The sequence below is a fragment of the Haliotis rubra genome, unplaced genomic scaffold (assembly GCF_003918875.1).
Source record: "Haliotis rubra isolate DU_JTF1 unplaced genomic scaffold, ASM391887v1 Scf442, whole genome shotgun sequence".
Lineage (NCBI taxonomy): Eukaryota > Metazoa > Mollusca > Gastropoda > Lepetellida > Haliotidae > Haliotis > Haliotis rubra.
The window spans coordinates 743,196-815,284 of record NW_025767127.1 but is presented as its reverse complement, the minus strand read 5'-3'; the positions used below and the strand labels follow the sequence as shown (position 1 = coordinate 815,284).

At 43.8% G+C, this 72,089-nt stretch overlaps 1 protein-coding gene and 1 long non-coding RNA gene across 3 annotated transcripts; one reads left to right on the top strand and one right to left on the bottom strand.

Annotated features, from left to right (window-relative positions):
* Positions 1–722: 722 nt before the first annotated feature.
* LOC124289487 lies at positions 723–2,198 on the top strand. Its single transcript, XR_006901705.1, has 3 exons — positions 723–790; positions 1,581–1,726; positions 2,111–2,198. It is a non-coding gene; the product is annotated as an uncharacterized LOC124289487 (long non-coding RNA).
* A 21,751-nt stretch (positions 2,199–23,949) lies between these two features.
* On the bottom strand, positions 23,950–65,717 carry LOC124289479 (Bardet-Biedl syndrome 7 protein homolog). 2 transcript variants are annotated; one of them, XM_046726105.1, is made up of 19 exons: positions 65,589–65,717; positions 64,996–65,055; positions 63,773–63,835; positions 62,970–63,145; positions 59,289–59,475; positions 57,505–57,577; positions 56,877–56,943; positions 54,875–54,924; positions 53,686–53,816; positions 52,836–52,920; positions 52,179–52,278; positions 37,197–37,389; positions 36,771–36,845; positions 36,087–36,289; positions 27,752–27,916; positions 26,978–27,087; positions 25,807–25,910; positions 25,450–25,573; positions 23,950–24,564 (listed from the first exon to the last, which is right to left on the bottom strand). In XM_046726105.1, exons 1-19 carry the CDS (start codon positions 65,625–65,627, stop codon positions 24,422–24,424), a joined length of 2,148 nt encoding a protein of 715 aa, XP_046582061.1. In that variant the 5' UTR covers positions 65,628–65,717; the 3' UTR covers positions 23,950–24,421. The 2 variants fall into 2 exon arrangements, with proteins under 2 accessions (XP_046582061.1, XP_046582060.1); XM_046726104.1 differs by lacking the exon at positions 52,179–52,278 and adding an exon at positions 49,565–49,664.
* Positions 65,718–72,089: the final 6,372 nt, after the last annotated feature.

Here is a 72,089-nt window from a genome sequence, read left to right as displayed (position 1 = left end):
CAGAATGACATTTCTGGAGTTGACAGGGCTAATTGATAAGTGTATACAAAATGGCTCCTGCCTTCTGATAAAACTGATAACCAGCTACAGATGTTGGAACGAATGCGCTGGTTTAGTTTCCATTATGATCAAAACAAAACAAACTCGGTCTTCAAAATATTTACATTTAAACTCCATTCCAAGACTCCACTCCAAGACTCCACTCCATGTTTTACAGTATGCCGCAACGTAACATTATTAAAAGGTTATCAAAAAAGAAAATCAAAACTTCTACACACCAACCTTTTAGAAACGTTATTGAAACACTGGTGGAGGTTTTCCTAAAGTTTGATTGAAGCCTTATCACAATGTTCTACAATCATTAATGAAACATTTTCCCTGATAAGGATGTTTCTGTTCACTGCAGGAATGTATATTAATTTGAAAAATAATTGTTATGCAAATACGCCTGAACATAAATATTTATGAGAAATTATAAGTTCTAGAAAACTTTTGTGAAAATTTGGTCAAGTGGAATAGTATGTCATGTGTTTCATTACAATGACTGATTTTGTACAATACTATTTACGATAATATAAGTTCAGCCTTCCCTGTGTGGACAACTTGCTACCTCTCGTTTTGGTGTCAGCAGTCTCAGGAATGTTCCCAGATACTTTATCAGGTCAGAGCAGGAATTCCTGCATTCAAAATCGGACTCTGTACATAGCAGGCAGGAAGTTCCACCACACTGCAGGATATAGAAGACTGTTCATTTTACTCTTGTGACAAGACTACAGTTTTCTAAGAGGAGGTATGTGTATTCACATTATTGTTCTAAAAACGTGAAATTGCACAGTTAACCTGATAAATCATCACTTAAGAATTTCAGTCAAATTCTGTATCGTGCCTTGTGAACGTTCATTCTTAGTTTGCAACAGTACGAATTCCTATGACTATTTACTTAACTATAATTTTACCATTCAAATATAGGAATTTTCCCTGTTTCCTCTACCCTGTATCCAATCTGTCGACACAGATCTGGTCACAGAGGCACTCTTGCTTATCAGCGATGTACAGGAACTCAGGGGATAATATTACATTCAAGTCCGTGTCTCCAGTTACGGATGTATTTTATAGCGTAAACAATATGTCCCTATCACAGCACCCAGACCATGATTCCTCACAACAAATGTCAGCCCCCTCACAAGTAAATATCGTATACAACTTTTAAACAAGAAATGAAGATGTGTCATAAAGCCATTAAAAGGCAACTAACCATTTCTAATTTTTGGGTCAACTGTTAGAAATACACAATTTTCAGTCTTGTAAATAGTATATATTGTTAGTAAAAAAATTCTCTGTAAATGACGCCCGCATCTTTGGAAAGTATCATACAATTTAACCAGATGAAATCAGTTGCACAATTTGACAAATTGATTTTATTTGGTTGGTAATAAATTCCTGTTGTATTTCATTAATGGTTGATTGATCTGTATTTAATTTTTATGTTACGAAAATACTGGTGGCATGTACTCCTGGCATAAAATTTGTTAATGTATGTTGCCAAGCGACAGCATATATATCTTAATATTATTTTGCAGCTTCAAGCACAGAAACGGGTTGGCGGCAAAGACATGCATCAGACCAACTGTTGAGTTTTAACCCTTGGCCATGGGTCAGTACAATGTAAAAGGAATTGGAAACAAGAGAAGCTTTTCTACAACAAGACTGTAGAAACTGATCAGAGGTGAACAGTTTTCCTTCTAAAGTAATACACAACACTACTGTTATTAATATGATAGCACTTGGGACCACATAAACATGTCCAAGTGAAACAACTGGTTTAGTCAAAGGTCAGATTATTATTTTTGACCACAGGACATCACAATCATTTCTGCATTTGTTCTAAGCCCACTCAGATGTATCAAGTAAACCTGTTGCTGCTTCTTTATGGACCATGTTTTTGTTACTCGGTATGATTGAGATTCAGATGATGTTTTAATATGCTGCTTTGGTTATCTGATGCTAGTGTCTAACGTTTGGGTAGTAAAATAATCATAAAAATGTAAATACTCATTTTTATACAAACATTACAATTGCTTTAAAGCCATGTGTTGACATTCTGTTTCAGAGATGGTGCTTTGGCCAACTGTCCAACATCTACTGAAACAGATATAGCAAGCTTCATAGGTTAATATTTGAAACAAACATGCTCCAAGAAAGCTCTTTTGAGGGAGCATGAGAGAGCGGAATGAGCAGCGAGGCAAGCCACAACAGCTGATAAATCGGATTAAACTATATGGGGGGAGTGTGTGTGTGTGTGTGTGTGTGTTTGTGTGGTTAATTTAGTCTGTTTAATATTACTAAAACCCTTTCCGTGTATTTTGTATGTTATTTTTGTGTATTATGCATTGAAACAGTTGAAAGATTACGCGAGGTTTCACTCTGTGTGTCGTCAACCAATACTTTTGTAACTTCCTTACCTGGACAATATGTTTACAGTAACTTCCTTACCTGGACAATATGTTTACAGTAACTTCCTTACCTTGACAATATGTTTACAGTAACTTCCTTACCTGGACAATATGTTTACAGTAACTTCCTTACCTGGACAATATGTTTACAGTAACTTCCTTACCTGGACAATATGTTTACAGTAACGATGATGACCAGTGCATATATTGGAGAAAACACTGGCGACCTAGATAAGTAAACACTCGACAGTTTGCGTATAAGCAGGGAAGATGGAATGTATAGCGAACGCTGCCGTGAAATGGAACGTTCACTCAATACATTCTGATACTCGCATTTTTGTTGTTGGTGTCAGTCGCTTACACGTTAAGTACAACTCAATGTCCTTCAAACTCAAAAACTTACTTTCGAGGTTTTAACAAAACCGTTAACTTGCAATATTTGCGGAATAAAAAATATGGGCCTAATGACGCCACGAGACATATGGTGACGTAATCCATTGTTGATGACGTAAATGTATGCCGTTATCACACAGACCTCGTATCCTGTCATGTGAATAACAGGAGACGTTCTTCGATTGGTTGGCTCAGGGATAACGGCCTCAGTCAGATATGGGCGTCTCGGGATGATGCGGGGCAAGATATGGAAAGGGGAGGGTCATAATATTTTTATCACTTAATACTAATCTTGTAAGAATCTATCATTTTTAAAAACCTTTTATACTCTACAAAAATATTTTACTCAAACACTAAAAAAACCCCGCATGATCAAAGTTTATTCAACATTAATTCAACAACTGTAAATGCCATTTTTCTTCTTGCGTTTTCATGTTTCATATTTTCAACATAATTCCGTGTCTCAATAAATTCATCCGAAGGAATTTAATCCCGTTCCACTAATTCATCTACTTCCATCAATCTATTCACTCTCCTACCCAGAGTTCCATGCTAAGTCATCACTGCGCCAGAGTGTGCAATCGCCTGCATCCGATCACCTTCCATTTTCATCAAAGGTTGCCGCAACTAAATCTCATGGAGCACAAGACGTCATTGGTTGGCTCAGGGATAATTTTAGGCTAATGACAAATTTTCGCCATTTTAGGGGTACCAATATTTTCAGGAGCCCATTTCTGGTGTCCCACACCGTCATACCACTGGAATATTGCTAAAAGCGACGTGAAACCATATATACTCACTCACTTTCATCCGCCCGGAGTGCGGAAAGTCACGGGTTCGATCGCGGAACACTTCATATCAAAAGACGTTAAAATATGGTTGGGCATTAGGGTAATGACATCGGGTTTCTGTAAAGATAACTAGAAAACCAGCTTAAGTCTGGGCTGAAGCAGCCGCACATACACATAGCATGAGTCATATGAGCAAAATATTCTCAAGAGTTTAGTTTTACGTCGCACTCCTTCGTGGGGCAAGTAATATTCAAGCTATATGGTGGCGGTCTCACTCTGTAAATAATGTAATTTTTACCAGACAGTCCAGTGATCAACAGCATGAGCATCGATCTACGCAACTGGGATACGATGCCATGTGCCAACCAGGCCAGCGAACCTGACCACCCGATCCCGTTTGTCGCCTCTTACTACAAGCATGGGTAACTGAAGATCAATTCTAAGCTGGATCTTCACGGGTAACCTGACACAAATAGCATTACCCTTGTATGAGTGGCAAGTTCTGGTTACATGTTGGTGAATGGCATCGTATCCTGAGTGTGTAGATTGGTGCTGATGTAAATCACTGGATTGTCTGGTTCAGACTCCAATATTTCCAGAACGCCGTCATCTTGCTGGAATATTGGAGAGTTCTGGGTTGAACATCAAAGTGGGTCTCTATATTCTAACCCCAAGTGACATTTCAGATGTAATGCAACGACCTTTATTTTGTTGACTGAATATAATGGCGTAATCTAACTTCATAATTTTGTTGCTGACAGCATTCAGCAGCCTTGTGGTTAAAGCGTTCGCTCGTCACGTCAAAAGACCCGAGTTCCGGGTTTGATTCATTGTACATTGCATAGGCAGATCCCCCCGGGGGACATTAACATTAGCTTTAAAGTGGTCTTTAGACATTTTCAAGGGGTTGGTGTGTGTGTGTGTGTGTGTGTGTGAACCCCCTTGGATCCGCCAGTGCAGTGTGTGCAAGACGTAATGCAAATAAATGCGTCGGTTAGCATTACATTTACAACCTGAGGCGTGTTCAGCATGGCGAGTTCTCGTTTACCGCCAGTCCGCGTACGCGATTGCCGTCCCTGAACATTGTCATGGGGCAGTGTTATTCATAGAGTAACAATGTGGCAGCATTTTTCCTCGAGTAACAACGTGGCAGTGTTATTCATTGAATAACAATGTTCAAAGTGTGATACATTGTATGTGTGGATAGTTAGTGAGGGGCAGTTGTGTGCGGAAGTTAGACGACATTCTAGAAGATATTAACGAGTACTACAATCCTATGGGTTTTTCTGACCCAGGTAGTTGCAGAATCTTTTCCTATGGTACATAATGGGAGCTAACTCTTGCACAGTACATTATATTTAATTGAATAGGTAAGTGTGGTTTCATGTCGTTTTTAGCAATATTCCAGCAATATCACGGCGGGGTACATTGTGCCCATGTGGGGATCGAACCCGGGTCTTCGGCGTGACGATCGAGCGAGCGAACGCTTTAACCACTAGGCTACCCCACCGCCCACATTATATTTAAAGTTACAAATAGACCAGCAAATGTGTGGAGATCCTTCTTACTCTGGATACCCTACTTTGTAACCTTGACCGTTGTTGCAGACAGGTGAATAATACCACCGTCTTTATTGCAATAATCACCAATTTTTATATCATACTGCCCATTTTTATATCATACTCATGGTGACCGTAGGTATTGCCCGCCATTCTGCCGTAAGGGTGAGTGAGTGAGTGAGTGATTAGGTTGGGTTGTACGCCACTTTTTGCAATATTCCAGCAATATCACGTCGGGGGACACCAGAAATGGGCTTCACACATTGTACCCTTGTGGGGAATCGAACCCGGGTCTTCGGCGTGACGAGCCAACGCTTTAACCACAAGGCTACCCCACCGCCCCTCTGCCATAAGAACTACTCCAAGCTAGACATTAACGCTGACTGATGCTGGGTCTGGTGTATCCTCTCCGCCTGAGAGTGAGTGTAGTTTTACACCGCTTTTCGCAGGATGGGTCCGGCGTATTCTTGCAGTTCTATGGGTTCGATTCCCCACATGAGTACCATGTGTTAAGCCCATTTCTGGTATACCCGCCGTGATATTGCTGGAATATTGCTAAAAGCGGCATGAAACCACACTTACCTATTCACTTAAATATAATGTACTCACTCACTCACATGTGATACTATCAATCTATTCATATCATGTCCCGTGATCTCCATATACAACTGTACCATAGAATTGTAGAATATTAAAAATAACACACATAAAGGCAAGAATCTATGAATGTCAACCTCTGTATTTTGAGAAATACGACGTTCCCGAGTATATGCTACTCTTCCATCATTCACCTGATTAAGGAATATGAGTATACTCTGTAACATCGTGTTCTTCAAAATAACAAAATAAAGAACTTGACATCTATAAATTCTTGCCTTTATCACAAAAAGGTTTATTATTACAAACTAAACATGAGGTCCAACTTTATTCCTTAATGCAACATACATCTGATGCAACATATGCTTTAGGACCGTATCTTGGCAACATGCGTAATGCATTGATGCAATAAATTTCACATAAAGTCATAGCCATGCAACACACGTCATCGACTTATGTGCCCATGTTAGGTAGGTATCTGTAACCATGGCAACGAGTCATTGACTTATGAAGCTAATGTTAGATGTTTGTTTCCAAGGCAACACGTTATTGACTGATGTTAATTGTCTGTCATGAAGATAAGACGTCGATGGAATTGGCAGCCAGTGTTGGCTGTCTGTAACCCTGGCAACACGTCATGATTTTGATGTCTGTAACCCATGTATTTCCTGCGGAAATCGTCATACAGGCTCAGTACTTTCGATGGGAGTAGTTTCACGTTTAAATCCTCCAACAGCTGCTTAGCTTCATCTTGGGAAGGTTTCCTAGACCACTGCATTAAGTTCAAGTACACCACCAACTCCCGCTGCTTGGCCCGCCACATTGCCCTGTAGTTTCTAGCATACACCGCCTGAACAGCATCCCCGGTCACGCCACGGAATCTCAGAAATGCTGTTACTTCCTGCACAGAAGGAACAGGGCCGTATGGCCTGAGAGGGAACTCATCACAGAATTGTGCCCGAAGTCCAGTTGGTAATGACACGGGCAGCTCTGCACTTGGTACCCCTTGCTTTTCACTAACAATCTTTATCATCCTTGATGATTTAGCCTTTCCATTCCCCATCCATCGCCGCTTCTTAGGTGATGGTGGAGGTGGTTCTTCTTCGTCATCTCCATCGCTGCTCACATCAAGTTTAACATTCCAGGTAGAGCTCCCAGTGCAGTCACCATCAACACAATCTGTACGAAACTTCTGCCCTGCGGCTTCCTCTGCATCTTCTGAATTTCCCAGAGGACGAAACAGCTCTGGAGAATGTCTGTGGTCTGGTGACGATGTGCTACGAAACTCATCCTCAATGTGTGTTGAGTCCGATGTCATTGCTTTTCCAGCATCGTTTGAATCTTCGGGTCGACTAAGTGGCCAAGAAATAGGGTCCTCTGAATCTGTTAATTCTGTTGATATTGAAAACAGGTCAGGAATATGTCCTTCCGCGCCCATGAATTTGATCATTTGAGGAGATGCTACCCTTGTTTCTTCACCGCTAACCAGGGATGTACGCCATGAAGATGTACGCGGTTCAAAGTTGTGTTCATCAGAATCGGACATGTCCGCTGGTTGACTTGGCCCTGAAGTCGAAGCTGTCCTTACATGGTGTGTAAATAAATTTCGTTTTTCCTCCATGGCACCTGATGAGTTTGTTGATATAGCAAACGGTTCTGGGTCACGTTCCACAACTCCCATATACTCGATCACTGGAGAAGACGGGTCTTCCGTCTCATCCTCACCATCTGATGACAAAATCGGTGAAAATGACTCCTGGAAATCCACTTCTAAATCAGGTGATTTTTCTGATTGGTTAGAAGGCTCGAGAATCAATTCGGACCGCAATGTTGATGACAGCGGCGTCTGTTCATCATCTGATGAATGAGTCGAGTCTGTTAGTGGTGATACAGAAGACCGGGGCACCTGGTCCATGTCATCTACACAGTATGAGGTTGTACACGTCCTCCGCAATCGACATGTCTCAGCCCTTTCTGTTGTGAAAGAATGATCGTCACTGCTTCCTTCCAAACTTGATGCAGTGATCTGGTCAAGTATGGATCGGATTTTCAGGATCTCTTTTTCATTGTCAAGGGGCTTACACTTCTCACAGTGGTCGAGGTATGTTGAAATAAGATTGATATCAGGATGCCTGTAGATCTCATTTATTATAATTGCTCTCAAAGCATTTCGTGCATTCACAGCTGTGTAGCCATGCCTCTTCCCATCTTTTGCTGTGTCCCGAACAATACCAAAAAGAGGCTGAAAAAAACTACATTGGTCCAAAGGATAAGACAGTGGTTGTCCGTTCGTCATTCTGAAGAATGCTGACCTCTTTGGGGTGCTATCATCTGGCTGAGTTCCCCTGACATAGTTTCGGTAATCCTTGAAAAGGTTATACTCCTCCAGGTTTAAACACAGAATCGAGGAGGTTTCATGCACTGCTATGATGTACTTGTCACCAACACGTCTGGCTCCCTCGAAATCAGACAATGTCATTGCCTTAGTAACACATGATCGATGAAACAGGCCAAGCTGAATTATCCCACAACCAACGTATCTCATCACAAGGCGTCTTTCGCTGAGTGATACACCCAGAGTACTGTCATTCCAGATGTTGAGGTCGACATTTTTTGCATTTTGGATGATGCGGTGTACTTCGCGCTTCACTTCAGAAGACGTGTAGCCTTGTCGTACCACAGACAGATCCCACTTGTCCTGGGTGGAAGGGAGAACATTTCTTCTGGCTTTTTGGTTCCTCACATCCTGAATCACCCAATTTATGGATTGTCGGAAATATCTCAGATCACTTGTGACTTGCATGCTGTTCGATGACGTTTCTAAAAAGTCAACAAATGCTGTTAAAGCACCTAGATACCGTCTAACGTTGTCTGAACTAACTCCAGCATCAATTAGCTCTTTAATGTAAGTTGCAGACTCGTTCCTATGTCTCAGCACCCTGAACATAAACTGACTTGGTCTCACTTCATCAAACACTTTCTTCTGCATATAAAAGAAGTATCGCGAAACTCGAGTAACGACCCTTAGTGCATATTCTTTCTTGCGTTTCTTTGTGTTGCACAAGTAGGACGTAAATGACTGCATGACAGGTTCATTATTTGGGAAAGACTCATACAGAAAATGACGTTTCAGATTCTTTCGAGCATGGATGACATCATCGTCATTTGTGATCAGGACTTCCGGATCAGACAATGTGGGTTCTTCGTCGTGTTTGGAATCACCTGGCGGGTTAGTTGAGCTAGTTCCTGTTTGTGAAGGACCTTGGTCAACACACCCTGAACTTGTTGACCTCTGTGAAGGGTAGGCAGCCCGGTCAGAACTACGTATTTTTCTTCTTGCTCCTACACAACATCGAATAGGTTCATTGCTTTCTGTTCTTGTTGACTGTTCCTCTTGGTCTTTTTCTGAGGTCATGGGACTTGCTGCTTCTCGAGAAGTATCTTGAGGTAGATTAGAGTCTGATGTTTCTGGACCTTCTTCTGGTCTTGGTCCTATGTCCTCTTGGGAAGCAAAAGCTTGTGGAGTCGTGGTTGTAGTTTCCTCTCTTGGAATGTGATGGCCGAAATGCTTCAGCAATGCAACAACTTTCGGCATCTTGTCTAGTTCGAATCCAACTTCTGTAGCGGTCTCTGCCACATTGCTCTCTGCGATTATACGGCAGTCTCTGAAGAGAGCGGCTTCCTGTCTTGCAGATAAATGCATGTATGTTAAATCAGGCTCTGATAAAGTTGGGTGGCAAAGCTTAAGATGACTCTTTGCTTGGTATGTTTTACTGCATTTGGGACACACGAGCCCCTTCCAGTCCGACTCAGGATTCATTTCTGAAACATAGTGAATATATCTATATATGATGTACATCTTATTATATAACTGGGAATGGAATTAGTAGCCAGCTCCTGTTGTACTGGGCTAAACCGAATATTGCAGGCTAAATGAAAGGGACCAGTGGTGACGAAAGAATGAGCGGAGTTGCCTCCCCTAAGATTGCCAGGAACCTGTGCTCGTGGGTTCAAATCCCAAGTTCCTTCTTATTCTGTTTCTTGCCTGTAAATATTTTTGGGGTTTTCTCCCACATCAAGCTGACGCACTGTGCAATAGTGTTCAAATCGGAGTTTAACCCCAACTCACTTTTATTATAAGGACATGGATACAAGCGGGGGGAATTAAATTCTGGCTCTGGTACACATGCACGAGTCTCTGACAAAGTTATTTGTTCAAATCATAATTTCTAAATTGTATATGATAGGGCTGGGACGGGTCCAAATTTTCTACCCGGGTACCGCACGCCCTATTACCCTACCCTACCCGGATACCCGTTATGTTAATTCCTGTCATCAAATTTGCAAGAAATGGCAATATATTCTTCAGCTTGGAGGCTAAAATTTCGAATTTTTCAGTATCTTAACCATGCATTAAATTCAAAATAAGTGATTGTAAATTATGTCTAAATCTTCAAAGACAATAAACCTTTTAATCATGAAAGAAAAACATATATAACTAATCCATTAATCACATGATCATAACGGGTCCGGCTATTGAGACGGGTACCCGGGTCCAATTCATTACCCACCCGTCCCGGGTATCCGGATTACCCGCCCCAGCCCTAGTAAATAATATAAGAACAAGCTCCAATAAATATCTGGCGTTCGTAGCATTGCCAACACATCTAGGCTTGTCTATCACAAGAAGAGAATCACTGCACATCCATTGCTCTATGTGATTCCGTACAGCAAGGCTATGTCACAGGCGGGAACAAACTCCACCGAACCGGAAACTACATTTAGTACTTGAACGTTGTATGTCTCACCACCAGGTCAAGTACATTAGTTGTGTGGTCAGAGGTCAGATAATGTAAATGGTTGCTTAGAGGTCCATTGAAGTACAAATAATGTAAAACTGTTGATATTGACGCCATGGTCGCCACCATTGAAGTATTAATACGCACTTAAGTTTTTACTCAATAAACTGAGTTCTGTACATATTGGACGCCATTGTTTGAGTTTAATACCGCCACAGGCAACAGCTTTGTTATCAAAACTCAGACTTAAGTTTGTTCGTGTCATTGCTGTCCTTAATCTGACAGGCAGAAACAAGTTACAGAAGAAAAACATACAAAAACATTTCAATTTTCTTACCTTTTAAAACATTAGTATGGAAAGTTAATCGTTAATTGTTAATGGTTATTACTTAGTAACACACGTTGAAAAATTGTGAAAGCTAGGAATAAATATAGTGTTCCTATTGTCTCAAATAGAGGCTTCTGTTACATTTAAATACAAAACGATTAGTGTTGAAAGGTGGTTGTTAATTGGTACCATACGTTACAGGTAAGTGCAGGGCCCACAACATGACGTCTAGATTATGTTTGCAGCAAACATTTATCATAACGGTTCAAGAGAAATTCACTCATAACCTAGTGATGTAAAGTCTACCCTAGGAACACTTTCCCTGCATATCTTCTGTTTGTGTGTTTAAGTATAGCAAACATTGTGAAGCTGATCATTAAAATGATGAAAATGTGCTCTGCATACATTGTCTGTTTACCAAATCGACTATAATTCTTGTAAACAACAGTGAATAAATTCATTCATGGGGCCGTCGTTATCTCTATGTTTTAAGTAATTTTTCAGTGTTCTTTTAAAATATGACAAATATGATATCATACTTTACGACATCATACCCTCATAATTATAGCTACCACTTTGACATGAAAAGAATGATCTTTGTAAAATGTTGTCCAGTTTACATCATGTTAAATGAGTTATGGTATCGGTATAGTCCTTTCTCTTTACCGAGTTTAGTTTAACAAGAAATGGTTTCAGTGCAATCCACGAAAATATCGTTTATTTAGACTTCTTTAGATGAAGGCCTTTTGTTTGCAGTTAGTGAGGTGAGGTGAGGTGAAAATGGGTTTAACGTCGTGCTTGAGAATATTTCGCTCATATGACGACGTGCATGCGTGTATGTGTATGTGCGGCTGCGTGTACTAGCCCAGACTGAAGCTGGTTTAATAGTGCTAGCCCACTGAGATACAATGCCGCAGTGAAGCATGAATACCCCACTCAGACACATTATACCAACTCCGAGCCCACCAATTCTCGTTGTACCCATTAATGCCGAGCGCCAGGCAGGGACCAACAAGTACCATATTTTAACGTATTTTGGTATGACGCGGTCGGGGATCGAACGCGCGACCTTCCGCTCTCCGGGAGGACGCTCTAACCACTACACCACGGAGGCGGTCGTATGCAGTTACTAACACAAGATAACACACTAACCAACTTTACTGAAGATGCCTACACATAACATAACGTATTTTCTATTTTCAAGTTGATATCAAATAGATACTTACATTGAAACCTACAGAACATTGGAAACAACGTATGTTACAAGGTCTGAAACATCTGATCAGACTATGTTGAATAATTGTCCCTTGAATTTGTTCACTGTTTAAGTTAACTTGAAACAATTTTTAGAAGTTGTTCTTTGAATGGTGTAGCTTTCAGGAAACGAGTATTTAACATGTCTGTGAAAATTTATTTTTTCTCCTTACTAAAATATCAATGTACCGTTTTATTTAGACTAACAACTAGTCTCTGAAATGAACATATCTTACTGAAAAAAGTTCATAGTAAAAAAAAAAAAATATAATGAAAAGGAGCCCTGAGACTTTCTTTCTGAAGCTGAGGAAATCTAGACGTGCCACATTTTCTAGACTTGTGTAGGCTTTCTTGGATATATTTGCTTCAGGGTCTGTACGACAGACTACGTTTTATTGAGAAATAGCGATAGGTCTTGACTTGAATTACAAGTTGACAGACCATTGCTATGCAGGTCATCATTCCTGCACTTGATGACACTGATGAATGAGTGAGTGCGTTGGGTTTGACGCCGCTTTGATTTGAACAGTATTCCCGTTATATCACGACGTGTCTGTTTATAATAAGGGAGGAAAAGTCTAGTTGTACAGGTGTAAGACATTTACCGCTTCTTGAGAACCCAACAGCATGGGTTTAGTTCGGACAACGGGTGGGGCGGTGGGGGTAGCCTAATGGTTAAAGCGTCCGCTCTTCACGCTGAAGATCCGGGTTCGATTTCCAGACATGGGAACAATGAGTGAAGCCCATTTCTGGTGTCCCCCGCCGTGATATTGCTGGAATATTGCTAAAAGTCACTCACTCTGACAAGGGTAGAAACACAATTAAAGGTCACATAAACCCTAGGGGGTAAAAATACATAAATCACTAACTGGCATCGTTATAAATGAAACCCCGTCATTAAAACTACTCATTTCGACCTTTAATTGACTTAAATCGACCTTTTTGACAACAGTGCACAATTCTCACCCGCGAACGAAATTTCAACCAATCAGAGCGGCGCGACTCTGTGACGTCATATGAGGAATAGCTTTGAGGGCCGATGCAGAATTCATCTACATTTAAGGGGGTAAATTATCTTGTTTACAGGCTTGTATAAACCTGAAATCGTGACAATTGTTGTGGAAAATGAAAGCTATATGTTCTCACAATCTACTGGCATTTAATTTTGTCTCCTGCTTTGCCTAGTTTCCGAGTTACAACTTGTTTTCATAGACGCTTCTGTCACAATTGATTGGTGTCGTTAGGCCCTATTTGTATAATGACTGATCCAAATTGCTCCCATTTCTGTGTTTTTTTACCTCGATATTTAATCATGTCATGTAAAAATCTGTTTGTATTCTCAAAACAGTGTCGGCCCATAAGTTTTCACATGCAATACAGCAATTAATACTCCCTTTGTTGTAACCCGTGTTAGGTGGTATAAACCTACACATGTTATTTGTCATCATTCACTTGATGGTCAGTTAATGAATTTATAACAGGTATAATTAGTGGTAACACACTTAGATTACCCGACAAAGGTTCCCATTTGGCATTTCTTGTGTCTGGAGTAAATATTCAACATTATAAACATCGATCAAAGGATTAACCGATAACACGCTGATTGATTAATTACTTTTATCTTACACAGCGGAATTGTCAAAAGGTAGTGTTTATGTATGTAGATTTACTAATCTATACTGAATACACTCTGCCGTGTCGGTGTCTGCGTAAAACAACGTCCTTCTTTCAAAGGATTAACCGGCAATACATTGATTGATTGCCCATTATTGGCTAACTAAATTACTGTTTTTAATGAAAGGCGGACATTATGCAATTAGTTGCCAGGTGTGCTATCTTGGGTGACCAATGAGACTATACACCAATACCTGAAAAGATTTATCACTTTTCGTATATTAAACTGTTAAAAGACACATCATTTGGAACAGTTTTGTGGATATTGATGGATACATTCCTCAAACAAGGTAATGGCCTGATATTGTTCTTATAACTTTAATCTGTTTTAATTTTTAATATTTGCATTTTGTTTTTTATTCATTTGTCGTAGCATTCAACAGAATCATTGTTTTCGCCGTGAAGTGTAATGAGACAGACAACATACACTAGGGTGTGTGTGCGAATTATGATTCATATTGGCAAACTATAAAATGTCTAGATATTACAGTTCTGTTATAAATTCACTATAAGTATCAGCAGATCGTCAGCTTTTTATTTAGTTTCAAAATGCATAAAAGTATGATAATAAACTAATTAGGATTATAAGACCAAATATAAAGACGCACATTGACTTGTATCTACATACTGGTGAGTGGACATTAACCATGTGAATGTAGCAAGAAATTTATCGCGCAGTATTGCGACTTCGACCCCCACCTCGCTTCCGTGGAAGAAATCGTTATGTTATAAGTTGTGTCATGCAAAATCCTTTTGGTTATAATTCCAATACATATTTAACTACGAGTAGAAAGTTGTTTTGATTTTCTAACTTGATGAAAACAAACTATAATCTCATTAATTCTAACAGACTTTACGATTTTCAAAAAATGGCGGCGCCCTGTCGGGAACATCCGCCAGTCTGTGGATAAATGCTACTTAGGTTTGTTTTCACCGAGTTACAAAATCAAAACTACTTTCTACTGGTAGTAAAATATGTATTTGATTGATGGCCAATAGGATTTTGCATGACATAGCATATAACATAACAATTTCTCTCCTGGCAGCGAGGTGGGTGTCAATATAATACTACTTACAATATTATTGTTACTTCGACCACAACCTCACTTCCGAGGAAGAAATCGTTATGTTACAAGTTGTGTTATGGAAAATCTTTATGGTCATCAATCATATACATATTTTACTATAACTAGTAAGTAGTTTTGAATCTGTAACTTCCGTGAAGCGATCTGAACACAAGTAAGATATCGTTTCAGGCTTCCACAACGCTCGCTTCGCACTCACAAACATAACCCATTTAGCACGAACTGCGGGGTCCCTGTGGAAATCTGTGCATGGTGACACCATCACCCGACCCCTAGGAGCAATTGACGACAAAGCAACGATTCGGCATGTCGTCGTTGATGTCGAGAAATCATCAAAATGATGAGCGTGCTACACTCTTTCTATACAACTAACTGAAAATCGTTCCTCATATGACGTCACTGCAGTGCTCTGGCGACAGAGTTACGTAACCTGTCTGTGGTTTCGTTGGCGGGCGAGAGGGAAGCAGGCGACTTTTGGCCACTTTAATCGCTCGGTATTAATTAACCACAAGTTTTTAAAGAATAAATTTGGTGTTCCGCATAAGACTAACCACAAATCTTTCATATGTAATGGTTAAAGAGTAACAAAAACAAAGTTTAGTGGTTCTTTAAGATAAACCTGAAACGCAACTCTGCACAGCGAATTTCAGCGCTTTAGAATACTGGGCGATCTGTACCCTTTCATTACAAACACCTGTAATTCAAATTAGAATATAAATGTCTTGTGTTTTGTAATGACCTCCTGTGGCAGTTCCGGATGAGTGAGTGAGTTTAGTTTTACGCCGCAATCAGCAATATTCCAGCTATATGGCGGCGGTCTGTAAATAATCGAGTCTGGACCAGACAATCCAGTGATCAACATAATGAGAATCGATCTACGCAGTTGGGATACGATGACACGTGTCAACCAAGTCAGTGAGCCTGACCACCCGATCCCGTTAGTCATCTGTTACGACAAGCATGGGTTACTGAAGATCAATTCTAACCCGGATCTTCACGGGTCAGGTCCGGATGAACATTTAATGAAATTCACTATATATATTATCGGATACCAGGAATTGCATGCCCAGTGTAGAATGGTAGGTTGGTTTGTTGTTTAACGCCGCACTCAGCAATATTCCAGCGATATGGTAGGGCGGTCTGTAAACAATCGAGTCTGGACCAGAAAATCCAGTGATCACCAGCACTAACATTAATTCACCCAATAGGGTTACGATGACATGTGTCAACGTATCAAAATTGCGTGGATGGATGCTCATGCTGTTGATACGATGGGATACCTATTGGGATACGATGACATGTGTCAGCCAAGCCAGCGAGCCTGACCACCCGGTCCCGTTAGTCGCCTCTGACGACAAGCATGTGTTACTGACAGACCAATTCTAACCCGCATCTACGTGAAATCGGTCACTATATGCACTATGTACAACGCAGGGTCATATGCTGTTGACTGACATTGACCTGTTGCCACCTCGGACATATTTGTATTCCGGCCAGGAAACACAATCGGAACCATCTCAGTTAAAACTGTGAAGTGTTTCCTCGGCACTAGCATGACGGTGCTGCTGCGGTAAGCCACATTCACACACACACTCCAAGTGTACATTCGGTACAGAAGCTCACCTTTATTGGATGACATAAAACTTGACGTGTGAGTGTGGGCTAATGAGTGAGTGAGTGAGTATGGTTTTATGCCGCTTTTAGCAATATTCCAGCAATTTCACGGCGGGGGGCATCAGAAATGGGCTTCACACATTGTACCCATGTCGGGAATCGAACTTGGGTCTTTGGCGTGACGAGCGAACGCGTAAACCGCTACTCTACTCCACAGCCCCGTGCATGGGCTAAGGAACTAGCTTGCTTTAAACAGATCATCTAAAACTTGGATACGACGCGGTATAATTAAGTCTGGGCATGTTGTGACACAAGGTTGAATGGCCGCGTGTCTTGTCATAACCAGCTATGTCTCTCAAAGGTATCTATATATAACGTTCGTATGATTCCTACACAAGTGAACCTGTCATATGTTCTAAAATATCACCTTCAAATGGGATGTTTCACGTCTTACTTTCTGAGTGCACGCCATATTTCTGACAATCATTACGGATTTTACAAACTAAATACTTTACACAAAGATATTTTATGAATACCATCTTAAAAACTGAACAATGGTTCCCCAGTCCCTGGGACATTCAACACGAAAACAAGACAAATCCGGTACATGCATCACTTGCTCACACAATCTGGTACCCCGGATGCCAGGACCTGCCAAGTGGCATTCGCAGCTACTCGTCCCTTTCCGTAACCTAAAGTAGACTCATACCCCTCTCGTAGCCATGTCCGGGAGAAATATTCCCCCAGCCAATCAGAATGCGTGTATGTAGAGAAGAAATTGGGTCAAAATAGTTAGTTGAAATAATGTTCATTTCGGCTTGCATAACTTTTTCCCAGACACTTCAAGTATATTTTTATTATTGTAGTCCTCCTGGGTTTCCTGGATTTGTATAACCAGGATATATTAACAATATGGCGTAGGAAAGCATTTAAGCATGTTAAACATACTCTTTGAGGTAATTTCCTTGGCGTGGATGCCATGTTTGTTTTCCAAGTAAACTAGAGTTACCATGCCTTTGAAAATAGTTCGGCGACTAGACTATTTCTTTCTCTCTGCGCTTCTGCGCTCAGACAGAGTCAAGTTCACTAAAATGGCAACGAGAGGGGTACGAGTCTTCTTTCAGGTTACGGAAAGGGACGAGTAGTGACGAATGACCAAGTGGTAGGCCCGATGACGTGGTGCGGTAGGATGTTGAGGTGAAGGCCGATGCTCATTATATCAATCACTGGAATATCTGAAGCGCGGACGCCTGTATTTAAGGCCAGAAAAGATCCGGATGAGAATTGGTCTTCAGTAACCAATGCTTATCGTAAGATGTAACTAACGGGATCGGGTGGTCAGGCTCGCTGACTTGGTTGACACATGGCATTGTATCCAAGTTTTTTAGATCGATGCTCATGATGTTGATAAGATTATTTACAGACCGCCATATAGCTGGAATATTGCTGAGTGCGGCGTTAAACAACAAACAAACCAAAGCCTATATTTAAATGCTGAATTTTAGCCCACAAACTCAAACTGTTCAAAACCGAGTTCGAACCCAACCCGCTCTCTTCAGTTAAACCTAATATGGCAACGGACATTTGTTATTTTTCAAAAATATCCATAACCATTTCGATGTAAGCAGGGATAAAGGCACAATAAGTGAGGTGAGGTGAGGTGAAATTGGGTTTAACGTCGTGCTTGAGAATATTTCGCTCATATGACGAGCCCAATAAGTAATGTGACTGGTATCCATATATTCGTGGTTAACAGATGAACAAAGACCCACAACATGAGTGAGTGAGTGAGTGAAATTATCTATCAGCGCAGACACGTTCAGCAATATCATAGAATGACGCATCATGATATTTAAACCTGACCCGTGAAGGTCCGGGTTAGAATATTGATCTTCAGTAACCCATGCGTGTCGTAAGAGGCGACTAACAGGATCGGGTGGTCAGGCTCGCTGACTTTGTTGACACATGTCATCGGTTCCCAATTGCGCAGATCGATGCTCATGCTGTTGATCACTGGATTGTCTGGTCCAGACTCGATTATTTACAGACCGCCGCCATATAGCTGGAATATTGCTGAGTGCGGCGTAAAACTAATCTCACTCAGTCACTGATATTTAAACCAGTGGTTGATATCAAGAGTAAAGATCCAGTCGTGTGTGACGACACGCACTCTGCATGGTCACCAACTGCAACGACCCGATTTCCATTGCGCCCCTGTTATGTAACAAGACTGGCCCGCATTCTCCGTGCTGAACGCTGATTGCGAGGTTGTTACAATGACAAGCATCACCACTGGTTGCAGGTGTTGTTACACATACACACCGAATATATTATCTCTGTTTACAATGTCGGCGGAAAGACAAAGTGGACGGACGAAACACACGTTACCTTTGACGTTGAAGTTCTCAACAAACTGGGTGGGTGTAATTTTAATTTCTCCCTTAAACGGCAGCGGTTGGTCTCGGGTAGTTCTCACGTGCGTCCCAACCAACCAACTCCCCCAGGTCGGCTGGAGGGGAGAGCTATTTCACGACGCCCGCTCGTCTGAACATTGTTGCAGAATGACAGTTCCTGTCAGCGTGGGAACTCGGACAGAATTTGATAGACATGTCGCAATGGCGGTTTTCTGGCGTTTAAAACTTTAGAGAGATTAATATTGCATTGATCTATTTGACTGATCGTGTTTAGAAAACTCATTAAGTAGCCAATACATAATGGCTAACACGATACTGACGATGACACTATACCACGTGGGTGCTTTTGTTTCATACCCTCCAGACAGCGCTTGCATGTTTAGCTTTCTCATGGTGGGCTTTCGAGTCTGGACCAGGAAAACCATCGACTGACGGCACAAGCAACGGTCTCACCTTCGTTACCCAGTGACACATCCTGTTGGGCCATACGGGGTAAGAGTTCCTCCCGTTCCCCCATCCCAAATAATATGTATAAATATTCTAGAATTATAAACAAAACTTAACACAACAATTACTAGAGAACTCACAAAATGATTAAAAGTCCAAATTTTAAGTTAGGGCTAGATTTAGGGTTAGGTTAAAGTTTGGTTTAGAGTTGGGGAACGGAAGGAACTCTTTCCCCTAACCCCTCGAAATAATCCAAATAAATTAAATACATTTCAAGCGGGGGTTACGGGCGGAAGGAACTCTTACCCACATGGCATGGTAACTGCGCCCTGAGGTATCATGCGCACCTGAAGCCTGAAGTGACGCACGTCTCCGATCTACACCACATTGTTGAGAACCAGAAGCTGTGTTAGGGTGTTGACAAACCTGGAACCAAGGTCTGCTGTATCACCATAGCCAGTCTCACAATCCCTGAACCAGTATTTTGCCATTCTGCTAAGGCCCTAAATGAAGCAACTCCTCTTGATTATCCTCAAGGTCTCACTGGGGTTCCATTTCAGTTTAAAAGGAAATATTTGTTTCTATCAAAATTATATATATTCAGAGACTAAGATTTAGTCTAGCTTCTAGATAAAAGACGTAGGTGTATCAAATATCCCAGTGGACTTGACTGACTGACTGACTGACTGACCAAGTTTGGTTTAACGCCGCTTTTAGCAATATTCCAGCAACATCACGGCGGGGGACACCAGAAATGGGCTTCACATATTGTACCCATATGGGGATTCGAACCCGGGTCTTCGGCGTGACGAGCCAACGCTTTAACCACTAGGCTACCCCACCATCCCTGGTTGGGGAGAATTTGGAATCGTGGGTTTACATCGAACAATCATATACTCGGCGTCATTAATGAAGGGTCAAGCTATTGGTAAGCTATTTCTTAAAAGTTGTAAAATCTTCGTTTTTGTTTGAAATATATACAACTGAATATTCTACAAACTTTCTTAACAGTATGCAAAAAACATATGAGGCGGTTTAAATGTCATTAATACGTTCTTTAACGTCCGATACATTCTGTTACAAAAGGCACATATTTTATTCAAATTGTCAATATTGAAATCCACCTGCCACTTAATGTCAATGATTTGCACGTGCAAGTCGCTCTTTCCATGGAAAGTGGAGACAATACACTTGCACTGATGCTTTTTTCACTGTCGTTCACTGTTCAGGTACCGGTTTGAAATCGCAGCTTAAAATGACACCTTTTTTGACAGTTGCTGAAAGGGGTCAGGCTATAGGCTTTTGGAATCTGGTCAAACTCAGCGGCAGGTTGCTGTCCGCTTTAACGTGATTCAGAGTGCTATTGGTAGACTGTGGCAGAGATTTCAAGCCAATGGGTCCGTGGAATACGAACGTCGACCAGGCTGTAAGACAACAACGCTAGGGCAAAAATTATCATGGAATTCCTTAAGCAGCAGGGCGTAGAGCTGATGGAGTGGCCAGCATGCTCGCAAGACCTCAACCCAATTGAGCATGCATGGGATGAACTCGGTGTACACATATCACCCAGCACCAGTGGATCTCCCAGGACTCTGCAGAGCTCTAGCAGAGGAATGGAATGCGCTCGCAAGCTCTCTTTATGAATTTGAGCACGAGAACAAGATGCACCTGTCTTGGACGCATGAGGAGGGTACACAAGATATTGAATGACCAGTGTTTCATGTTTGTCATTCTCATTTTGGGGGGTTGGTCCATACAACTGATGTTTGCTAGTGCTGTTTGAACTTTTTGTCTGTATATCTGTGTGTCACGTTTGTGAACACATTTAACATTATTATGACACTCTGAGTTCTATTATTTCTGAGAAACGTTTCTTTACATGTGCTACATATCACCTGACCCTTTACTAATGACACCTGGTACATTTATCATGAGCCTCGCTCTGTCACACAGAATATTGGGGACCCCTGAAGATCAGGGGTAGAATAGGTCTTCAGCAACCCATGCTTGCCACAAAAGGCGACTGTGCTTGTCGTAAGAGGCGACTAACGGGATCGGGTGGTCAGGCTCGCTGACTTGGTTGACACATGTCATTGGTTCCCAATTGCGCAGATCAATGTTCATGCTGTTGATCACTGGATTGTCTGGTCCAGACTCAATTATTTACAGACCGCCGCCATATAGCTGGAATATTGCTGAGTGCGGCGTAAAACTAAACTCACTCACTCAGAATATTGGGGCACCTTGTGGTGGGTTTAACTGAAGTGGCGAAGTCTCAGACCATCATTCCTGTGCACCTCCACAGGTAATTCTGTACCAAACATATTTCTGACACACTGTGACAGGCGCAACCACTGGAGTTCTCTGTGATCTGCATACTTGTACACATCCTGCACCTGACAGAGCTCTGACTGGGCCACTGAGTGTTCTGCCACAGACAACCTCAGCCGCTAAAAGTGGGGATGCTCTATACCAGCAAAACCAACTCGAGGCACCACTATGTTCTCCTGCAGACAACCTCAACCTATAATAGGGCACTCAAGAGACCACCTTGGCCTCTTCAGTAGGGCTACTTACTGCTTTAAGTCCCTGTGTTTCTTCTGTTGCCAATACGACCCGTGAAGATCCGGGGTAGAATAGGTCTTCAGCAACCCATGTGCTTGCCATAAAAGGCCACTATGCGTGTCGTAAGAGGCGACTAACGGGATCGGGTGGTCAGTTCCGCTGACTTGGTTGACACATGTCATCGGTTCCCAATTGCGCAGATCGATGCTCATGCTGTTGATCACTGGATTGTCTGGTCCAGATTCGATTATTTACAGACTGCCGCCATATAGCTGGGATATTGCTGAGTGCGGCATAAAACTAAACTCACTCACTCACTCACTGTTGCCAATACAGTGAGAAGTAGTACAGCCACGAAGCCACTGACAACTTCTCATCCCAGCATGGCTGACATACCAGTCTACAGGAAGAACTCAAGGCTGTTCTGAATATGTCATGACAATGTCTTGACACTTAAAGAATTGACAATCACAAAATATTATATCGAGTTTATTGATTCAAGTGTTTTGGACTTGACCCCAATATCACAGATGTCATCAACAATATCAGCAACATTAACAGCGTCCAGTACTTTCACGGGGCAGTCACAACATCACCATTCAAACACATTCTCACATCTTAAGTCTGTACTTACATATATTTTAAACCTATACAAACAAAATCAATAATCTGCTTGTCAAAATAGTGGCTCATTTGTTCAAAAATTCTTTAAGATTTCTGATGAGGCTCAATGTTTTGAACAATTTATGTAAAATGTTACATTATCATGGTTCTAAATAAGCACAAAGAAGCTCAACAAACTCTACTCAGAGATAGTTAATCTGCAACCAAGTTTATGACAAAGTCTGAACTGAATACATGAACCCCAAAATAATGGAACAAAATAATGGAACAATAATAATGGAACAATAAAATGAAATAAAAAGTATAAAAAACTGCATTTATTGTCATCTGTATTTCATTTTGGTCACTCCCTCACTCACAATAACCGCACTAGCCTCAGTTCGAGGGAGTCAATCTGAAACACAAACAGTTATCTACTGTGGCCTTTAGTATAATATGTTCCTCTACAGACAAAAGTTCTGCCTGAAATAAGGGGAGCAGACAGTACCTATGTGTGAATTACAAGTACCGGTATGTAGAAGTTACGCTCTACTACAGTTTCACAGAGCTGGCAGCTGGTACTCCTCATCATGACACAACTACCATTTCCAGGAACAAAACAAGGGATGGAATGTATATAAATATTGCTGCATGTAGACAACAGCTGCTGCTGTACACACTCCATGTACAGGCACTCCACGGACGGACATTGATACTTGGTGAGGTATTGTACATAACAATCGAAACAAATACGTTTACTCATAAAAACAACTAATGAAAGTTCACTTTGTCATCAAAGTGTGTGTACTTGTTGAATAATGACTTTATAATGATATACCATAAAGACATGTTGTGGGTATTGGGATTACGTTTGTAACATCCAGAGCTCCAGATAAGATTTAGGTCATGTGGGTACTGTACCCACTGTATTTTTTTGGAGTGGGTATTATGAATGTTGAGTGGGTATTTCATTTTCTGTTACCAACTGCTTTCAAGTATGTGCGTATTTCAGTCATTTCACTCACCTAAGTATTATGTCATTGAGTAAGTTTACTAAGCAGGTATGTTCTGAGTTATGTCATACCTAATCAAAACCAACTTAAATATAATGGAAATGATTTCATAAAAAATCCTATACTGACAGTACAACACTTGTCCTATACTAACAGTACAACTTGATAGCAATCGATGTCTTTTTCATTATGCAAGCGATTTTTATAAATATACTCCGTACGCATTTGTTTGAAACTTTTTGCGTATCTAACATTTTAAATGCGTAAATGGTACGCAACAATTATTTTTTCAATGCGTAATTGGAAATTTTCTATGCGTATTTTACCCGGATACGCAGCTTATCTGGGCCTCTGACATCTAAGATTCAGTGCTCCTTACGTGTAGTTCACATGTAGGTTGTGTATGGTGTCACAACCTCCTGAGAGATCTTAGTCACATAATGGCTGAAATATTGCCGATGTGACTCTAAATCCTAACTCACTCACTCACTCACTCACTCACTCCTGAGAGATCTATCATATTGTGTTGTAGCTCTAACAGAACTCAACACACACAAGAGCTACCTATCACATTATTCTGAAACAAATATTTCGTCATGACACAAGCATAGAATGCACATCTAACAACCCATCCAAATTCAGCTGCAGATAACAGTACAATACAAGAAATGAATGATACAAAGTGAGTGAAAATGGACATTGAGAATTCAGGCTGAGTGTTGAGAGGCACATGTTACTGAGATGTCAGATCTGTCTTGTCTCCTCCAGCACTTCTGGACCCTGGACGTTTGTCTTCAGTTGAAATGTCAATGATGTTTTCTTACAGGACCCGTTAGGAATCATGCAGAGTTTTCAAAAACTGCACGAGACCTTGAAGGTCGTATGTGTCAAGCACTTCCAGAAGGGCTGGGACCTTGCCCTTAACATTCTGACCTTTGAACTTGAACTTGTCGATGTACAAGTCTGTGATCATGCCTGGGAAATATACAAATGTATCATCAGATCAAACATGAACAGATTAATCCTCATATCAAACCTAAACAGATCAAACCTCATATCATACATATCAACAACAGATCAAACAACACAACAGATCAAACATCAACAGATCAAACAGAATAAACCTCATCAGATCAAACATGAACAGAATAAACCTCATCAGATCAAACATCAAACAGAATCAAATCCCTCATCAGATCAAACATGAACAGATAAAACCTCATCATAATAAACCTCATCAAACATCAAAAGATCACAGAATCAAACCTCAACAGATCAAACATGAACAGAATAAACCTCATCAGATCAAACCTCATCAGATCAAACATCAACAGATCAAACATCATATCAAACCTCAACAGATCAAACCTTAAACCTCTATCATCAAACATCAAACCTCATCAGATCAAACCTCAACAGATCAAACCTAAACAGATCAAACATTAACAGAATAAACCTCATCAGATCAAACATTAACAGAATAAACATCAGATCAAACATGAACAGAATAAACCTCATCAGATCAAACATGAACAGAATAAACCTCATCAGATCAAACATCAACAGATCAAACATGAACAGAATAAACCTCATCAGATCAAACATCAACAGATCAAACCTCAAACAGATCAAACCTCATCAGATCAAACATCAACTGATAAAAAATCATGAGATTTATCATCTTGAATACACATCATCACCCATCATGACATCAAATATTCCAAAATATCATCTCATTATGCACAGGGGACAGCAGGATGTTTCATCGCTGATCAATGTTCTGGATCTCAGATTTCAGACACACAGACACACAGACACTCACAGAGGTATGTCCTTATAGTCGCCACCACGTGAACCTACCATACAGCCTCTCCAGGTGACACGGCTGTTTCTTGTACTCTATCTGCAACTGGTCAGCCTCCTTCAGTATCTGCTGATACTCTGCCGACAGGAAACTTGTGTCGCTCTCGTGGACAGCCAGCTCCTACAATGGTGAACACTGGATAACTGTCACTGGATATATTTTACAAGACTGATTTGTCCTGCCATTGTTTTTGGGACTGGCAAGTTCAAATGGTATTAAACGTAAAAACATATTCATGCCATTATCCATTTGTTATTTAGTTTGCTTGTAGTCCAAACAATATGATTCTGGTGACAGATTATCTGGACATCAAAATAACAGGGTGATCTCCCTTTGTTTCATGAGTTACCTACCTTGAGTGCATCAACAAGTTGAACCTTCTTTGCAAGCAGGAGTTGATGTTCCAGCCTGGGGTGTATGAGGGACAGAGTGTGGGGAATCGACTCATCGTTCACATCTGCAACACCAGACACGCCATGTACGTCTTTACTAGCCTCACTGGCTCCTGATGCCAGGAGAACATGCCAGAAACACTGAGCCTGATTGACTATCTATGATGGGAGATACACACCGTATGTAATGTCTAGCCTGATTGACTACCTATGCTGGGAGATACACACCGTATGTAATGTCTAGCCTGATTGACTACCTATGCTGGGAGATACACACCATATGTAATGTCTAGCCTGATTGACTACCTATGCTGGGAGATACACACCATATGTAATGTCTAGCCTGATTGACTACCTATGCTGGGAGATACACACCATATGTAATGTCTAGCCTGATTGACTACCTATGCTGGGAGATACACACCATATGTAATGTCTAGCCTGATTGACTACCTATGCTGGGAGATACACACCATGTATGTAATGTCTAGCCTGATTGACTACCTATGCTGGGAGATACACACTAGCCTTATGTAATGTCTAGCCTGATTGACTACCTATGCTGGGAGATACACACTGTATGTAATGTCTAGCCTGATTGACTACCTATGCTGGGAGATACACACTGTATGTAATGTCTAGCCTGATTGACTACCTATGCTGGGAGATACACACCGTATGTAATGTCTAGCCTGATTGACTACCTATGCTGGGAGATACACACCATATGTAATGTAATGTCTAGTAATGTCTAGATTGACTACCTATGCTGGGAGATACACACACTGTACACCTGATATGTAATGTCTAGCCTGATTGACTACCTATGCTGGGAGATACACACTGTATGTAATGTCTAGCCTGATTGACTACCTATGCTGGGAGATACACACCATATGTAATGTCTAGCCTGATTGACTACCTATGCTGGGAGATACACACCATATGTAATGTCTAGCCTGATTGACTACCTATGCTGGGAGATACACACTGTATGTAATGTCTAGCCTGATTGACTACCTATACTGGGAGATACACACCATGTAATGTCTAGCCTGATTGTACCTATGCTGGGAGATACACAGATTGTAATGTCTAGCCTGATTGACTACCTATGCTGGGAGATACACACCGTATGTAATGTCTAGTCTGATCTTCTTCTTGGTAGCTTCTTTAGACAGCACATCCTTCAGGATGGAGATGGTGGAGATGTTGTCAGATCTGAACACAGCCTCTCCCTTCCTGCAGGCAATAAGATATTTATCTCCCACCTTCATATCACACACACACATATGCTCCATATCCCTGTTAGTACCCAAACTTGCTCACCATGGCAACATTAATTCACCACTATAAACAGGAGCATTTCTACTTCAGGTTCTATTTCCACAGGTACTTTTTGTAGATAATCATATAAACATATATCTTGTAGCTTTATTGGTTTGTATCACATCAAAAATATTCAAGATTCTTTTTCAGTTGTCAAACCACAAGTGAAAAGTGACTACTCCTGAACACAAGTCTGCCATGCTGTGGAGTGAACCTCTGTGATGTCTGTATCATCATGGCAGTGTCCTTACCGTGGACTGGACGTCATGTTTATCATGCACTGTGGGAACTGGTGCAATACTGATGTGAATGAATGCCATTTTATGACACAGCTGGCAAGATTCTAGCTGTATCCCACAGCCTCTTTAATAACCAGGCCAGGCTGACACTGGCTGACATAAAGTGCAAAAACTCACGCTGCATGACACAACCAGGTAATGCACTGACCACCTGAACATCCTTTTTGGCAGCTCTTTGGACAGTTGTAGGACACAAGTCACCTACTGTGAGCAAGACAGGGCTTCATAACTCTCCCCTTTGTAGCTGTATGGTACAGTGTATAGTGCAGCACACCTACCTGTATGAACACTCCAGCTGTGTGCTGAGGAAGGTAGAGATGAAGTGGAAGGTTACGTTGTCGCCGGCAGGTGTACGATCAGGCAGTTCAGGCAGACAGAAGCACACCCAAGAGTGTATCTCTGCTAGACTGAACTGGCCTGTCAATGTCAGACTGTTGTGTGGCCTAAAACAATAATGTAATTTTCTGAATAAAATTGATATTTTATACTTATCCTGACTCATGCTTTATGCTTGTCTCCTTCCTCTTGCGAACTTAGTGGAACACTTGTATCTCCTATTGAAGCTCCCTTCAATAAAGAACAGACGTAAAATCACTCCTAAGAGTTATCTCCCCAGCCGTTTAGGCGGGAAACTGTGGCGCCACCGTCCCCACATGCCTCACTCTCTCCTGATTATGAGCCCGACACTTGAATTTGCAGGGAAATCCAAAGTGTCTAGAGCGGAGGATGGGTGGGTTTACCTCATGAGTCAGGATAAGTATAAAATATCAATTTTATTCAGAAAATTACATATTTTTCTGTATCCTGACTCATGCTTAATGCTTGTAGAATCCGACGGAGAAGGCGGCGGGCAAGTTACTTTGGATTTCATAAAGTGATTTACTTCTCTATACCCCCCTATGGGAACTTCGTGTTGGCACTGTTATTTAACTGCTAATCTCTGCTGCTGCTGCGACCCTGTCCTTCCAACTGCCTTTAGATGGGGGGACCACAATAGTTAACTTTTGGTCCTTTCTTCTGTTAACATTTTATGTGGATTTTGCGACTCCATCTCTTGATGCAAGCACCAAGTGGAGAAGCGACCCATTCCTGTACAAGTATCCTTACAAGTACTGGGTCATATTACTTATGCTAGTCTGTCCTAGACGTGCATATAGACTTAAAGCAAAACTCTCCAGAGTGTAGGCTTTGTAAGTCATTGGGCGGTGGGGTAGCCTAGTGGTTAAAGCGTTGGCTCGTCACGCTGAAGACCCGGGTTCGAATCCCCACATGGGTACAATGTGTGAAGCCCATTTCTGGTGTCCCCCGCCGTGATGTTGCTGGAATATTGCTAAAAGCGGCGTAAAACCAAACTCAGTCAGTCAGGCAGTCAGTTGTAAGTCATGTGATAAAAGGGTGAGACACCGTCTCAGCGCCTTTGTGGGACTGTCAATTGTTGTGCTACAACAAGTGGGCCGAAATGGTGAATGCCAGAGCCGTCCTCAGTGGCGACGTCCTTCAGGTAGTGGTTGGCAAACATCCTGTCCCATTTCCAGAAGCAGCCCTCCATTATCGTCCTGATAGAGCGATTCCCAAGTAGAGTGAGCGTTGACGCCAGAGCTCTAATTTCATGTGGGTTGGTGACTCTTGGAGGATCAAGTCCTGCTGCTTTGTAGGCCCGTAGTATGACAGTTCTGATCCAGCTTGATATCGTAGTGCGGCAGACCTCCGTCTGTGTCTCTGTCGATATCGCGACGAAAAGACACTTGAAGTTCCGTCGCCTGGACCTGGATCTTTGTAGGAAGACTTTCAATGCTCTCACTGGGTACAAGGATATGATCTGCGTATCCTGTGGTCCAAGGACTGATGATGGTGTTGGGACGTGGAACTGTCTGTCAGGAAGACCTGGCAGTTGATTCTTTGCTATGAAGTCCCATCTCAGTCCCATATGCACGATGTTATGAATATCATCAAATCGTGTTCTCTCGAAGTTCAGAGCATGTATTTCCGACATCCTTGCTGCTGTTACTAAGGTTATCAGGAACAGCGTCTTCTGCGTCAAGAACTCGAATGATGTTCTCTGTAATGGTTCGTAGATCTCACTAGTGAGATGTCGTAGAACTACGTTGAGGTCCCACCCCGGAGCTTTAAATCTCTGATGTTGGTCCTCCAATTAAAAGGGCGTAGTAAGGCCAGTAACTCTGGTACTTTTGTCAGTTGCACTCGTCCTCATGGCGATAACTGAGCTCGATGCCGGTAGGTATGTTGAGGGTGTTGACCCTTTTAACCACTTCCTTTGTCTAGGTGACAAAGGCAGTCCGCCACTTGAGGATGTGTCACTATCATGGCTGTGAAGTCAATCCTCGAAACATATCATTTGTCTCAAAGCGTCACCACTTGTTATCAGACAAGTTGCGTGAAGACTTGCGTAAAACTAGTGTGACTGCTTTCGCTGCCCTGGCGAAATACCCTCTCTTGTTCAAGCATGCCTTGATACAGTCCACACGTGTAGCCGGAACACCTCTGGGTTGCCGTGCGCCTGCTTTGTGTGAGGATGTATTAGTAAATTCGTCCACTCTGGTAGTTGCAGTTGAGGCAGTCCTAGGTCTTGTATGAGAATGGGGAACCATATTCTCGCTGGCCAAAAAGGCGTGCCCCAAGTAGTTGTGGGTCTCTCGCCTGACTGATTTCTGCAATACCCTTGGTATTAGAGCTGGTGGAGCAAAAGCGTAAGCGTTTAGTCCTAGCCAGGAGATGCTTAGCGTGTCCGTTGCCCAGGCCCCTGGATCTGGTATTGGTGAGACGAATGTTATCAGTTGACCCTTGAGGCAAAGAGGTCTATTAATGGTGCTACCATCTCTTGTATGATCTGCTTGAAGATCTCTGAATGTAGCATCCAGTCTGTTGAGAATGGCTGCGTAGGACAGGATAGTGCATCTGCTATCACATTCTTGGTTCTTGGAATGTGGCATACTCTGCTGTGGACAGTCAGGTTGACTGTTATGCTGACCAACTGAAAGCAGAGGTCCAGAAGGTTCGCCAACTTTGTTGATCCTTCTGTGGATGTAGACCGTCACTGTGGAGGTGACTGTGTGTACCGTCAGATGAGCATTCTTCAAAATGCTGATCCGGTGGAGTATGGCGTTTATCACTGCTTTCATTTCCAGCATATGGAAGTGCAGATCGTCTCTGCTATGGTCCATATCCCAGCTGACACATCGTTGTCGAGGTGTGCTCCCCAATCTTGGAGAGATGCGTCCACATAGAGATGCTTCTTGTACTGCGACCCTCCTATCACGGAGTTCACCATATTAGATATGGATTTTAACCTGTGCGGGAGTCCGAAGGGGTCCGGATCATCCAGTTGTACATTCACGAAGACCAGTAGTGGGCGTAGTTGTAGACTCTCTCTGCGTATCATGTCTTGTGCTGACGTGTGAAGAACCAACAGATTCCGCCACTTCTTAGTAATAACGGAGAGAGTAGTGCTTGAGATACAAGGACTTGTATCTATATCCTACGATCTTGAAACCCTTACCGTGTCTGTAAGGGAAATGAAGTGATGGCCGACTCTGTGACTGCCATCGTTGGGAAGTCTATGTAAAAGTCGTCTGGCTGCCGCCCCCTATCTTCAATGATGACAGGGGAGGTCTCTAACCCCATGAGGGCAGCCAAATCACGTAGGTCCCGTCTAACTGGACTGTAATGGAGGCGTTGCTTGCTCGCTCGCTGACATGTTGTTGTGACTTGTAACCCATTTCTTGACCTGTGAACTACGTCCGACCTCTGCGCAGGGCGTTGTCTCTCGTGGTCCAATCAAAATAAAGCATTTTGATTCCTTAGGCTAGCCGCGCTCTGACGTCACCGGTGTAGCAGGAAAAAGGTCCTTGTAGAATCTAGTGCCGCCGTTGATATCTGATCAATTGTCGGTCTTGTCCGTAGCCTTCCGAAGTTACACGAAAGTGACCACGTGTATCGAGGATGAATGGTAAACGCGCGAAATATTTCGCCGCGTAATACCGATGTGGGTAGGCTGTTTTCCTGGCTGCTGTGACTTTTACTTCAGTCTTGAAGATAATGCCGTCGCCCTTTATACAGAGGATCAACTGAAATCTTCACGTTGTCAGCTTTTAGACTGCATACATCAATGAAGCGTCGTAATTGTAGAATTAATGCTGAACTTGTTGTAAATTCTGCTCAGGGAATCGTTGACGAGTATGTATTTTCCTAGCCGTAGCAAGGCTGCTGTTGAACCCCGCCAGTGAGAATATCTGCAGATCTGTATGAAAGTGAAGATCTCTATATGGCCATACGTCTTCTCATGTAGATATATCAATCTATGTGAATCTTGGATTCAGTCTGAAGATCCGTGCCGGTGATGAATTCGGACAAGAGTACCCCTCTTGAACTGTATTACATGTTCTTCAGTCTGTGTACCGACGACGATCTTTCCCTTCTACGATGACGCTACCTCATGTCCTGGTTGAATAACCTTGAAGATCTGCGTAGCGATCTGCGTTGTGGTCGGCGTGGTGTGACTGTATGGCGCCTTGCGTGTAGGTAATCATCTCGTAGTCCGGGATTGCCTTACTGGCAATACATTCCGAAATGGTGATTCCCGTGATGATCTGCTAGGCGTCGTTGATGCCCTTGATGTAGGTAGTCGGCCTGAAGATCCTTTATTAGGTTCATCATCTGTTGACAGTCTCTGAAGTTGTAGATGACATGTAGCGTTCTGTTAAGAAGCTAAATACTGCGACGTCTCTGTCTTGTATATGGCCTGGGCTAATGCCTTCGCGCAGGCTTGTTGACAGCATGTAGCGTTCAGTTGAGAGACTAAGTACTGCGATGTCTCTGCTTCGCTGGGGATCTTCGTGGAGACCTGCGTGATGACCTGTGTGGAGACCTGCATAAAGACCTTCGTGGAGACCTGCGTGGAGATCTGCGTGGCGATCGGCGTGGAGATCGACGTGGGGAGTGGCCCGGTGAACTGCGTCTGTAGGGTGACCTGCGCGGAGATGAGCGACTGTGAGTTCGCGGATGTCTCGGCGAATCCCTCGACGACTGCATGATGCGGAAGCTGTCTTGGATACTGTATCTGAAGTCCTTAGTGAATGCCTTCGCGAACGCTGATCAGTTGATTCCGTATCTGGGGGAATGGCGACTAGTCCTTCGCGAATGCCTTCGCGAACGCTGGTTGTTCAATTCCGCTAAATATCTGATTCCGCATCTGGGGAATGACGACTGGTCCTTCGCAAACGCCTTCGCGAATGCTGGACGTCCGATCCGGGGATGGGTGATTCCTCCTTCGCGAATGCCTTCGCGAATGCTGATCGTCCGATGAACGTCCGAGTCCGCCGCAGGGGATGGTTGAGTCGACCTTCGCACAGGCTGGTCCCGGGAGTGTAGTTCTGCTGGCAGAAGTCACGTTGATGGAGGGTCCCTCAGAGCTGACGTCTGCGTTGGAGCCTTCGCGAAGGCTCGGGACCTGAGCTGGCTGTGAATTCTTTTCCAGGCAGTAACACTGCTCCATCATCTCCATGACTGCATGAAATCGCCCGGGTTGAAGGTCTGCGGTGGTACTGGCGCTGCCCTTTCTGCGGTGATAGCGACTGGGCCCACTGGATGGTCATCTGTTGTCAACGTTGATACCTCGGGTTGAGGAGAGATCTGCGCTGACATCACCGTAGCTGCGACCGGTCGTTGCTTGGGATGAACCTCTGGGATGATAATCGGTTGATCATCGTAGAGTCCCTGTTCCGTCATCGGGACAATCTCGTTAGAGAAAGTCCTTGTAGTCTGTGCAGACGTCCCCGTAGAGTTGGTCGTCATCTGAAGGGTGTGTAGCCTTCTCTGGGTAGAGGATGGCTTCTATTCAACGTCTGCGATGATTGTAGAGCTGCCCTCTCTGCGTTGATAGCGATATGGTCCAGGGATCGCTCATCTGTCGCCCTCGGACTGCGTGCTGTATGTCTGGGATGATCAGCAGCGGCTCATCATGAAGTCATCTCACTGTCATCGGGACAATGTCTGTGAGGCCTCATTCTGCGTAGAGGATGGCTTCTTCTTCTACGTCTGCGTTGAGGGGTTGTCCGATGTAGAAGCCAACGTCTTCGAAGTAATGGCGGACAACATCCCACGCCCATCCTCCGATGACACCTCCGGCAGGTCACTTGATGGTAGTAAGTCGTCTAACAGCAGTAGACAGCTCGTGAGGGACTCAGCCAGTTATCCATGACTTGGACAGTCACCTGGATTTGTCGGTAGTACATCTAAGTACAGAGAAAAATTATTTATTAATTTGAATTTCTATTAAATGCTGATAAACATTACAGCTATAGCTGGAAGTATCATGTTGTTGTGCATCTAGGGCACAGTCAATGCAGGTTTTGCAGCAGCGAACCTAAACCTTCAACGAAAATAGGTTTCCATGAAATGTAAACAACTGAACAAACACGGACAATTCCGAGAATAAACAGTGCTAAATACGATTAAATATCAAACGATATTGTTGAAGAATACTAACTAAACCTCTATAAAGTAGAATAGAGGAGAGTAATTAAGTAATTAAAGGATATAGTGCCGAATAGAAGATACAGGCGCTCTCACAACCTGCCCACAGGGCGAAGAAGGAGAGAGTGAGGCATGTGGGGACGGTGGCGCCACAGTTTCCCGCCTAAACGGCTGGGGAGATAACTCTTTGGAGGAGTGATTTTACGTCTGTTCTTTATTGAAGGGAGCTTCAATAGGAGATACAAGTGTTCCACTAACATTCGCAAGAGGAAGGAGACAAGCATTAAGCATGAGTCAGGATAAGGAAAAATAAACTGGCAATGACGACTCTCATCTTGATACCCACATGATATTTTCAAAATATGACAGAGCGGATGACTACCAGTGTACAAGCAAAAATTATCCTCTCCTAAAGTATGAGATATATCATGTGATCCTCCCCAAAAGTATGAGATTCAGTCCGGATACAAACTTGCCTGTCCGGTTTTCAACAATAAAAAAACTGTGACTGCCATTTCCACGTCGTAAAGCTCCACTCACTGTTTGTAGGCATTGCAATGAACTACATAGCACTAACAGGCAATGCACTGAGATTAGGTAAACTGAAAGTACATGTGTTGTGATTGGTTATCATAACATGAACTGCCCAATCGTGTGTAGTTTAACCTAATTTTCATAATTCCTTAAACACGTCAAAGTGACGACACGAGAACCTGTCTGATATTATGAAATATTTTACTCTTAGGGGTAAAAATATCTACCAGACCACTGGACAGGCTACTTTTGAAATTTGACCGTCCGAGATGAAAATAGACCGTTCCAGATGATCGGGCAGGCAGGAAATTTAAACGCTGATATCTTGTGATTTCCTCCTAAAGTATCTTGTGATCCCCCCTTGTAGTATGAGCTACTAGTATATGTTGTGTTCCCCTTGTACAGTATGAGCTATATGTTGTGTTCCCCTTGTACAGTATGAGCTATATGTTGTGTTCCCCTTGTACAGTATGAGCTATATGTTGTGTTCCCCTTGTACAGTATGAGCTATATGTTGTGTTCCCCTTGTACAGTATGAGCTATATGTTGTGTTCCCCTTGTACAGTATGAGCTATATGTTGTGTTCCCCTGTACAGTATGAGCTATATGTTGTGTTCCCCTCGTGACAGTATGAGCTATATGTTGTGTTCCCCTCGTACAGTATGAGCTATATGTTGTGTTCCCCTCGTACAGTATGAGCTATATGTTGTGTTCCCCTTGTACAGTATGAGCTATATGTTGTGTTCCCCTCGTACAGTATGAGCTATATGTTGTGTTCCCCTTGTACAGTATGAGCTATATGTTGTGTTCCCCTTGTACAGTATGAGCTATATGTTGTGTTCCCCTTGTACAGTATGAGCTATATGTTGTGTTCCCTTGTACAGTATGAGCTATATGTTGTGTTCCCCTTGTACAGTATGAGCTATATGTTGTGTTCCCCTTGTACAGTATGAGCTATATGTTGTGTTCCCCTTGTACAGTATGAGCTATATGTTGTGTTCCCCTTGTACAGTATGAGCTATATGTTGTGTTCCCCTCGTACAGTATGAGCTATATGTTGTGTTCCCCTCATACAGTATGAGCTATATGTTGTGTTCCCTCGTACAGTATGAGCTATATGTTGTGTTCCCTGGCTGCAGTATGAGCTATATGTTGTGTTCCCCTTGTACAGTATGAGCTATATGTTGTGTTCCCTTGTACAGTATGAGCTATATGTTGTGTTCCCCTCGTGCAAGTATGAGCTATATGTTGTGTTCCCCTTGTACAGTATGAACTATATGTTGTGTTCCCCTTGTACAGTATGAACTATATGTTGTGTTCCCCTTGTACAGTATGAACTATATGTTGTGTTCCCCTTGTACAGTATGAGCTATATGTTGTGTTCCCCTCGTACAGTATGAGCTATATGTTGTGTTCCCCTTGTACAGTATGAGCTATATGTTGTGTTCCCCTCGTACAGTATGAGCTATATGTTGTGTTCCCCTCGTACAGTATGAGCTATATGTTGTGTTCCCCTCGTACAGTACGCCATATATGTTGCTGACCATTCCTTAAAGCATGTAATACAGCGACCCTGAGCACACTTACCGACTACTGTCAAACACGTGTGTCCGCTGATGTAGGGAGAGGGGTTTGATGGGATACTGCTTCACCTGACATGTCTTGGGTTGGATGCGAGGTGTGATGTACGCCTGCAGGGTTCCATGCTGACCCTCGATTGACCTGACCTTCAACTCCAGACGGGTCGTGTTGGCCTGACATCTGTATGTTGCCAACAGAAAGTTACCTTCCTGGAAGAAAAATTAACTAAAAACAGTGAGGGTCAAATTTCATTTGTTTCATGGTGTAAATGATATTTTTCATACTTTCAAACAGAACACTTTATTTGTATTGAACATTAACAGTGGTGGTAACATGGCCAGGTACAGATTGCAGGAAACTATGCCTGTAAAATGTAACACATGGTAACATTAAGGAAACAATCATGCTGAAACAATGGTGAACCGAGGAGGAAGTTACAGCCGTGAGTCATCTGATTATTGACTCAGAAGAAACTTCCTTCTAAAATAGCTTCTGGGAGTGAGTGAGTGAGTGAGGTAGTGAGTGAGTGAGTGAGTGAGTTTGATGTGGGAAGCATATGTTTGAGCGTCCATGATTACCGGATCTTCGTACACCTAAGGGAAGCAACTCTGCTTAGCAAACTGCAGTTCCTCAGACACCTGTTATCAAAGAAAGGAGCAGGTGAATGCAGGTGAGTGAATGGACACTGACCTCTGGGTTACAGGCACTGTAGCTGACCACTGCAGAGTTCTTCTCAACGTCCAAGAGGTCAATCGGTACATCACTCTGTCAACATCAGGCCAGGACAGTGAGTTTTCTTATTTCACTGATATGAGTGAACAAATTACACAAGAGTAAAAGGACATTGATGAGTTTTCCTTTAATCACTGTGTTTATTATACTGTTGTTCCAGCAACTGGCAATTTTTTCCCTTTTCTATTCTTTTCTATACTTCATCTATATCTGATGGTAACTTGGTTATATAATCATAAATGTACAAATATTCAAGTAACAGTTACATTTATATTTATAAATGATAAACTCTTTCGAGAATTGAAATTTAAACCAGTTTGGTGTGTGAAAACAACACTGATATCAGCATGATGAGACACCCTACAATGATGCGGGAGCTCCTACCTGCAGCAGCACATTGTCTATGGGCATCTGTAGCTCTAGGCTGAGGGAGTAGCTGGCATCCTCGCAGTTGAGGACAAACTTGTCATTGATGCTGAAGATGGGTACAGCAGACACAGCATCCTTGGAGAAGGCCGTCTGCTGGTACTTCTCTCTCTCATCCAGAACCTTCTGCTGCAGGTTGTCTACCTCATTCCTGGAGAACAGACATCCAGCAGTGCAGGTGTGCGATACAGAGACATCCAGCAGTGCAGGTGTGTGATACAGAGACATCCAGCAGTGCAGATGTGTGATACACAACAGTGCATGTGTGTGATACAGAGACATCCAACGGTGCAGGTGTGTGATACAGAGACATCCAACAGTGCAGGTGCGTGATACACAGACATCCAACAGTGCAGGTGTGTGATACAGAGACATCCAGCAGTGCAGGTGTGTGATACAGAGACATCCAGCAGTGCAGGTGTGTGATACACAGACATCCAACAGTGCATGTGTGTGATACAGAGATACACAACAGTGCAGGTTTGTGATACAGAGACATCCAGCAGTGCAGGTGATACAGAGACATCTAACAGTGCAGGTGTGTGACACAGAGATACACAACAGTGCAGGTTTGTGATACAGAGACATCCAACAGTGCAGGTGTGTGATACACAGACATCCAGCAGTGCAGGTGTGTGATACAGAGACATCCAACAGTGCAAGTGTGTGATACAGAGATACACAACAGTGCAGGTGTGTGATACACAGACATCCAACAGTGCAGGTGTGTGATACAGAGATACACAACAGTGCAGGTTTGTGATACAGAGACATCCAACAGTGCAGGTGTGTGATACACAGACATCCAGCAGTGCATGTGTGTGATACACAGACATCCAACAGTGCAGGTGTGTGATACAGAGATACACAACAGTGCAGGTGTGTGATACACAGACATCCAACAGTGCAGGTGTGTGATACAGAGATACACAACAGTGCAGGTTTGTGATACAGAGACATCCAACAGTGCAGGTTTGTGATACAGAGATACACAACAGTGCAGGTTTGTGATACAGAGACATCCAACAGTGCAGGTGTGTGATACACAGACATCCAGCAGTGCATGTGTGTGATACACAGACATCCAACAGTGCAGGTGTGTGATACAGAGATACACAACAGTGCAGGTGCGTGATACACAGACATCCAACAGTGCATGTGTGTGATACAGAGACATCCAACAGTGCAGGTGTGTGATACAGAGACATCCAACAGTGCAGGTTTGTGATACACAGACATCCAACAGTGCAAGTGTGTGATACAGAGACACACAACAGTGCATGTGTGTGATACAGAGACATCCAACAGTGCAGGTGTGTGATACACAGACATGCAACAGTGCATGTGTGTGATACACAGACATCCAGCAGTGCAGGTGTGTGATACACAGACATCCAACAGTGCAGGTGTGTGATACAGAGACATCCAGCAGTGCAGGTGTGTGATACAGAGATACACAACAGTGCAGGTTTGTGATACAGAGACATCCAGCAGTGCAGGTGTGTGATACAGAGATACACAACAGTGCAGGTGTGTGATACAGAGACATCCAGCAGTGCAGATGTGTGATACAGAGACATCCAACAGTGCAGGTGTGTGAGACAGAGATACACAACAGTGCAGGTGTGTGATACAGAGACATCCAACAGTGCAGGTGTGTGATACAGAGACATCCAACAGTGCATGTGTGTGATACACAGACATCCAACAGTGCATGTGTGTGATACACAGACATCCAACAGTGCAGGTGTGTGATACAGAGACATCCAACAGTGCAGGTGTGTGTTACAGAGATACACAACAATGCAGGTGTGTGATACAGAGACATCCAGCAGTGCAGGTGTGTGATACAGAGACATCCAGCAGTGCAGGTGTGTGATACACAACAGTGCATGTGTGTGATACACAGACATCCAACAGTGCAGGTGTGTGATACAGAGACATCCAACAGTGCAGGTGTGTGATACAGAGACATCCAACAGTGCAGGTGTGTGATACAGAGACATCCAGCAGTGCAGGTGTGTGATACAGAGACATCCAGCAGTGCAGGTGTGTGATACAGAGACATCCAACAGTGCATGTGTGTGATACAGAGATAAACAACAGTGCAGGTTTGTGATACAGAGACATCCAAGAGTGCAGGTGATACAGAGACATCTAACAGTGCAGGTGTGTGACACAGAGATACACAACAGTGCAGGTTTGTGATACAGAGACATCCAACAGTGCAGGTGTGTGATACACAGACATCCAGCAGTGCAGGTGTGTGATACAGAGACATCCAACAGTGCAAGTGTGTGATACAGAGATACACAACAGTGCAGGTGTGTGATACACATACATCCAACAGTGCAGGTGTGTGATACAGGGATACACAACAGTGCAGGTTTGTGATACAGAGACATCCAACAGTGCAGGTGTGGCGATACACAGACATCCAGCAGTGCAGGTGTGTGATACAGAGACATCCAGCAGTGCAGGTGTGTGATACAGAGATACACAACAGTGCAGGTGTGTGATACAGAGACATCCAGCAGTGCAGATGTGTGATACAGAGACATCCAACAGTGCAGGTGTGTGATACAGAGATACACAACAGTGCAGGTGTGTGATACAGAGACATCCAACAGTGCAGGTGTGTGATACACAGACATCCAACAGTGCATGTGTGTGATACACAGACATCCAACAGTGCATGTGTGTGATACACAGACATCCAACAGTGCAGGTGTGTGATACAGAGACATCCAACAGTGCATGTGTGTGATACACAGACATCCAACAGTGCATGTGTGTGATACAGAGACATCCAGCAGTGCAGGTGTGTGATACACAGACATCCAGCAGTGCATGTGTGTGATACACAGACATCCAACAGTGCAGGTGTGTGATACAGAGATACACAACAGTGCAGGTGTGTGATACACAGACATCCAACAGTGCAGGTGTGTGATACAGAGATACACAACAGTGCAGGTTTGTGATACAGAGACATCCAACAGTGCAGGTTTGTGATACAGAGATACACAACAGTGCAGGTTTGTGATACAGAGACATCCAACAGTGCAGGTGTGTGATACACAGACATCCAGCAGTGCATGTGTGTGATACACAGACATCCAACAGTGCAGGTGTGTGATACAGAGATACACAACAGTGCAGGTGCGTGATACACAGACATCCAACAGTGCATGTGTGTGATACAGAGACATCCAACAGTGCAGGTGTGTGATACAGAGACATCCAACAGTGCAGGTTTGTGATACAGAGACATCCAACAGTGCAAGTGTGTGATACAGAGATACACAACAGTGCATGTGTGTGATACAGAGACATCCAACAGTGCAGGTGTGTGATACACAGACATGCAACAGTGCATGTGTGTGATACACAGACATCCAGCAGTGCAGGTGTGTGATACACAGACATCCAACAGTGCAGGTGTGTGATACAGAGACATCCAGCAGTGCAGGTGTGTGATACAGAGATACACAACAGTGCAGGTTTGTGATACAGAGACATCCAGCAGTGCAGGTGTGTGATACAGAGATACACAACAGTGCAGGTGTGTGATACAGAGACATCCAGCAGTGCAGATGTGTGATACAGAGACATCCAACAGTGCAGGTGTGTGAGACAGAGATACACAACAGTGCAGGTGTGTGATACAGAGACATCCAACAGTGCAGGTGTGTGATACAGAGACATCCAACAGTGCATGTGTGTGATACACAGACATCCAACAGTGCATGTGTGTGATACACAGACATCCAACAGTGCAGGTGTGTGATACAGAGACATCCAACAGTGCAGGTGTGTGTTACAGAGATACACAACAGTGCAGGTGTGTGATACAGAGACATCCAGCAGTGCAGGTGTGTGATACAGAGACATCCAGCAGTGCAGGTGTGTGATACACAACAGTGCATGTGTGTGATACACAGACATCCAACAGTGCAGGTGTGTGATACAGAGACATCCAACAGTGCAGGGTGCTGTGATACACAGACATCCAACAGTGCAGGTGTGTGATACAGAGACATCCAGCAGTGCAGGTGTGTGATACAGAGACATCCAGCAGTGCAGGTGTGTGGCTCTGAGAGACATCCAGCAGTGCATGTGTGTGATACAGAGATACACAACAGTGCAGGTTTGTGATACAGAGACATCCAAGAGTGCAGGTGATACAGAGACATCTAACAGTGCAGGTGTGTGACACAGAGATACACAACAGTGCAGGTTTGTGATACAGAGACATCCAACAGTGCAGGTGTGTGATACACAGACATCCAGCAGTGCAGGTGTGTGATACAGAGACATCCAACAGTGCAAGTGTGTGATACAGAGATACACAACAGTGCAGGTGTGTGATACACATACATCCAACAGTGCAGGTGTGTGATACAGAGATACACAACAGTGCAGGTTTGTGATACAGAGACATCCAACAGTGCAGGTGTGTGATACACAGACATCCAGCAGTGCAGGTGTGTGATACAGAGACATCCAACAGTGCAGGTGTGTGATACAGAGATACACAACAGTGCAGGTGTGTGATACAGAGACATCCAGCAGTGCAGATGTGTGATACAGAGACATCCAACAGTGCAGGTGTGTGATACAGAGATACACAACAGTGCAGGTGTGTGATACAGAGACATCCAACAGTGCAGGTGTGTGATACACAGACATCCAACAGTGCATGTGTGTGATACACAGACATCCAACAGTGCATGTGTGTGATACACAGACATCCAACAGTGCAGGTGTGTGATACAGAGACATCCAACAGTGCATGTGTGTGATACACAGACATCCAACAGTGCATGTGTGTGATACAGAGACATCCAGCAGTGCAGGTGTGTGATACAGAGACATCCAGCAGTGCAGGTGTGTGATACAGAGATACACAACAGTGCAGGTTTGTGATACAGAGACATCCAGCAGTGCATGTGTGTGATACAGAGACATCCAGCAGTGCATGTGTGTGATACACAGACATCCAGCAGTGCAGGTGTGTGATACAGAGAAATCCAACAGTGCAGGTGTGTGATACAGAGATACACAACAGTGCAGGTGCGTGATACACAGACATCCAACAGTGCAGGTGTGTGATACAGAGACATCCAACAGGGCAAGTGTGTGATACAGAGATACACAACAGTGCATGTGTGTGATACAGAGACATCCAACAGTGCAGGTGTGTGATACACAACAGTGCATGTGTGTGATACAGAGACATCCAAGAGTACAGGTGTGTGATACACAGATACACAACAGTGCAGGTGTGTCTCAGAGATACAGACCAGTACAAGTGTGTGATGGAGATACATTTCCAATTCTATCAAAATTATATTACTTCTATAAGCATGATAACATGGATAATATTGTTTTAATTGTAGCCATGAGCATGCTTTTCCAAACCTGCAGAGGTTTTCAATTCTTTGAAGAGAATTAGTCCTTGGGGTACATATTATGCATTTTCCGGCTGTAAAATGTCCTGTGACAGTTGTATCAATGTTTTTGAATAAAAGATTGTACAATAAATAAACTCTTTTACTTATTATCACGGACCCTACCTCACGGAGTTACCTCCCTTAAGCATGCGCACCAACTGGGTAGGCTCCTAGACCCGTATCATCATTCCTTCTGCTGAATTCTCATCAGTGAACAGAATTGCGGGGAGGTGGGTGGGCCCTACCCCAGGGCGACTCTCTTCAAAGAATTGAAAACCTCTGCAGGTTTGGAAAATTCTTTTCAGAGAGATCCTTGGGGTACATATTATGCATAAACACAGACTCCCAAAGACCGGAGGCCAGGGAGGAGGAATTCTGTCCAAGCACACACAAAATATAGCGATCATATCATGGAAAAAAAATTGAACAGGCAGCCATAACACTCACCTGTCACTCGACCCAGTTTAAGCTTCCTTGAGAGGCATTATGGGAGGAACTGACAGGGAGGATTTGTGCTCAAAGGCGACCTCTAGCATAATGAGACATTGCACGTAGTCGCGAATGTCAGTGAAATCCGACCCACTAAGTGGCTTCTTCCATTGAGAGCACCGTGGGGAAAACAAAAATACCACTCACTAACGATATCGTAACTCCTTAGAGAATCGAAGGGGTACAGGTTCTCTGAGTGCTTTCGTAGCAGACATGTCAATAATGGAATCATTGTACAGGGCGTCAACACAAACCAATAAACCAAGACTCACTTGGTCAGGGTGGCAGGACACTGTCCACTGGAAAACGATGCGACCAAAGCTGCGCCGATTGCGTGAATGTGTATCGAGCTGATAATGGCGTATAAAAGTGCTTGGCGGCTCCAAATAGCGGCAGAGCAGATCTCTTCAATGGGGAGTGCGGCTGCAAAAGCTTTGATCGCGGCTACTGCCCTGACCGAGTGAGCCTTCAACCCCTCAGGGGAGGCTTGCCCTTAGCCTGATAAAGCGGCACAAATACCGCGAAACAAGCCAGCGAGACAAAGTTTGCTTGCTGCGGCTGGCAGACCAACCTTCCATACCCGTAACAACAGAACAGCTGGGTACCCGTGCGGATCCCCTGCGTTAAGTTTGATATAGACTTTGGCGTCTTCACGGACATCCAGCGGGTGAGTGCTGCGTAGGAGTGGTCCCGATGTGGAAGGCTGGGTAAAGAGTAGGAAGTTCGATAGGAGCTGTCACATGGAAAGCGTGATCGACCTTCGATTCGGTGCAAAGTATCTGGGGCCGAATGCTGACCGCGATCCGTGTGAAACACAGTCAGCGCCCGAATTCGGGGACGACATAGCATGTATATCGCCCGACTCTTCGACCAGATGTTACCGCCACCAGAAACACAGCTTTCCAGGTCAACAACTGAATGGAAATAGCCGATAGGTGTGAGAAAGTGGGACGGACAGCCAATCGAGAAGCGCGATCGACAAATCCCAAAGGTGGACTGGTTAAGCCTGAGAGCAGGTCGAATCCGTTCAGCGCCAGCTAAGCGCTGTCTGAGAGGGTGCTGCCCCAGAAGAGCACCATCGACAGGGGTGTGAAAAGTGGAAATAAGCGGTGGAGTAGCCACGAATGGTCGAAGCCGCCAGGCCTTCTTCCAAGCGAGCTTGCAAAAACTCCAATACTTTCGGACTAAATCCGCCCAGAAAAGGGATCTGCAATGCCCTATCTGAACACCAGCGCATAAGCGGGACCACTATCCTCATACTGAGCGTTTGTCGAATCCGCCTCCGAAGCCAGAATTGTGTCTGCAACTGCTGCAGGAATTCCGGCGTGCCTCGAGGTTAGACCTGACAGAGGCCAAGCCACCCACTGAATCCGTGGATTTGGGTGGGAAGCTCCGTTCTGAGTGAGAATGTCGATACGCCAAAGGTAATAGAACAGGAGGCTGAGCCAGAAACCTGAGAATTACGGAAACCAGCTCTGTGGCGGCCAAAGCGGTGCCAGTAGCACAAGTAGCCGAGCTGGCTGGGTGGACAGCTGTGAAAGGACCGCGGGGAATGAGTGGTAGCGGCGGGAGCATAGAGCACTTTGCCCGTCAATCCAGCAGGAAAGGCGTCGGCAGCCAGCGCCCTCTGGTCGGTATCGAGAGCAGAACACGGGTGTCTGATCGTCCGCCCGGGGCGCAAAACAGATCCACCTCGAGCGACCCGTACAACTGGGAGATTACTGTGAATATCTGCCTGTCGAGCATCCACTTTCGTCGCGGGGCCAGGATCCGGCGAGGCGCATCTGCTCGCCGCGTTCTCCAGCCCGGGGAGATAAACAGGGAGTACCTGACAATCGTACTGGTGTGGCTCCAGAGGAGAAAGTCCCACGCTTCCGGGGGGCGCTGGGGACACCGTGCCTCCCTGCTTCAGGATGTATGCGACATGGCGTCTGGTTGTCTAACTGAAGGCGGACTACCTGGCCACGGACATGCTCTCTGGCGCTCGAATACCAACCGCTGGCTCTCAGCTCCAACGTTGATGTGAAGGTGAGCCCGCGGGACCAGAGTCGGAAGCCGACAGACTGCCAGAGCGCCCCAGCCCGTGAGGGGCGCATCTGTCTGAACTGTGAGAGCTGGCGTCGGGATTTCCAAGGGAACCCCTGGTGAGATTCCGACATTTGTCCACCACTGAAGGTGAGGTGTCAACCACTTTCGGGGACTGTGAGACTGCGCTCCAGATCCTCCGTGTGAGTCCACAGCCCAGCCAAAGCTTGCTGTATGGGGCGCATCCTCAACCCAGCGCCGCCACACTACAGAGATCGTCGCGCCATATGGCCCAGTAGGCGGAGCCAAGTCCGTGCTGGTGCCTGGGGCTGGGAGAGGAATGAAGATACCATCTCGAACTCTGGTGACCCGGTCGGGCGACAAGGAAGCGAGATCCTTGTTACGTTTGGAATCGCTCCAAGAAAAACCAAGTCCTGGGTGGGTACCAGGTCGGATTTCTTGAGGTTGATGATCCACCCCAGTCGAGTTAGAATGTCTATCACTGTGTGAGTAGCATCTTGACTTCGCTGGCTGTGTTAGTGCTCCGAGCAACCAGTCGTCTAGGTAAGGGTAACAACGCCTTCCTTGCGGCGAGCTAGGGTAGCTGGGACTAACATGAGCTTGGTGAACACCCTTGGGGCGGTCGATATGCGAAGGGGAGCACCCTGAATTAGTAATACATCCCGTCGTAAAGAGAACCGGAGGTACTGCTTGAGCGAGGGATGTATGGAATATCTGAATCACGCATCCTTTAGGTCGATTGGCGTGAGCCAATCGCCGGGCTGAACAGATGAGATCACCGGCGCAGTGTCTCCATCTTGAAGGATGGTACTTCGAGCATCGCGATTCAACCCCTTGAGGTTGAGAATCGGGGCGGAACCGCCGTCTTTCTTGGGGGCGAGGAAATGCGTGGAGTAAAATCCGCCTGTTCCTCTCGGTGGAATGCGCTTTCGATTGCGGACTTGTCCAGCAGAGCCTGAACTTCGTCGCGCATATGTCGCGCCCTGGCTTGGCATGGCGGCACGAGTCGCGTCGTATGCCGGTGAAGTCGGGCGGACCTCGCTTCCACAGTGGGAGATGGCCTATGCTGACCGTGGCCAGCACCCAAAGCGTTGTTGGTAGCCTTCTCCCATTCCGGCAGGAATAGAGAGGCGGCCTCCCACTGGGATATGGGGTAGGAAGCGTCGCGTGGACCCTAATAGCGGAGCTGACTGGGTGTGACACCGCGGCTTGGCGGCAGCCTGTTGGGTTAGCGGGAGGTGGGGCAGACCTCCCGCGCGCCAGCGAAAAGGCTGGGAGCTAGTCGAGGACTGCTCCTTGCCCCTACCCTTGGCGGACCTACTCCTCCGCCTACCCTACCAAGCGGCGAAGCCAGCCGGCGGACTTCGGGTGTAGGCTGCACCCGGCGGAGGAGGAAGGTGGCGGGGGCCGGCGGTGGCGACACCCCGGGTGCTCCAACAAGGCCTTAGAATCCTTGAAGGAGGTAGCTGCAGCGGCAGCCTCCCGTATGACCTGCTGTGCCCGGGGAAGAGGGTCTCCCCAGGCGGAAAGGGGAGAGCCAGCAAGGTCTGCTGTGTTGCTGCCGAGTACCTAGGCGTCGACAGCCACAGCCTGCGCATCCCCATGACTCGCACATCACCGTCGGCGCAGCAGACCGCCAAAGAGTCGCCAGCGAGGTGAGCCTGAACTTCCGACAGCTGGCCGAATTAGCCACGACATCGCGGCGACACGTGTCGCCAGCATGCCCTCCGCCTCCAGGGCCGACCTCTGTATCGAGGAGAGGTAGGCCTCATGGACCACCACCGCACCTGCTGCGCCAGCGTTCGGTAGAACCTCCTCGTAGGTCGATGCGGCGTGCGCAGAGAAGCGCCAGCGAGGGCAAAAGGTGGAGTGAGCCCCTTGCCGAGCAGCGGAGCTGCTCGGAGGAAGCCGAGCCTCCCCAGAGGCGGGAAGTGAAAACACACTTTCGTCCACGCGATCGGTCACGACGAACAGGGAATCCTCCCCAAGCTGGTAGCGCCGCGCCGCGAGTTCAGGTAAGTCAAACCTGACTCGGGTACCAGACAAGAGGGGATCGACCCGTCGCGCGACCAGCGATGGCAGAATCACGGAGCTGCGTCTGTGAGGGTTGCCTAGGGGCAAGCGCCTCACCAGGCAAAGCGGAACTCAGTCGAGTCCACGCAACCAGCAGGCACCGCTGCCTGGGGTAGGCCCTCGGCAATTCTCTGCGGACCTCCCGCAAGGCGAAAAGCAAAAGCGGAAGCTGCCGTCATGCTCCTCGACCTCCCGAGCTCCATTGCCTCGGCGTCCGAGCCGAGTCAGAGGCTGGGTCTCCTCCGTAAGAGGACCCTAACCCGACCGGTGGACTGCCTGGCGCTGGGCACCACAGGAAGGGAGGAACAGACCGACTGCTCCCGTCAGCGCCAGCCCGGCGTCGCGTGGACCCGGTCCCGAGGCGCTGGAGGCAGGCCAGGCAGAACTGGTGCCTCCGGCTCTCATGGGGCGGGGGTGTGCGCAGGACCCGGGAATACCAGGAATACTCAGCGGCCCAAAGCGCCAAGCTCGAGAGGGGGACTGGGAGCACCTCCCTCTCGGGAGCAGCCCGGCGTCGGACCCGAAGCCAGAGGCAGCGGATGCGACAGAGCGCCTCAAGGCTGAGGGATCTAGCCGAGGCGGCGATCCCACCCGGACTCTCCGCCCCGTCGAGTGGGCGAGGAACTCCTGGCGGAGACCTCCAACCGACTCGAGCGAAGGACTTCATTGAGTCCATCTGCTTCTGAAACATCGACTCCATTAGAGACATGTCAAAACCACTTTCGAAGTGGTAGGAGAGGGGAAGGGCCACGGGATTTTTCCTTTTTGGGCGCCCGTTTAGATTTTGGCGGGGAACCTGCGTCAGGTCCCCTCCGCCTCCTCGCATCTCAAGCGGTAAAACAGGGTGTCGGCCGCCCGCCTCTTCTGTGCCGGGGAAAAGGCCAGACAAATTGAACATGTATCAGCCACATGGCCCGTCTTCTCCAGACAGGCCCGCGCATTGGGAGTGACTGTCAGCCGGGGAATACTTCCCCACAGACCGAACAACAGGTAAAGCCTGAAACAAACACGTAAACATGTTAGTTAACTTGTGGCCAGAAGCAGAGAAACACGTAGAAAACATTGAAAAATACGTGAAGGTTACCACGGAAAGTAATAGTTGGTTTTAAAACGCCAATATGCGACCAGCGGCCGCGCTAAACTTCCCGCCATGGCAGAGCAAACTTGCGTAAACCACGGGAGAAAGTTTATGTATTTTGATAGTACTTATACAAAGTCACAATTATGAAACAACCACTGTAAAGGCTTTACTGTTATTGTTTTAGACAAATAAAACCAAACATACAGGTGGTGTCTCAGACATCTTAAAATACAAGCGCCGTCGGCTCATGAAAGGTAATCACAACGAACGTCTGTTCAGGGCCGTGACAGCAGAAGGAATGATGATACGGGTCTAGGAGCCTACCCAGTTGGTGCGCATGCGCTAAGGGAGGTAACTCCGTGAGGTAGGGTCCGTATAATAAGTAAAAGAGTTTATTTATTGTACAATCTTTTTATTCAAAAAACATTGATACAACTGTCACAGGACATTTTACAGCCGGAAAATGCATAATATGTACCCCAAGGACGATCTCTCTGAAAAAGAATTAGGTTGTGTCTAAAAAATATATAATCCATGTAAAAATAATGCTGTTGTGATTCTGACATCCTCCAGTAGTTGCAGGTCCAGCTTGACAAGCAGTTAAAACATACAGAACAAGGATGGCTGGACGGACTAGTTATGGCAAATGATATAATCCTAAATGGATGATGATGATGATGATGAGCTATAAATAAACAAAGATTAACAAGAAAAATGTGTGTGAAAGTGTGAGTGTGTCTACCTCTGGTGCCAACTTCAAGCAACGGAAAACAAAGTGGAAACATCACTATATAAACACTATAGTAGTGGTGGACAGGGTGTCAGAGGATGATATAGATCTGTCTTCATGTCATTACAATAGTTAACCAAAGAGATATGAGAATATATCAAAACAACACCTGAAACACAAACTCCCAAAACATGCAACAGATTATATAGAGGTGCAATTAAACACATGTAAAATCTATTGTTAGAGACACACAAGTGATTTCTGCCCGACAATGGCAGTTACTGTGGCAGTTAGATATTAACAACAGTAGATGGAACCATGACAGAAAGGCTGCAAAAAGCAGAGAGATCAGTAAGCAAGGTTAGAAGAAGAAAAGCTTCACACAGGGGTGGATGAAGTTAGTCAGGGGAGACTACTCTATCTGCACTCTGTGCTCAAGGAGCGGACATACTTGAGGTGGGAGAGTTTGGTGGCTGCTGCCTCCCCGATGACCACCTCTCGGGCACCCATCTCTCTGAGCAGGGGTTCAGAGGTCAAACCGAACACCCAACCTGCACAATATGCAATATGCTGGCGTTATAACTGCCACGGGTTTATACAAATTAGCGCACTGGACTAACAAGCACCATTCCCATGCGTGTTAAGACTGTCAGACAAAGTGTAGCAATGCTGTTACCTCAACAAATTCTTGTTCATATAAATGTCTGATAAAAATATTCTCTTCTTCAAATGATGAATGATAGTGAAATTAAAATAATCTGAACAAAAACAATGAAACATTATGTGCAACAAATAACAAGATAATTTTCAATCTGACAATCTGACATTCCTACAGGTAGCCCGTGTACCTTGTAAATTAGGGCAGGGTAGTTACAAGTTACACACCTGATAATGAATGTTAGACATGGGTTCAGAACCTGTCGGTAGGGCTGGCTAAAAAGATTGCTATTCGGTAATATCGTTGATGGGAAAATTACATTGTATTAATGATTATCAATATGGGTGAGTGTGTGAGTTTAGTGTTTACACCACTTTTAGCATTATTCCAACAATATCACGGTGGAGGACATCAGAAATGGGCTTCACACAATTTACCCATGTGGGGAATCGAACCTGGGTCTTCTGTGTGACATGTGAACGCTTTAACCACTAGGCTACCCCACCGCCCCTTATCAATATGAAAATTGTGTCATCTGTAATATCATACTTAAACTATTGTGATAAAATAGAGTTTTAATTCACTCAGACATTACAGAAGCCTTCATTTATCGACTGCTTCTAAATTAGGACAATGCTATGTTAATAATCCTGGCCAAAAATATGTCACCACTCACCAGTGATGTGATGATGATTTCCTTCTAATCTTTTTGCATTTTTGCTCAAAGTTACTTCTCCGATATTTATTGATAATCAATCAATATGTAGTCAACGGTTATTGATATCTGTGATCCATATCGACAGCCAGCCCTACTACTTGGCAAAGTGTATATCAGAATACGCTGTGCACAACATAGTAAATAAGTAAAGCTAGTACCCGCGGTAATTTGTAGTTTTAAAATGATATCCATAATATTTTACATGTGCACTCAAACATGAGTGACAATATGGAACTGATTCTGTTATATGTGATTTAGAAACACGCATTAGACATTAGTCAATGACAGATAGCAGAGTGGTAAACGCCTACTGGGACATCTCACAAAAACACATCCAGTCATTTTCAGAAGCCAGACATGACTATTCCCTGTTTGTCATTATCATCTATTTTAGCCATTCAATCCACAGTCCCAACTGACTGACAGTCATGAAGTTGATGAGCTGTGCTACACAATGGGGCCAAGAGTGAATAGAATTTATCTTCATCAAGGAAACACAATACTTATGTTGGTAAAATCCTTCACAACAAATACTGTAGGTACACTGCTCTTCAAAGACCCTTGACAAACTTACCTTCGAGTTCAGTTCTGAGCAAAGTGAGGTGAGGTGAGGTGAAATTGGGTTTAACGTCGTGTTTGAGAATATTTCGCTCATATGACGACGTGCATGCGTGTGTATGTGTATGTGCAGCTGCTTGTACTAGCCCAGACTGAAGCTGGTTTTAAAGTGCTAGCCCACTGAGATACTATGCCGCAGTGAAGCATGAATACCCCACTCAGACACATTATACTGACTCCGAGCCGACCAGTCCTTGTTGTACCCATTAATGCCGAGCGCCAGGCAGGGACCAACAAGTACCACATTTTAACGTCTTTTGGCATGGCGCGGTCGGGGATCGAACCCGCGACCTTCCGCTCTCCAGGCGGACGCTCTAACCACTACACCACGGAGGCGGCCCTGAGCAAAGTGAACCCTAGACACCTAGCTCATTAACATACAACTCATTATGACAAAATAGACCCCCAATAGTCAACATAATGTAAAGCCCTTGGTTTGTCATGTCTCTATGGTAAATGTACATAGTTAGCGCACATAATGCCACACAAATTTACACAGCTTTTAGGTGTATTCCAGAAATATAATGACTGAAAACACTGGATATGAGCATTGTAAGGAGAATGGAGACCAGGTCTTCAGCATGACGGGCAAACATTTAACCACAAGGCCACTGAACAGTCCCTGTCACAAAAAAGAGGTTGGTTGCCTCTCTAATACATGACGTGATTATAACCTTATCCATGTACCGGTATGTCATCTTTACCCCTCACTGGGACACATGACCACTAAATATCTCATGTTAATCTCCATGTACATCAGCCATCTTTCCAAAGATGAAAGTTAGAGAAAAAAAAATAAATCAAACAATATTAAAATGTGGATGAAAATTGAAAAACGACAAAACATTTTCATAAAGCATTTGCGAACCACATCTTACATCTGACATACATATATTTAGATGCTATCAAAAAGCAAGCTGAACATCTGTCCATATTTCTAAAAACATGCAGTTACCATGGTGACAGAAATCATGCCTCAACATTTACTGTAATTTCTGTAACTAAAGCATGCAGTTAGGACAGATACATAAGCAACGAACATCCATGGGTCCAAGGTTATAACAAGGTTACCTCAGAGACACAATTTTTTCCTTTCCTTCTGAAGTAAATGTCATCGTATCTTTTCCCGTTTCTTTGTGAAATGGTGCCGATGTGAGGGAAAACAGCCAGCCTGTAACCATGGTAACGGTTTCTCTTGCGTTTATGAATGGAATAGAAAGATAGCTTATCCTGCCTACTACATACACAGTGACAAAAGACCTGTGAAGATCCGGGTTAGAACTGATCTTCAGTAACCCATGCTTGTCGTAAGAGGAGACAAACGGGATCGGGTGGTCAGGCTTGCTGACTTGGTTGACACATGTCATGGTTCCCAAATGAGTAGATCGATGCTCATGCTCGATTATTTACAGACCCCTGCCATATAGCTGGAATATTGCTGAGTGTGGCGTAAAACTAAACTCACTCACTCACACCACAGACTTCATAACCAGACCAGACTAAAGACGTATATCCAGGAAGGAAGTTTCAGATGTTTGTCTCACAGCAATATTTCATTACAAAAAACTTAAAAAAGCCTCTAAAGTCAACAAAATGAAAGTCATTTGGGAATAAAGGGTAAAGGTTGGATAGACTTTTGAAGTAACAAAACTCAAATATTAAATGCAAAATATCGTCAACCTAAACATCCTGTGTTTGTTTTGTATATAGCGCCAGTAAGGTACTTGCCAGCATAAGTGGAGCAGACGATCTCATCATAACCTGGAGTTGTGACCACACCGCCTTGTACCGACGTGACGCTCTCACTGCACGTCTGAAATAGTCCAACACATACTACAGGATCGGGTAGAATTTGTTAATACTGATATATTATATATTCAGGAGAACATACAAGACATTATTTGAGTGTAAAACATTTCTCTAAAATGACATATTTAAATATGTTGTTGAAATCAGTCTTCTGGTTAATAGTACTTAGCCAGTTCTCCAAGTAGCTGAACTTTCAAGGAGAATCAAAGTGAATGCAGCAGTTGATTCTTTGACTGTGAGAGATGAGTTTAATCACAGTGACTAGTCCCTGTTTTATCCACTTAATGGAAAGTCTATCTGTAGGACATGGCCAGGAATCGAATTGATCTCGTCATCTTCTGGCAGACACTCTACCCTCTTGACCATTAAGTGAGTGAGTGAGGGTTGGAGTGAGTGAGTGAGTGAGTGAGAGAGGGTTGGAGTGAGTTAGTGAGTGAGGGTTGGAGTGAGTGAGTGAGTGAGTTGGGTTTTACACTGCTTTTAGCAATATTCCAGCAATATCACGGCGGAGGACACCGGAAATGGGCTTCACACATTGTACCCATGTGGGGAATTGAACATGGGTCTTCAGCCGTGACAAGCAAATGCTTTAACCACTAGGCTACTCTACCGCCCCTCTAGACCACTGAGATGGTGGACTGTGTAACAGTGATGAACATGACAGACAGCTACAAGATTCTGGACAGATGATGACTCCCAGCAACAAGAGGAAAACAGTGATCAGATAATGAATGTGACTGACAGCTACAAGATTATGAACATGTCTTACATGGCTGTATCTCCAGATAGGTTCCTCAGCCTCGTCAAAGCTGTACACCTCCACCAGACCATCGTCCCTCCCCACCAGGAGGTCCAGCACACCATCGGCGGTGATGTCGTAGTTGGCCAGACTCAACACACCTGTATACATAAACAGTCACATGTAACACGTCCAGCACACCATTGGCGGTGATGTCGTAGTTGGCCAGACTCACCTGTATATAAAAACACCTGTATATACAAACAGTCACGTGATGTCATAGTTGGCCAGACTCAACGTCCAGCACACCATCACATGTAACGGTGATGTCATAGTTGGCCAGACTCAACACACCTGTATACATAAACAGTCACGTAAAACAGTACGTCCAGCACACCATCGGCGGTGATGTCATAGTTGGCCAGACTCAACACACCTGTATACATAAACAGTCACGTAACACGTCCAGCACACCATCGGCGGTGATGTCGTAGTTGGCCAGACTCAACACACCTGTATATACAACCAGACATGCATAACACGTCCAGCACACCATCGGCGGTGATGTCATAGTTGGCCAGACTCAACACACCTGTATACACAAACAGTCACGTGTAACACGTCCAGCACACCATCAGCGGTGATGTCATAGTTGGCCAGACTCAACACACCTGTATACATAAACAGTCACGTGTAACACGTCCAGCACACCATCGGTGGTGATGTTGTAGTTGGCCAGACTAAACACACCTGTATATACAACCAGATATACATAACACGTCCAGCACACCATCGGCGGTGATGTCATAGTTGGCCAGACTAAACACACCTGTATATACAACCAGATATACATAACACGTCCAGGACACAACATCAACATTGTGTTGACACAAAGTATACGTAACACAACAGTAAAAGTAGTTATATTATCAGGGCACTGCTACAAAAATAATTCCTTGAAGTGAAATCAGACAAATATTTGTAAAAGGGAATAATAACCTCCCCAAAATTGACAGTTTTTGACAAAGTCTTTTTCATAAAGTTTCTATACTACACTGAAATAACTTAGTTTTCCTTGTAGTATATTTTCACCTTTGTTTGTATTTGCAAACCTTGAAATGCACGTGTACAATGTTAATAATAGTTTTCAAAATGTTGTACATAACAAATAATGACAAATCTGGGCGGATATTTGAAATTATGATATGTGATGACCTACCTCCATTCTTCTTCTCATTGGGCAGCTCCCATCTGTGAGTAGGGGCCAGTCTGTAACAGGGGACACTATTAGGATATGCTTGGACTACCACAACACGCATACATTACAACAACACTCTCAGATTACAGCATACTTGGATTACAACACACTCAGTATGCTGTACAAGACATTAAGGTTACAATAGACAATGTTACAGCACACTTTGGTTACAGTACACTTCAGTTACGGCACACTTAGGTTACAACAAACTAGGTTACAGCACACTTTGGTTACAGCACACTTGGTTACAACACACTTAGGTTACAGCACACTTAGGTTACAGCACACTTAGGTTACAACACTCTTAGGTTACAACACACTTAGGTTACAACACACTTAGGTTACAACACACTTAGGTTACAGCACACTTAGGTTACAACACACTTAGGTTACAGCACACTTAGGTTACAACACACTTAGGTTACAGCACACTTAGGTTACAGCACACTTAGGTTACAGCACACTTAGGTTACAACACACTTAGGTTACAACACACTTAGGTTACAACACTTAGGTTACAGCACAGGTTACAACACGCTTTAGGTTACAACACACTTTAGGTTACAGCACACTTAGGTTACAACACACTTAGGTTACAACACACTTAGGTTACAACACTCTTAGGTTACAACACACTTAGGTTACAGCACACTTAGGTTACAGCACACTTAGGTTACAACACACTTTAGGTTACAACAGGTTACACACACCTAGGTTACAACACACTTAGGTTACAACACACTTACAACACACTTAGGTTACAACACACTTAGGTTACAGCACACTTAGGTTACAACACACTTAGGTTACAGCACACTTAGGTTACAGCACACTTAGGTTACAACACACTTAGGTTACAACACACTTAGGTTACAGCACACTTAGGTTACAACACACTTAGGTTACAACACACTTAGGTTACAACACACACTTAGGTTACAACACACTTAGGTTACAGCACACTTAGGTTACAACACACTTAGGTTACAACACTCTTGAATTACAGCACACTGACTGACTGACTGAGTTTGGTTTTACGCCGCTTTTAGCAATATTCCAGCAATATCACGGCGGGGGACACCAGAAATGGGCTTCACTCATTGTACCCATGTGGGGATTCGAACCCGGGTCTTCGGCGTGACGAGCCAACGCTTTAACCACTAGACTACCCCACCGCCCCTACAGCACACTTATGTTACAGGACACTTAGATTACAGCACTTAAGTTACAGCACACACAGGTTACAGCACTCATCAGTTACAGCACACTAGCCTACAGCACTTATGTTACAGCACACTAGGTTACAACACTCTTGAATTACAGCACACTTATGTTACAGCAAACTTATGTTACAGCACACTTAAGTTACAGCACTCATCAGTAACTGCACACTTAGGTTACATCACTTAAGTTACAGCACACTTAGGTTACATCACTTAAGTTACAGCACACATAGGTTACAGAAATTATGTTACAGCACACTTAGGTTACAACGCTTCGGTTACAGCACACTAGGTCACAACACCTAAGTTACAGCACACTTAGGTTAAAACACTCTTATGTTACACTACAGCACACTTAGGCTACAGCACACTAGGTTACAGCATACTTAGGTTAGAGATTTATGTTACAGCACACTAGGTTACAACACTCTTATGTTATAACACACTTAGGTTAGAACACACTAGGTTACAACACACTTATGTTATAACACTCTTAGTTTACAACACAGGTTACAGCACACTTAGGTTACAACACACTTAGGTTACAATACACTTAGGTTACAGCACACTTAGGTTACAACACACTTAGGTTACAATACACTTAGGTTACAACACACTTAGGTTACAATACACTTAGGTTACAGCACACTTAGGTTACAGCACACTTAGGTTACAACACACTAGGTTTTCTCCCATCTCGCATACAAGATGAAATAGAGGAAAGTAAAAAGACAACTCACGTGCCGAACTGTACGAGCCCCACTCTACCATCTGACGTACCAAACAGAATCTCGTTGCCATCATCACCTGTAAAAAAACATTAAAAGCAGGTAAACAAACCGAGATGATGAAGTCTTAGAAGTTATTGCATGTCCAAACAGTGATAAGAGTTAGTGAGTCTAATGACACAGCAATAGCACAGCTGCAGAATGACAAACCTGTGACTCAAAGCATCACTGATGAACTCTACTGTGGATGTACTAGGACACATCAACAGCCAGCAGACTCTTACAGAAGCATCAGATTTTAACAAGACAATTACAGCAAGATTATGAACCATCAACTTGCAGACTCAATCTAAATTGCATAACCGGTGCCATGAGTGAAGCTGAAGCACCGTTACTCTGAAAGCTGTGAAACCACTGACTACAAGATTGACAGACAACAGATTTTTGAGTTTAGACACAAACAATTGGGTTTATAGAAACTGAATCACACTGTCCAAATGGCTAACTTCACAGACCTCAGCCTCTTTAACCATACATTGCTGTTAGCCCTGTTTTCTCCCCAGTTCTATGTTTGATAATGACAATGGTCTGTCCCTGTAGTAAGTGACCATGGGTGTGGCCACTGCTAGACTCCACTCACCTGCATCGTTCCCGTACAGCTCCAGCACGACCGGCGGACCCGGCACCTCCACCTCGTACAGCAACTCTGAATGCTGCACATAAACATCCTTACATTAGTACACAGAATGACACGTAATTCATTGAAGGTCACATGCAACCAAAAAATCAAACATAATTAAAACACAATTATCACTTATTCTTGACATATAATATACATTGCTGGTTATGAAAAAACATATAAACAAAATTATAAGCGTACAATCGCAAATCAAAAGTGCAATATTGTGTACTTGGGTTTACTTCCCAAGAAACGAAGCAGCCGGGATACCGAACCCAGTCAGAGCGGGTGGGTGTGCACTCAAGTGTAACGGCTGGTTCATTTGCATATGCCCTCACGGCTTATTGTGTGTGTATATGTAGAGATGTTGTGTTTTGTAAATACATGCTCATTTTTTTGTGTATAACATTTTGCAATCAATAGACATCATAACATGTCATGTGTTCAACTATCACACCTGCCTGTCTGTGTAATTACATAATGTGACAGAGACCGAACTCGGGCCATAAATCAATGCATTTTGTTTATGGTGTATAGCCTGATTGGTGTTAAGTTCAAATTGCATGTGGTCAGTGATCGCAGTTGTGTATTGAATATTGTCATTAGCAGACAGGCAGGCAGACACACAGGTGTCAATAAAACAAGACATTGAGTTTTGTCTGTGACAACGACATATCTATATCACAGTTAGAAATTCTGTCAACGCTAAATAATGACATTGCTTTTAAGTATCGAACTGAGAAAGTGACTCGGTAAGAAGAACGTGTGGTGAAATTATATAAACAGTTAATTTACTGTCATAACATATAAAAAGCTTGCTTCTGTGAGATATCAACAAAACATTAGAAAAATAGCTCACACCAAAGCCTTCACCGAGTATTCACGGGACAACCCGCTTCCAAGCTGCGTGAACCTATTTCACTGCGCACGTGCTATGAGCGCAGCCCAGCTGTTGAAACCCGTTTTCCCCAGAAAAGTCGGGGGAAAATTAGTGAAACGTTTGAACTCCGATTTCGTGCGGGTTTTTTCATCGCGTTATTTTTCAACTTTATAAGTTGAATTTGCATTTTTGACGATTTGTTTCGGTAAGTCCATACCGAAAGGTATCAGAATCTGCAAAGTTGTGTTTTACGTTGCATGTGACCTTTAATCACCTTCGTTCTCGGTTATAAGCAAAATAAGGGCCAGTGAAGATCCTGTTTAGAATTGGTCTTCAGCAACCCATGCTTGTCGTAAAAGGCAACTAACGGAATCGGGTGGTCAGGCTCCCTGACTTGGTTGACACATGTTACCATATCTCAATTGTGTAGATCGATGCAATGATGTCAATCACTGGAGCATCTGGTCCAGACTTATTTAAAGTCTGCCGTCATATTGCTGGAATATTGCTGAGTGTGGTGTAAAACTAAACTTACTCACTTACTGCTCAGTGCAGCGTTAAAAAAACAAAACAGACTAGGTGACAGAGGGAATACAACCCAAGCTCCGTTAGAGGCGCTGGAATGTTACAGTAACACTACGTCCTCAGTGTACAGGGTACACCTTCACTTGTGGATGAACAAAGGCATATTCCAAACTGTCGATTGTTCAAGAAGACACCACATATGCTGCATGGACCGAAACACTGAAACTCTCAAGCTGGCGAACATGGTGACCAACTCAACTACTCCCTGTGACAAACATGGCTAACCTGATCTGTGACCTGTGCAATGAACATATGTTTAACATGCTGCTCGTTCCTCTACCTGAAGTGATCGAAGCACACGGTCCTGGCAGGCGAGGATTGGAATCACATCAGGTATCTTGTCCATGGGAAGTGTGATGACGTCGTTGATCTTATCTCCACACAGGTAGTGGTTGATGTCCTTGCAGTCACGGTAGTGGTTGTAGATGAAGTTCCCGCACGTGAACAGATCAGAACCTTCAACATACCTACAACACAGCAAGTCATCTTGTTATCAAGGTTGTTGCAGCTCGTTCATTGCAGAAATCTTGACTAAGAAAAATAATCTTACAATACAATTTGCTGTAAACAATTTTTTGCTATTAAAAGCCTTTTGAAGAGACACAGAGAAATATTCATTTGAGCTTGTGTGCTACTGTCTTAAACATACATATGTTGAGATGAATGTTTTGATAATGTGGGGGCGGTGGGGTAGCCTAATGGTTAAAGCGTTGGCTCGTCACGCCGAAGACCCGGGTTCGAATCCCCACATGGGCACAATGTGTGAAGCCCATTTCTGGTGTCCCCCGCCGTGATGTTGCTGGAATATTGCTAAAAGCAGCGTAAAACCAAACTCAGTCAGTCAGTCTGATAATGTGAGCATACAGACTTGGCAAAAACAACAGTACAAATCTACAGGTTTCATATTTTGGTTCAGCATTAAATTCAATGTAGTAGTGAATTGTTTGTTTTTATGTTTTGGGTGGCAAATTATATGTCCGGGTGGCAATTCCTGGTCAGTCAGTCTGATAATTTGTCTTAGAGAAATATACATACAGACTTAAGCAGCAAGAACAACAGTATGTTTTTATAAATGTATTCTTCCTTGAAAAAATAGACTTAAAAGGAATGGTCCCTATCTTTGACGTAAGTCTTACTAACAATTAATTACGGTACACTCAGTAAGCTCAATAATAAGCTGGGACTGGAAGTTGCCCCAGTGCTTATTAGAGGAAATACAGTAATAATTATGGTGTTAAAATTAACAGCTGAGGGAGTCACTGGATAATAATTCAACAGTCCAAAATGTCAGGCAAGAGGGGATCTTCCATGAGGTGGTGAAGTGAAAGGGATTTAACGCTTGGATGGAAATTATTCCACTTATAAAGTGATGTGCACGCTCTATTTACTTGACTATGGAGGCTGGGGATCAAACCAACTAAAGTCTATCCAGTACACACATAAGACTTGGGGCCAGAGGGCCAAACCACTGATGCTCTGTCCAATAGACCACAAAGGCTGGGGATAACAAAACTATGGTCAGTCCACTACACCCACAAGACTTGGGACCTCTGATGCTCTGTCCTATAGACCACAAAGGCTGGGGATAACAAAACTACGGTCAGTCCACTACACCCACAAGACTTGGGACCTCTGATGCTCTGTCCAATGGACCACAAAGGCTGGGGATAACAAAACTACGGTCAGTCCACTACCCCCACAAGACTTGGGACTTCTGATGCTCTGTCCTATAGACCACAAAGGCTGGGGATAACAAAACTACGGTCAGTCCACTACACCCACAAGACTTGGGACTTCTGATGCTCTGTCCTATAGACCACAAAGGCTGGGGATAACTAACCTACGGTCAGTCCACTACACCCACAAGACTTGGGACCTCTGATGCTCTGTCCAATAGACCACAAAGGCTGGGATAACTAACCTCACGGTCAGTCCACTACACCCACAAGACTTGGGACCTCTGATGCTCTGTCCAATGGACCACAAAGGCTGGGGATAACAAAACTACGGTCAGTCCACTACCCCCACAAGACTTGGGACTTCTGATGCTCTGTCCTATAGACCACAAAGGCTGGGGATAACAAAACTACGGTCAGTCCACTACACCCACAAGACTTGGGACTTCTGATGCTCTGTCCTATAGACCACAAAGACTGGGGATAACTAACCTACGGTCAGTCCACTACACCCACAAGACTTGGGACTTCTGATGCTCTGTCCTATAGACCACAAAGGCTGGGGATAACAAAACTACGGTCAGTCCACTACACCCAAAGGCCTGGGACCTCTGATGCTCTGTCCAATGGACCACAAAGACTGGGGATAACAAAACTACGGTCAGTCCACTACACCCACAAGACTTAGGACCTCTGATGCTCTGACCAATAGACCACAAAGGCAGGGGATAACAAAACTACAGTCAGTCCACTACACCCACAAGACTTGGGACCTCTGATGCTCTGTCCAGTAGACCACAAAGGATGGGGATAACAAAACTATGGTCAGTCCACTACACCCACAAGACTTGGGACCTCTGATGCTCTGTCCAATAGACCACAAAGGCTGGGGATAACAAAACCACGGTCAGTCCACTACCCCCACAAGACTTGGGACCTCTGATGCTCTGACCAATAGACCACAAAGACTGGGGATAACAAAACTACGGTCAGTCCACTATACCCACAAGACTTGGGACCTCTGATGCTCTGACCCATAGACCACAAAGGCTGGGGATAACAAAACTACGGTCAGTCCACTACACCCACAAGACTTGGGACCTCTGATGCTCTGACCAATAGACCACAAAGACTGGGGATAACAAAACTACGGTCAGTCCACTACACCCACAAGACTTGGGACCTCTGATGCTCTGACCAATAGACCACAAAGACTGGGGATAACAAAACTACGGTCAGTCCACTACACCCACAAGACTTGGGACCTCTGATGCTCTGACCAATAGACCACAAAGACTGGGGATAACAAAACTATGGTCAGTCCACTACACCCACTAGACTTGGGACCTCTGATGCTCTGTCCTATAGACCACAAAGGCTAGGGATAACAAAACCACGGTCAGTCCACTACACCCACAAGACTTGGGACCTCTGATGCTCTGACCAATAGACCACAAAGACTGGGGATAACAAAACTACGGTCAGTCCACTACACCCACAAGACTTGGGACCTCTGATACTCTGACCAATAGACCACAAAGACTGGGGATAACAAAACTACGGTCAGTCCACTACCCCAACAAGACTTGGGACCTCTGATGCTCTGTCCAATAGACCACAAGGCTGGGGATAACAAAACTACTGTCAGTCCACTCCACCCACAAGACTTGGGACCTCTGATGCTCTGACCAATAGACCACAAGGCTGTGGATAACAAAACTACGGTCAGTCCACTACACCCACAAGACTTGGGACCTCTGATGCTCTGTCCAATAGACCACAAAGGCTGGGGATAACAAACTACTGTCAGTCCACTACCCCCACAAGACTTGGGACCTCTGATGCTCTGTCCAATAGACCACAAAGGCTGGGGATAACAAAACTACGGTCAGTCCACTACACCCACAAGACTTGGGACCTCTGATGCTCTGTCCAATAGACCACAAAGGCTGGGGATAACAAAACTACGGTCAGTCCACTACACCCACAAGACTTGGGACCTCTGATGCTCGATCCACTATGTAAGGTTGATCACACCTCCTCTTTTTCACTATGAATAGGTTTTGAAAAACATCTATAATTCAGTGATGTTAATGATGCCACCTTCTAACAAAATATTACTGAGCAAACCTGCACTTTAAAGATATGACTTAAAAATTACTGACAGAAATTGTTTACAGATGTGAAACAGTGTACTGTCTGCATAAAAGGATAAACATTGAGACGCCGCTTAACATATATTTGCCAAGATTAGAGATACTGACCAATACAACAGAACATCTTACATGGACTGTATTGGTTCCGACATGTTCGTGTCAAAGGCCAGGAAATTCTTCCCCTTCTTTGTAAAACCTCTGACCTCAGGTCCTGATGCCACAAATATCCTCTCCTTCAAACCACCCACTGGTCCTGCAACTTCGAGGCGGATGATCTTCGGACCAGGAGGAGTTGCAAATACTAGCTGAAACAAAGAAACATTATTCTTCAGAAACACTGTCGTCATGACTCCCTGGTACATGAGGGAACAGTTTGTTTTAATGTTGCTGTGGGATACGTTTCACAAAGCAACCGTAGCAATACGACTCTCATATCTCATATACTTTAACATAGAGTTATGACAACCATAGCAATACGACTCTCATATCTCATATACTTTAACATAGAGTTATGACAACCGTAGCAATATGACTCTCATATCTCATATACTTTAACATAGAGTTATGACAACCGTTGCAATACGACTCTCATATCTCATATACTTTAACATAGAGTTATGACAACCATAGCAATATTTAATGACTCATATCTCATATACTTTTAACATAGAGTTATGACAACCATAGCAATACGACTCTCATATCTCATACTTTGATATGACAACCATAGCATTGAGTTATGACAACCATAGTATCTCATATACTTTAACATAGAGTTATGACTGATCTCTCTCTCTCTCTGATTAGATTTAATGTCAAGGTCTTCTCTTTGTCCGACAAAATAGGTACCAAATAAGTAAGATCTTAAATCATGATATATAGATAACAAGCAGAATCTAAGTTTGTCTAATTCACTGTCTATCATTACTTACCTGAATTTCTCCCTTCTTCATGCCGAAACACTGAAGGACACCTTGTTGGTCTGCCACAGCAATCTACACACAGAACACGGCACACAACATAACATCAGACAGTGACATCAGGCCTTGTTTCCTAAAGCAATCTTAGCGCTAAGATGATTCTACCTGTGATACTTCCAACAAATTATCACTGCGATGACTTATGATAGTTTTAGTGCTTACATTGCTTTGAGTACTTCATGTCAAAATTTCTTGGGATGAAAAAACAACAAAACTTACAAAAGTTCCTGATCACAGAAATAAAGAGGCAAGTTGGAACCCACAACTAGTGGAGCCTGAGCAGACTAAGGGAGACAACTGTACACAACAAGTTGTTATGACTGACTGACTGAGTTTGGTTTTACGCTGCTTTTAGCAAAATTCCAGCTACATCACGGCGGGGGAAACCACAAATGGGCTTCACACAATGTACCCATGTGGGTATTCGAACCCAGGTCTTCGGCGTGACGAGCCAACGCTTTAACCACTAGGCTACCCCACAGCCCCACAAGTTGTTATGAAACAGGTCACGTCTACTCCTATATATACTGAGAGGCAAAAGAAACATCATGATATTGGAAATGACATTTAAGTATCAATGGAGTATCCGAACTTTTTTTTTTATACATAACGGAAGTCAAGTTTGAGGAAAACATGAATCGTGGTCGTATAGCCTGTATTGCCCAATAAAGTATTGTTTGAGATTAGAAATGTTTTTGTTTGTGGAAAGGGAAGAGTTCGCACAAACACATCATTGAAATCGAGATGCATGCACATCATGCATGCATTCAGACATAAATTGCCGGTTTGAATGGTAATCGTTCACTTGTTTTCTGAACACAGCAGCTATGGCTAGGTTAACCAGAGATCAACAGCAACAAGCCATTGGATATCTGGACGCTGGTCCAGACGTATCTTTTGCCTTTCAGTATATTTAGTATGTTCAGTTTTTGCTTAAAGCAGTTTTTCAACTACATGACAGCAGTCTGTAAATAATCAGGTCTGGACAAGGCAATCCAGTGATTAACATCATAAGCACCAATCTGAGCAATTGGGACATGACATGTATCAACCAAGTCAGTGAGCCTGACCGTCTCATACTGTCAGTTGCATCTCACAACAAGCACAGGTTGCAGAACACCTAGTCTAACCTAGGTCTCACAGTGGTCATCCCGTACAATATAAGCTTGTCATACCTTCTGTGTTTTTCCTGACATTGGGAGCAGCCTCATTGTCTTGGGAGAAGTGATTCCCACCTGAAATATGCATAATTTCAGAATATATACTATGATACCCACGATAATGAAGACAGTATTGCTTAATGAGTACAATTTGACAAGATTTGAGACATAAGGATTTCATTGAAGGTGTTAGATCAGATTTGCATTTTGTCAACATATCTTTTGGAACATATATCACTGGAAGAGAAAAATGTCTTGTAAATAATCAATACACGTACGATTTTAGAAAGACTGCACACAAACTTTACCATGTTTAGTATGACTCTATGAGTCTATGACACTGAACACATTCATGTTCTCATCACTAATAATCTAAGATTTAAATGCAGTAAATGACGACTCACACATAGTTATAATGTTTGTTTCCAGTTATCTTTTGCAAACCCAGTTACTGACAATAATGGAAAATCCAAACTTGAAGTAAAATACTTATTGTTGGCCTGCACCATAGGCCAACGTTCGTGATCGAAAACAGAACACTTACCGGGATATTCAGTTAAATCATTTCACGTTAATAAAAATGGGTTAATATTTTCACATGTCGTTACCTGCTGATAGTCTACTCGCGTAAGATTTAATTCCATCATTTTGAATGTCTTCTTTTTGCGACAGGCTTGAATTAACGTCAAAAAATGAACACTTGTCTCAATTTGTTGATCTTCCCGACCGAATATGTGTACAAGCTCCGCACTGAAGAAATTATCCGTTTTAATTAGACATACTGTTTTTAATCTATATATAAGAAAAAAAATTTAAATACTACATTTCCACACTCATGATAATTACTTTTGATAATATGTACAATTTTAGAAGGTGAGCATAGCCTCCATTACTCCGTACACTATGAGCAGAAGTGCCGTCATCCCTTGGAGCTGCTGTAAGAGGACAGAAAAATGGGTGTGTTTGTACTTGCAGCGCGAAATACGAAGATTTAACTGTCGTAAGTTCGGAGAGTGGTGTTATCTGTCTATCATGAAAGAAGGACCCTGTTCGACATATTTTTATAAGAAAAGAACTGTAGCCTATATGTACAAAAATGTTTGCATAGTTGCCTAATCATTATTAAGTAAAGTGACATCTTCACTGTAAAAAACACAGGGACGCGCTGAACATGGGAATCACCTTTATTGGATTCACATCAATATCTGTTCACATACGACATTGGCGTGGCAATGCAATGAGAAAGGAAGATATCGTGAGTCATGCATTAGGGAACACCGGTGCCATTTAGTTTCTAATTACAGATGGGGGCCTCAAACCATCGCCGCCAGACATAAGTTGACATAAGCAAAATTATGCAGGTATCCTACAAAGCTTGTGTTTGTTTTATATGTTATAATGTTCATAGCTTTATTTGTTTTCATTTGGGAGAAATAAGAACTGTATGTCATAGTCCATGCAAAACTTCTCATTCGTTTCTATTATTGTTTGAAGTGTCATAAAATCTCTGCATGTTGTCCAAGGAGCAGCTCAAATTTTCCAGATGTGTTGGACTAACTCTCCCTCCCAATATAAATATCGTTATTAACTGGTGTCACAAAGTGGGGTGGGTAGATATAGGAACAGAGATTGTCCGTCTGACCTTCCATCCATCAGTCCTTCTGTCCTGTTTTCTATCTGCCATCTGCTTCTCAGTGGAGACAAATATTCTCAAAAAATATTTTAGTGAGAGAAATGAAATTTGGTGTTACTTGTCAGTATATCTCAGAGCTCCAGATAAGATTTAGCTCATATGGGTACTGTACCCACTGTATTTTTTTGGAGTGGGTATTATGAATGTTGAGTGGGTATTTCATTTTCCGTTACCCACTGCTTTCAAATATGTGGGTATTTCAGTCATTTTACTCACCTAAGTATATGTCATTGAGTAAGTTTACTAAGCAGGTATGTTCTGCCTTATGTCATACCTAATCAAAACCAACTTTAATATAATTGTAGCAGCTTTAAGTGTGCATCTTGATAAAGGTGACAACACGGCTACAGTGGCACCAAAAATACCTTGACAGTAGTGAAGTAACTGAAATTAGTACACTTGCTGCAGTCTGTTGGTGACTTCTCTGTCCAGTGACTAAGGTGCAAGTGAGGGTTAAAAAGCATGCAAGCTAAGAACAATAGGGTCAGCCACTCAACCAGAACATTTGCCCTGGTTTAAACAAAAGGAAGTGATAGGTAAGTGACTGACCCAAGCATATCCAAGTTAAACTATTTAAGGTGTAGCATCACCTCTTAATTAAAATCCTTCACACCCGTAATGCTAACTAATATCAATAGCTACTAACTAATAACTAAAACTAATAACTAATACTAATGCTAATACCAATACTATATTCACTATATACTAATAACTAGTACTAATTCTAACACAAATACTAATGTCACTATTAATACTAATACTAATTACAGTGGTGTACAGTGTATGGTTTATTTTACAGTAACACAAATATATGTGACTGCCACACTTCCTCGCCTTTAATGATCGCCCTCGCTATTTCTTGCTTACCAGCAACCAAGTTGATTAGAGCATCCAGTGCTTTCTCTGATCTACCCAAGAAATACACCCTTAGCCATTAGGAGCTAAGGTACTCTCTGCCACCAAGCCAGTCTGATGACGGTGATGATGATGATGGAGATGTTGCAGACATTACATAATCTCCTCTGAGCTGCCATGCTGGTCTTGTTCTCTCTCTGGTAGATCTCCTTGGTGCTGGTATAGGTGGGACTACTACATTAGGCTGGGTCTGTGTGTCACCAGGACTATCTTCAGGAGTGGGTGGTTCATTCTGTGAAGATTCTGCTGCATCCTGCTCTGTTCCATGAGCGTCAGAGCTGTGAGCATCCTCAGCAACATCGACCACGTCTTCTTCTCCTGCCTTGACCCCACCCGAAACAGCACTGTCTTGTGCCTCTCCCTCAGTCGGCCTGTCATCTGGATTATCAGCTGACACTGACGGGTCTGATGGGTCATGAGAAACAACAATAGTGATATTGTCTGTTTCTTCTTCCTGGTCCTGATCGTCTTCAGACAAAGGATTCCTGTTGTCCTTGGTTGATGGTCCAAGCAGTGTCCTGTCTGAGTTTCTCAGCTTTGGAATTGGTGTCTCCAATGGTAAGGAACTGATGGGCAAAAGCAGTTTCCTAAGGAGTGTATGAGTTCTTCTATCTCCACGCTCTTTCTGTACAACATAAACTGGAATGCTTGGGTTTGGCTGTTTCAGTACAATATAGACATCCTCTTCCCACTTGTCTGATAGTTTATGTTTCTCAGCAAATGCCACCTTTTTCACTAGTACCCTGTCTCCAATTTCCAGTTTGGTGGCTCTCGCTCTGTAGTCATAGTTTGACTTGTTCCTTGACTGTGACTTTTTGGCATTAGCAGATGCGAGTTCATAAGCCTGTGTTAGATTGTCCTTGAGGTTCTTGATGTACTTAGTCATTGATCTCGACTTTTCTGGCTCAATGTCTAGACCAAATGCCAAATCTACTGGCAATCTTGGAGCTCTCCCAAACATGAGGTAGAATGGTGAATAATTTGTAGATTCGTGCCTTGTGCTGTTATATGCATGTACCAAAGGTCCAACGTGGCTCTTCCAATCCTTCTTGTTCTCTGGGTCAAGTGTTCCAAGCATGTCAAGAAGTGTCCGGTTAAACCGTTGGCACATGCCATTGCCCATGGCATGATAGGGTGTTGTGCGAGACTTCTGTATGTTGGTCAACCTGCACAGTTCTTTCATAAGAGCTCCTTCAAAGTTGGCACCTTGATCCGAATGAATACACACAGGTAATCCATAATGTACCACAAAGTTGTGAAAGAAAACATCAGCAGTGGTCTTGGCAGTCATATTTCTGGTTGGATACGCCTGTGCATATCTGGTGAAATGATCAGTCACTACAAGAATATGTTGTTGTCCGCCCTTGGATGGTTCCAGTGTTAAAAAGTCCATACAAACTAGTTCCAGAGGGTGTGATGTCTGTATGTTCACTAATGGGGCTCTTCCTGGGGTAGTCTTGTGTCTAGTGCACCGTTCACAATTCTGTACATGCATCTCTATATCCTTTGTCATCCCTGGCCAGAAGAATCTTGCTTTCACCAGTGACGATGTCCTATCTCGGCCAGGATGACCAACGTTGTCATGGAGACAACGCAGCACTCCTCTGCGGCATCTTGTTGGTAGCACTAGCTGTTCTTGTACCTCACCGTTGTATTGGGTTACTCAATAGAGCACACCTCTCTTCAGTTTGAAGTAGTCAAAGCTCTTCAGCAGAGTAATCATTTCTTTGTTTCCAGTGTAGTCTGTGTAACATGGTCTTGTCCGATTCCTAAGATGTAGCATAATGATATCCAGAGATGGATCTCTTGCTTGAGCTCTCCGCTAGTCTGTAGCATTGATGGAACAGGTTTCATCAGTGATGTTTAGTTCTTCATCAGGCAAAACGTCCGCTGATAAACAAACACTTTCCAAAAGGTTGGTAGGTAAAACTGTGCCACAAACAGCCTGTACAGAGTCTTCAGAGATTAATTCCATGTGGTCTTTGTTTCATTGGACTCGAAGCCTAGACAGTACATCAGCATCCATATTGGCTTTCCCTGCTCTGTACTTGATGTCGGTTGTATGATGCAAGGGCAGCTAGCCATCTATGTCCTGTGGCCGAGTTTGGCACTTGTAAGGATGTAAGTGAGCCGGATTGTTATCTGTCAGTACAGTGAATGTCTGTCCATAAAGGTAGTCATGGAATTTCTCACAAATGGACCATTTCAAGCAAAGAAACTCCTGCTTATAGAGCAGAACAGTGGCGCCCGACTTGGTAAGTGTCCTGCTAGCATATGCAATTACTGGTGGGTGCCCATCCTGTTGCTGATATAAGACTGCTCCAAGACCATGACAGCTGGCATCTGTGTGTAGCTCAAAGGGGAGAGAATAATCCACATAACCAAGAACTGGAGGTGTTGATAGACATTTCTTGAGCTCCTGGAAAGCACTCTCTTGAGCTTGTCCCCACTGCCACTGAACTTGCTCTCTCTTGGGAAGGTGGGATTTCTTTCGAGGAATCCTAGGCATCAGTTCTGATAGAGGCCTGGCTATTTTAGAAAAAGTCTTTACAAACTTCCTATAGTAGCCAGCGAATCCAAGGAATTTTCTGACGTCCTCTGGTGTGCAAGGTGTAGGCCAATCCTGAATCTTATTGATCTTCTCTGGATCTGCCTCAACTCCATCTTCAGAAACTATGTAGCCCACATATTTCACACGTCTCTTGAAGAATTGGCATTTCTTCGGGGCTAGCTTCTAACCACATTCCCTCAGTCTCTGTAGGACACGTTCCAATCTCTCTAGATGTTCTTCAAATGTTCTTGAAAAAATAATCAAATCGTCAAGTCCTTGATGGTCTTCCGATTCAGCTGTCTGAAGTCGACACACATCCTCAGCTGGCCTGATTTCTTCCTTGCCAATACGACGTTAGATGCCCATGGACTATGAGAATGTTGTATCACTCCAGCAGATAAGAGTTGTTGAAGGTGTGTCCTGACTTCATCATACATAGCAGGTGGAATACGTCTGTGTCGCTGTTTGAATGGGACATCGTCGACCAGATCTATCCTATGTTTGACTGCATCCGAATGGCCTATGTCGTCTTCACCCTTTGAAAATATGTCATGAAACTTCATGATGACCGATATCCCTCTCTCGAACTCTTCTGGTGTTAGGGTACTCTGTTCAATCTCCACCTGGTCTGTCAATGCAGCTTCTTCAAATTTTTTACTGGTGGGTGGACGTTGTAAGGTGACTGGCTGAAGTTCACAAAGAATTGCTTTGGGTTGTATGACAACAGTACGTGTAGTAACATTAGCAATATGCACGTCTATGAATCCAGGATGACTATTGTCATAATCAATTACTGTAGGAGCTATGTCCAAATCGGTAGAAACTGATGAACTGTTTGTTGGCTGTAAAAGGGCACAAACTCGTGGACAGCTAACTCTTTTGGTAACCTGGCCTCTAAGTTCTGTATGACTGTTAGCTGGTATGGTAACTCTGGAACCTTCAGCGTTGTATACAAGTCCAAGTCTCCAGTCATTCTTCTCCAAGTTCTTCTCACATAACGTAATGGTCCTAAAGGCAAGATACCAAGGCGTGGTTAAGGTAGCATGCTGTAAGTATCTGGCACCATGTCTTTCCTTGCAATCCTTCAAGAAGTGGGTAAGCACATTGGTTCCTAATAGTACAGGCACATTCCTATTGTACTGTGTATCCGACACCACCAGTAATAAACAAGGAACTGACTCGCTAGTACCTGAACCAGTGGCACTGATCTCGACTTCAACGAAACCATCATAAGGTAATGCTTCACCATTCGCGCATTCTATGTCCAATAAGTCTCCTAAGGGCTCAATAGCAATATCTGAGAGGTGAGATTTGTAAAAAGAGCTTGATACCAAAGATACTGATGCTCCTGTATCCACTAATGATCTGACCGGTATATCTCCCATGTATATGTCAACCTCATTTGTATTCCCAACTAATCCCTCAGCCTCAGGAACTCTATTCCTGGGCTGTCTTGAAGGACCAATGGCTTGCCCCTGCCCATAGGCCTGCATGAGTTTAAAGTCCTCCCGCGACGACTGTGTTCGAGTCTCACTCGGCATCCATACTGGTAATGGCCTCTCTGTCCACATCGCCAACACTCTGGATCAGTTGCTTCTCTTCTAGGGTGTTGTGATGAATAAGGGGAATCTTCAGTTCGGTTTTCCAGTCTGGAATTAGTATAGTTGGAGTTCTGTGGCTGTTGATTCCTCCATTGGTTATCTCCCCTTGGTCCTTGTCTGTACTCCTGCGAGGTCCTCCTCCCAACTCTGTCCTCTTTGGCTTTTCATTTCGGTCATATCTGTGGTAAGTTGTTGTAGGATAGTCTTCACCTCTGACATTTCCTTCTTCCATTCAGGTTCGGATTCCATGGCTCTCTTGGCAGTACCTGTTTTCTGTTGAGTAATTGGTGCGGCACTAAGTTTATCTGCTTCAATCTCACGGAGTGCTTCCAGTAAGTCCACAAAGTTA

Bases quoted from the DNA above. Each gene is read 5' to 3' on its own strand.
- LOC124289479 (XM_046726105.1), bottom strand. From the start codon at position 65,627: ATGATGGAATTAAATCTTACGCGAGTAGACTATCAGCAG. The intron at 63,146-63,772 runs GTAAGTAATGAT...TCTTTGTTTCAG, and splicing joins TGAAGAAGGGAGAAATTCAG to CTAGTATTTGCAACTCCTCC. The intron at 52,279-52,835 runs GCAAGTACCTTA...CCATGGTTACAG, and splicing joins CGTCTGCTCCACTTATGCTG to GCTGGCTGTTTTCCCTCACA.